Source organism: Bos taurus, chromosome 18 (assembly GCF_002263795.3).
Source record: "Bos taurus isolate L1 Dominette 01449 registration number 42190680 breed Hereford chromosome 18, ARS-UCD2.0, whole genome shotgun sequence".
Classification (NCBI taxonomy): domain Eukaryota; kingdom Metazoa; phylum Chordata; class Mammalia; order Artiodactyla; family Bovidae; genus Bos; species Bos taurus.
This window is the reverse complement of record NC_037345.1, coordinates 58,606,801-58,678,889: the sequence shown is the minus strand read 5'-3', so window position 1 is coordinate 58,678,889 and position 72,089 is coordinate 58,606,801. Positions and strand designations below refer to the sequence as shown.

The window sequence follows — 72,089 nt, the reverse complement described above, 5'->3', positions numbered from 1 at the left end:
ACAGAAGCTTGTATAAAATATGAATGATTATAATGAAAGGAATAGTTACTATGACCACAGCTGGTCTCCATGAAATATCCAGTCCAAGTTCCAAGTTCTTCGGTACTTGTGGCAACTTTCCAGATGTCCCATTGTTCAGGTCCAATCCGTTTATTGAGCATGATTCGAGGGTGAAGGGGTGCCATTTCACCATCAAGCCAGCCAAGAAGTCCTTTGTCATGGTAATGTTCCATCATAGTATTATTAACCTTCTATGCTACTTGAGTGGCATAATCACATACAGTGCTATTAATATCATCTGAACAGTTAGACAGCCACACACCATAGGGTCCCTAATCAACAATAGTGTAATTGGCCACAAACATTAATTTCCCTGATTTAGCTTGACATCTGTATATTCATATATATATATATATATATATATATATATATGAACAACAGTATATTTAAAGTTCTTATATGTAAACCCTTTGCATAATGATTTTTGTCCTTTTCTTAGAGTTTCAGTAGTGTTGACATGGTTCTCATAGAAGGAAAGGGCAGTAAACAGTCCAAGCAATGTCTGAAAGTTCTTCTTTTGGAGGCAGAATGAAAGCCCATGTTTGTCAGCTAATGTTAATGCATAATTCTGCTGGACCAATGCAGAGAGGAAGGACTTCATACCCTAGAGAAATATTAATTATTCTCCCTTCTTCCTCAGGATGAAAAGGCCCCTCCAAGCTCCAACGAGGAGGCATATGTACTGAGTCATTGGTGGATACGATTGGTCCTTTATCTGTCAATTCTATAACCTGCAGTAAAGGGGGGTTGGGTATATAGGCCCAGTAAGTATGGTTAATTAATTCAGCTTGAGCAGGGGAAGCAAAAGCAAGCAAAGCAAGCATAGCAACAAAAATATTTTCTGGATTCCAAGGCATTCCCTGTTAAGAAACCAGATTTTCAGCTTGATTAGTAAGGGTTTTTATTTGTCCCCAAGTAGGGAGATCATGAGGTCGATGACATCGAGGGCAGTGCTTCTTGAAGATTTTTAGAGCTGCCATGACCTGTATTGGAATATTTTCCTCCCGCGGTTTTGTTTTTTGGTCTTTATTTTGAACACTGGACACTCCCCTGGGGCGGATCTTCCGAGGAGGAAGCCAACTGAGTTCGTTGGATCCATCTGGAGAAATACAAGCATACCCCTTTACCTGTAAGATTAATTTCCCAGATTTCCATTGCTTAGTTAGCCTTTCTTGATACCAAATGGGCAGAGGAAGAGATCAGATCAGTCGCTCAGTCATGTCCGACTCTTTGTGACCCCATGAATCACAGCACGCCAGGCCTCCCTGTCCATCACCAACCCCCGGAGTTCACTCAGACTCATGTCTATCGAGTCAGTGATGCCATCCAGCCATCTCATCCTCTGTCGTCCCCTTCTCCTTTTGCCCCAATCTCTCCCAGCATCAGAGTCTTTTCCAATGAGTCAACACTTCACATGAGGTGGCCAAAGTACTGGAGTTTCAGCTTTAGCATCATTCCTTCCAAAGAAATCCCAGGGCTGATCTCCTTCAGAATGGACTGGTTGGATCTCCTTGCAGTCCAAGGGACTCTCAAGAGTCTTCTCCAAGACCATAGTTCAAAAGCATCAATTCTTCAGTGCTCAGCCTTCTTCACAGGCCAACTCTCACATCCATACATGACCACTGGAAAAACCATAGCCTTGACTAGACGGACCTTTGTTGGCAAAGTCATGTCTCTGCTTTTGAATATGCTGTCTAGGTTGTCATAACTTTCCTTCCAAGGAGTAAGCGTCTTTTAATTTCATGGCTGCAGTCACCATCTGTAGTGATTTTGGAGCCCAGAAAAATAAAGTCTGACACTGTTTCCACTGTTTCCCCATCTATTTCCCATGAAGTGATGGGACTAGATGCCATGATCTTAGTTTTCTGAATGTTGAGCTTTAAGCCAACTTTTTCACTTTCCACTTTCACTTTCATCAAGAGGCTTTTGAGTTCCTCTTCACTTTCTGCCATATGGGTGGTGTCACCTGCATATCTGAGGTTATTGATATTTTTCCCGGCAATCTTGATTCCAGCTTGGTATCTTCCAGTCCAGTGTTTCTCATGATGTTCTCTGCATATAAGTTAAATAAACAGGGTAACAACATACAGCCTTGAAATACTCCTTTTCCTATTTGGAACCAGTCTGTTGTTCCATGTCCAGTTCTAACTGTTGCTTCCTGACCTGCATACAAATTTCTCAAGAGGCAGATAAGGTGGTCTGGTATTCCCATCTCTTTCAGAATTTTCCACAGTTTATTGTGATCCACACAGTCAAAGGCTTTGGCATAGTTGATAAAGCAGAAATAGATATTTTTCTGGAACTCTCTTGCTTTTTCCATGATCCAGCAGATGTTGACAATTTGATCTCTGGTTTGTTTCTCTGCCTTTTCTAAAACCAGCTTGAACATCAGGAAGTTCACGGTTCACATATTGCTGAAGCCTGGCTTGGAGAATTTTGAGCATTACTTTACTAGCGTGTGAGATGAGTGCAATTGTGCGGTAGTTTGAGCATTCTTTGGCATTGCCTTTCTTTGGGATTGGAATGAAAGCTGACCTTTTCCAGTCCTGTGGCCACTGCTGAGTTTTCCAAGTTTTCTGGCATATTGAGTGCAGCACTTTCAAAGCATCATCTTTCAGGATTTGGAATAGCTCAACTGGAATTCTATCAGCTCCACTAGCTTTGTTCATAGTGATGCTTTCTAAGGCCCACTTGACTTCACATTCCAGGATGTCTGGCTCTAGATCAGTGATCACAGCATCATGATTATCTGAGTTGTGAACATCTTTTTTGTACAGTTCTTCTTTGTATTCTTTTCTTAATATCTTCTGCTGTTAGGTCCATACCACTTCTGTCCTTTATCAAGTCCATCTTTGCATGAAATATTCCTTTGGTATCTCTGATTTTCTTGAGGAGATCTCTAGTCTTTCCCATTCTGTTGTTTGCCTCTATTTCTTTGCATTGATCACTGAAGAAGGCTTTCTTATCTCTTCTTGCTATTCTTTGGAACTCTGCATTCAGATGTTTATATCTTCCCTTTTTTCCTTTGCTTTTTGCTTCTCTTCTTTTCACAGCTACTCATAAGGCCTCCCCAGACAGCCATTTTGCCTTTTTGCATTTCTTTTCCATGGGGATGGTCTTGATCCCTGTCTCCTGTACAATGTCACGAACCTCATTCCATAGTTCATCAGGCACTCTATCAGATCTAGGCCCTTAAATCTATTTCTCACTTCCACTGTATAATCATAAGGGATTTGATTTAGGTCATACCTGAATGGTCTAGTGGTTGTCCCTACTTTCTTCAATTTAAGTCTGAATTTGGCAATAAGGAGTTCATGGTCTGAGCCACAGTCAGCTCCTGGTCTTGTTTTTGCTGCCTGTATAGAGCTTCTCCATCTTTGGCTGCAAAGAACATAATCAATCTGATTAGGGTGTTGACCATCTGGTGATGTCCATGTATAGAGTCTTCACTTGTGTTGTTGGAAGAGGGTGTTTGTTATGACCAGTCCATTTTTTTTTGGCAAAACTCTACGAGTCTTTGCCCTGCTTCATTCTGTATTCCAAGGCCAAAATTTGGCCTTGGAAATTTTGGCCTTGGAATACGGAATGAAGGGGAAGAACAGTCAGAGGGAGCAAGAGAGAAAATATAAGTGCATCTGGAGAACAAATCAGTTCAGTCGCTCAGTCGTGTCCGACTCTTTGTGACCCCATGAATCGCAGCACGCCAGGCCTCCCTGTCCATCACCAACTCCTGCAGTTCACTCAGACTCAAGTCCATCGAGTCAGTGATGCCATCCAGCCGTCTCATCCTCTGTCGTCCCCTTCTCCTCCTGCCCCCAATCCCTCCCAGCATCGGAGTCTTTTCCAGTGAGTCAACTCTTCACATGAGGTGGTCAAAGTACTGGAGTTTCATCTTCAGCATCATTCCCTTCAAAGCAGTCCCAGGGCTGATCTCCTTCAGAATGGACTGGTTGGATCTCCTTGCAGTCCAAGGGACTCTCAAGAGTCTTCTCCAACACCACAGTTCAAAAGCATCAATTCTTCGGCATTCAGCTTTCTTCACAGGGTGAACAGTAATTCCTTTAGAAGTCAAACTAGATCAGTCAAGTAAAAGGCAGAAGGTTTATGGGGGTAGAAAGAGTATCCACCTCATTAGTTTAAGTGGGACCTTATATACCTCTCAACTTGTGCTGAGAACAGATAAAAATAATACCTCAACGTTGTAAGAAGTCTATTAGGCCCTTTCTCAAGACATACATGCTGAGATAACTTTGGTACAAGATTAGCCAGGGAGAACAGGTTCCAGACAATGTCTCTATGCAAGATATACTGTTGCTGTGTAAGCAGGGGTACAAGTCTTGAGATATAGCTTCCCAGGCAAGATTTGTTGCAATTATAATCATTATGATAGAGCCTAAGAAAAGCATTTCCATGACTAAGACATTCTGCTGTGTGATCATTAGTTCTGGACCTAAAGAAAGATCAGTTCTCTGGCAAGATACATTGTTGCACAAGGTTTAAGGAAAGCATGAATGAGAATGTTTGTCTCCTCCTTACAGGGCCTTGGACTGCCTGCCTAAGCTTTAACTCTTTCATTTCCTCCTGCTTTTAGGAGAATATTGTTGCCAGGGAAAGGGGTGGAGAAACCGTTCTGTAACTTCTTCCCGCTGGGAAGGGGCGTAGACCCTAAATTGTTGAGGCAACATATTCTCCTTATCCTCATATTGAGGGTCTCTGATCCAGGGGTCCTGAGTAATAGCTAGAGGAGGCAGTGGAAACTGCAGGAGCATGAACAATCACTTGTAACTTAAATGCCTAAGCCACTTAGATACAAAGTTCATTATATAGTTACAGATATAAAAGCAAACAGCAAGAACCAGATGACTACAGTTATTACAGTCAAGATAGTTTTCCACCAAAGTGAAGTGAAGTCGCTCAGTTGTGTCCGACTCTTTGCGACCCCATGGACTGTAGCCTACCAGGCTCCTCTGCCCATGGATTTCCCAGGCAATAGTACTGGAGTGGATTGCCATTTCCTTCTCCAGAGGATCTTCCGGACCCAGGGATCGAATCCGGGTCTCCCGCATTGTAGACAGACGATTTACCACCTGAGCCACCAGGGAACTCCAAAATGAGGAACACAAACATATAAAAAAGGTTTCTGACAAATGAAAGAGAATTTTATGGCAAATGGATGTAACTCATTGCTCTGAACCTTCTCCCTCTTTCTTTTTACATGTCTTGATCGATACAAATTCTTTTATATGGGCCACACCTCTTCGAGATGAAACTACATGACATGTTATAACCCACCTGTTAGCTTACTTTGCAATAATGAGAGCACCTAATTCTATAAAAACAGACAATGGCCCTGCCTATATTTCTAAGCAGTTCAAACAATTTTTACATTCATTCTCTATTAAACAGATTACAGATATTTCTTATAAACCACAAGCACAGGACATAGTTAACCAAACACATTACCGACTGAAACTACAAATAAATAATTAAATAAGGGGGAATACACAGGAACACTTTTACCTTCCTTATCCAGAGCAGACTTTACTAGATTCTAACGCAATACATTCTTTAAGCTTATAACTATTTTTAATATTGCTTTAATTTTTTTAAACTTACTGCAAGGAGATATCTTGACATGAGCAGAAAAACATTTTGAGGAATTAAAGGACTCTTCTCTTCCTCTGCCTACTTGGTACCAAGACAGGTTGAATAAACCATGGAAATCTCGGAAATTAATCTTATAGGGAAAGGGGTAGGCCTGTGTTTCCCCAGATGGATCCAACGAACTCACAGGGCTTCTCTTTGGAAAATCCGACCCAAGAGGGCCCCCCCGGCCTCAACATAGAGGCGAGACAACAAAAATCCCAGGAGGAAGAAATTCCAATACAGGCTATGGCGGCTCTAATGATCTCCAGAAAGCACCACCCTCGGCGGCATCAACCTTATGATCTCCCCTCTTGGGGACAAATTAAAACCCTTACTAATCAAGCTGAAAATCAGGTTTCTCAATAGAGAACGCCTCGGAGTCCTGAAAATATTTTTCTTGCCTTGCTTGCTTTGCTTGCTTGAGCCTCCCGCCACCTCCCCCCACCTCCCCCCCACCCCACCCCTCCCCGCTCAAGCTGAACTAATCAATCACATTTACCAGGCTTACATACCCAATCCCCCTTTACTTCAGGTTGTAGAATGGACGGAGAAAGGACCAATAGTATTAACCAATGACTTCATACATATGCCTTCTTAAGGCCCTTAAAGGGCCCTCACACCCTGAAGAAGAAGGGAAATTAATTAATAGCTCTCTAGGTTATGAAGTCCTTCCTTTGTGTATGGGCCCAGCAAAATTATGCATAAACATTAGCAGACAAACTTGGGCTTTTGCCCTGCCTCCAAAAGAGGACTTTCGGACGTTCCTTAGAGCATTTACTGCCCTTTCTTTGTCCGTGAACCATGTTTTATACTACTGAAACGTTAGGGAAAGAACAAAGAACACTATGCAAAGGGTTTACTAATAAGAACTTTAAATACACTCTGGCTCGTTGGGACAAACGTCAGGCCAAATCAGGAAAATTAATGTTTGTGGCTAATCATACAATTGCCGACTGGGGACCCCAAGGTATGTGGTTATCTAACTGCTCAGATGATATTAACAGCACTATGTGTGATTATGCTACTCAAGAAGCACAGGTTAGTAACACTACAATGGAACATTACCATGACAAAGGACTTCTAGGGTGGCTTGACAGTGGAATGGCACCCCCCTCATCCTCCAATCTTCCTCGATAAACAGATTGGGCCTGAACAGTGGGACACCTGGAAACTTGCTGCGAGCACGGAAGAACTTGGGACTTGGACTGGACATTTCACAGGGACCAATCGTAGTCATAGAAACTATTTCTTTCGTTATAATCAATCATATTTCATACAAGCTTGTGTTCCCCTTCCTTTTGTTCTAGCTATAGGAAGTTTACAATTCAATAAGACTTTACGTTCTGTAACTTGTATAAATTGCAAATTGTATACTTGTCTTAACTCTTCTGTTTCCTTAAGAAATGAATCCCTTTTGATTCTTCGATCTCGATGTAGTCTGTGGCTACCAATAAATCTCCAGCGGCCCTGGGAAGAAAGCCCCATGGCTGGACTTGCTTCCCAGTTACTTACTAAAGTGCTCCAGTGATCTAAACGATTCATTGGATGGCTGGTTCTTGGCATTTTGGGATTAATAGCTATTTGCACCACTGCTGCCATCACTGGCATTGCTTTACAAACCTCAATTCAAACACATAATTTTATCCAAAATTGGACTAAAGATGCTCATACTATGTGGGCCACTCAGGCTCAGATAGATGAGGATATTCAAGATGAAATACAGGAACTAAAAACAGTCATCAAATGGGTTGGAGATCAATTAATAGATGTACAAAAACAGGTGATGCTAAAATGGGATTGGAATTCTACTCAATTTTGTGTTACACCTGTTCCATTCAATAATAGTACCTACAACTGGGAACAAATCAAATTTCATTTACAAAACACACATGATAATGCCTCTCTGAATGTACAATTATTACAAAAAGAAATCTTTGAAACCTTTTCTAAAAATTGGCCCCTTTCACGAATTTGGAAACTTTAGATGAACAACTAGCTGATCAATTATCTGAGTTAGACCCACGTGGATGGTTTCAAAGCATTACTCAAAGCCCTGGGTCTGGAACTGTAATTTTGGTGATTGTCTTGACAATTATATTTGTCGTTCACCATTGCCTTCATGCAAAAAATTGTTAAAACTAAACAAACTCAAATGGTCAGAACCCTTTTTACAAATAATATAAATAAGGGGGAATTGTCAGGGAAGGTTTAACAGGAGGATTCCAACATGCTGTTCCTCATAAATCCTCTGTTCTTTATCAGTTTCTGTTGTCAGAAACCAGTGGAACAGCACACCACTCCCAGGACTGAGGTCATAGGATGAGACAGGCTTGAAAGCCTTCAGTAAACATTCTCCTTACAACAAAACTGCTTAGTCTCAATCCTCTTTCTTGAGATACGGATTGTCTCCTGACCTTGTGACCATTATTAATCCCTTGTTCCCTTGGTAACAGTTGCTGTACGTTTGGTTTTCTGATCTTTATCATTATCAAAAGAAATTTCTTGTACAACAGCCTATGTATACTCACAGAAAGATCATTAAAGCACATTTGCTCCATCAGAGCTTGAGTCCCCGTGTCTTTCTTTCTCTCTCTCTCTTTCACTTTCTTATCATCGACTCCAGACCGACAGGTTCCGGTCCATTAAAGGACCCCAACAGATTTCAGTGCAATATATTCTTATAATCCTATAACTATTGTTAATACAGCTTTATTTGTTTAAAAATTTTAAACTTGCCACAAGAGGATATATTGACAAAGCAGAAAAACATTTTGAGGCATTGAAGGATATTTCTCTTCCTCTGCCCATTTGGTATCAAGATGGGTTGACTAAACAATGGAAATCTGGAAAATTAATATTACAGGAAAAGGGGTATGCTTGTATTTCTCCAGATGGACCAAACGAAATCAGGTGGCTCCCTCTTCGGAAGATCCACCCCAGGGGAGCCACTGGCATTCAAGATAGATAAGAAATGGCAAAATCCCCAGGAGGAGGAGTTTCCAGTAGAAGCCATGGCGACTTTAAAACTTTCCAAGAAACGCCGCACTCGAGGTCATCAACCTTATGATCTCCCCACTTGGGGACAGATAAAAACCCTTACTAATCAAGCTGAAAATCTGGTTTCTCAACAGAGGATGCCTTGGAATCCTGAAAATATTTTTGTTGCTATGCTTGCTTTGCTTGCTTTTGCTTCCCCCGCTCAGGCTGACTTGATTAATCACACTTATTAGCCTTATATACCTAACCCCCCTTTATTGCAGGTTGTAGAATGGACACATATAGGACCGGTTGTATCCACTAATGGTTCAGTACATATGCCTGCTCCTTGGAGCTTGGAGGGGACTTTTCATCCTGAGGAAGAAGGAAGATTAGTTAACATTCCTCTAGGCTATAAAATCCTTCCTTTATGCATGGGCCCAGCAGAATTATGTATTAATGTTGGTCGACAAACGTGGGCTTTCATCCTGCCTCCAAAAAAGAACTTCCACACATTGTTTAGACTGTTTACTGCCCTGTCCTTTCATGAGAACGATGTCAATACTACCAAAACTCTAGGAAAAGGACAAAAAATGGAATGTAAGGGGTTTACTTATAAGGGTTTTAAATATACTCCTGTTTATTGAGATAGATGTCCAGCTAGATCATGGAAATTAATGTTTGTGGCCAATTACAACCTTGTTGATTGGGGACCCTATGGTATGTGGTTATCTAACTGCTCAGATGATATTAACAGTACTATGTGGGATTATGTTACTCAAGTAACATGGAAGATTACAAACAGTTCAATGGAACACTTCCATGACAAAGGACTCCTTGGCTGGCTTGATGGTTGAATGGCACCTCCTCACCCTCAAATTGTCCTCAATAAACAAATTGGGCCTGAACAGTAATACATCTGGAAACTTGCTCCAAATACTGAAAAACTTGGAACTTGGACTGGATATTTCACAGGGACCAGTCATAGTCATAGTAACTATTCCTTCCATTACACTCATTCATATTTTATACAAGCTTGCATTCCCCTTCCTTTGGTTATCACCATAGGAAACTTACAATTTAATAAGACTTTACATTCTGTGACTTGTATAGACTGCAAATTGTATACATGTCTTAATTCCTCTATTTCTCTAAAAAAATGAATCCTTTTGATTCTTCAATCTCAACATAGTCTGTGGTTGCCAGTAGATCTCCAACGACCCTGGAAAGAGGGTCCCATGGCAGGACTGACCTCCCAGTTACTCACTAAATTACTCTGACGATCTAAGTGATTAATTAGATGGTTGATTCTTGGTATTTTGGGGTTAACAGCCATTTGCACCACTGCTGCTATCGCAGACACTGCTTTACAAACTTGAATTCAAACACAAAACTATTCAAAATTGGACTAAAGATGCTCATACTCTATGGGTCACTCAGGTTCAGAAAGATGAAAAAGTTCAAGATAAAATTCAGGAATTAAAAACAGCCATCCAATGGGTTTGCGAACAATTAATAGATTTACAAAAACAAGTATTACTAAATTGTGATTGGAATTCTACTCAATTTTGTATCACTCCTCTTTGGTTCAACCATAGTGCTTACAATTGGGGAAAAAAATTTCATTTGCAAGATATGCATAATAATGTTTCCTTAAATGTACAATTAATTGTTGCAAAAGGAAACCTTTGAAACCTTCTAAAGGAGTCTACCCTCTTCCAACAATTTGGAAACCTTACCTGAACAGCAGGCTGATCAATTATCTGGGCTAGACCCTCGAAGATGGTTTCAAGGCATTACACATAGTATTGGATCTGGAACTATAACGCTGATAATTATCCTGGTGATTATACTTGCAAAATACCAATGCTTTACAACTAAAATTGTTCAAACTAAACAAACTCACTTTGTCAGGGCCTTTTTCACAAAAGTATCTACAGTTCAGTTCAGTTAGTCATGTCCGAGACTTTGGACTCCATGAATCGCAGCACTCCAGGCCTCCCTGTCCATCACCAACACCCAGAGTTCACTCAGACTCACGTCCATCGAGTCAGTGACGCCATTCAGCCATCTCATCCTCTGTCGTCCCCTTCTCCTCCTGCCCCCAATCCCTCCCAGCATCAGAGTCTTTTCCAATGAGTTAACTCTTCGCATGAGGTGGCCAAAGTACTGGCGTTTCAGCTTTCGCATTCAGTCCTTCCAAAGAACACCCAGGGCTGATCTCCTTCAGAATGGACTCGTTGGATCTCCTTACAGTCCAAGGGACTCTCAGAGTCTTCTCCAACACCACAGTTCAAAAGCATCAATTCTTCAGTGCTCAGCTTTATTCACAGTCTCTCACATCCATACATGACCACTGGAAAAACCGTAGCCTTGACTAGACGGACCTTAGTTGGCAAACTAATGTCTCTGCTTCTCAATATGCTATCTATGTTGGTCATAACTTCTCTTCCAAGGGGTAAGCGTCTTTTAATTTCATGGCTGCAGTCACCATCTGCAGTGATTTTGGAACCCCCCAAAATAAAGTCTGACACTGTTGCCACTGTTTCCCCATCTATTTCCCATGGAGTGATGGGATCACATGCCATGATCTTTGTTTTCTGAAAGTTGAGCTTTAAGCCAACTTTTTCATTCTCCATTTTCACTTTCATCAAGAGGCTTTTGAGTTCCTCTTCACTTTCTGCCATAAGGGTGGTGTCATCTGCATATCTGAGGTTATTGATATTTCTCCCAGCAGTCTTGATTAAAGCTTGTGCTTCTTCCAGCCCAGTGTTTCTCCTGATGTACTCTGCATAGAAGTTAAATAAGCAGGGTGACAATATACAGCCTTGACTTACTCTTTTTCCTATAAGGAATCAGTCTGTTGTTCTATGTCCAGTTCTAACTGCTGCCTCCTGACCTGCATACAGGTTCTCAAGAGGCAGGTCAGGTGGTCTGGTATTGCAATTTCCTTTAGAATTTTCCACAGTTTATTGTGATCCACAAAGTCAAAGGCTTTGGCATAGTCAATAAAGCAGAAATAGATGTTTTTCTGGAATCTTGCTTTTTCCATGATCCAGCAGATGTTGGCAATTTCATCTCTGGTTCCTCTGCCTTTTCTAAAACCAGCTTGAACATTTGGAAGTTCCCGGTTCATGTATTGCTGAAGCCTGGCTTGGAGAATTTTGAGCATTACTTTACTAGCATGTGAGATGAGTGCAATTGTGCGGTAGTTTGAGCATTCTTTGGCATTGCCTTTCTTTGGGATTGGAATGAAAACTGACCTTTTCCAGTCCTGTGGCCACTGCTGAGTTTTCCAAATTTGCTGGCATATTGAGTGCAGCACTTTCACAGCATCATCTTTCAGGATTTGAAACAGCTCAACTGGAATTCCATCACCTCCACTAGCTTTGTTTGTAGTGATGCTTTCTAAGGCCCACTTGACTTCACATTCCAGGATGTCTGGCTCTAAGTGAGTGATCACACCATCATGATTACCTGGGTCGTGTAGATCTTTTTTGTACAGTTCTTCTGTGTATTCTTGCCACCTCTTCTTAATATCTTCTGCTTCTGTTAGGTCCATACCATTTCTGTCCTTTATCGAGCCCATCTTTGCATGAAATGTTCCCTTGGTGTCTCTAATTTTCTTGAAGAGATCTCTAGTCTTTCCCATTCTGTTCTTTGCCTCTATTTCTTTGCATTGATCCCTGAGGAAGGCTTTCTTATTTCTTCTTGCTATTCTTTGGAATTCTGCATTCAGATGCTTGTATCTTTCCTTTTCTCCTCTCCTTTTCACAGCTATTTGTAAGGCCTCCTCAGACAGTCATTTTGCTTTTTTGCATTTCTTTTCCATGGGTATGGTCCTGATCCCTGTCTCCTGTACAATATCATGAACCTCTGTCCATAATTCATCAGGCACTCTATCTATCAGATCTAGTCCCTTCAATGTATTTCCCACTTCCACTGTATTATCATAAGGGATTTGATTTAGGTCATACCTGAATGGTCTAGTGGTTTTCCCTACTTTCTTCAATTTAAGTCTGAATTTGGCAATGAGGAGTTCATGATCTGGGCCAGAGACAGCTCCTGGTGTTGTTTTTGTTGACTGTAAGGAGCTTTTCCATCTTTAGCTGTAAAGAATATAATCAATCTGATTTCTGTGTTGACCATCTGGTGATGTCCATGTGTAGAGTCTTCTCTTCTTGTTGGAAGAGGGTGTTTGCTATGACCAGTGCGTTCTCTTGGCAAAACTCTATTAGCCTTTGCCCTGCTTCATTCCGTATTCCAAGGCCAAATTTGCCTGTTACCCCAGGTGTTTCTTAACTTCCTAGTTTTGCATTCCAGTCCCCTATAATGAAAAGGATATCTTTTTGGGTGTTAGTTCTAAAAAGTATTGTAGGTCTTCATAGAAACACTCAAATTCAGCTTCTTCAGCGTTACTGGTTGGGGCATAGACTTGATTTACTTTCATATTGAATGTTTTGCCTTGGAAACGAAGAGAGATCATTCTGCCGTTTTTGAGATTGCATCCAAGTACTGCATTTCAGACTCTTTTGTTGACCATGATGGCTACTCCATTTCTTCTAAGGGATTCCTGCCCGCAGTAGTAGATATAATGGTCATCTGAGTTAAATTCACCCATTCCAGTCCATTTTAGTTCGCTGATTCCTAGAATGTTGACGTTCACTCTTGCCATCTCCTGTTTGACCACTTCCAATTTGCCTTGATTCATGCACCTGACATTCCAGGTTCCTATGCAATATTGCTCTTTACAGCATCGGAACTTGCTTCTATCACCAGTCACATCCATAACTGGATAGTGTTTTTACTTTGGCTACATCCCTTCATTCTTTCTGGAGTTATTTCTCCACTGATCTCCAGTAGCATTTTGGCCACCTACTGACCTGGGGAGTTCCTCTTTCAGTATCCTATCATTTTGCCTTTTCATACTGTTCTTGGGGTTTTCAAGGCAAGAATACTGAAGTGGTTTGCCATTTCCTTCTCCAGTGGACCACATTCTGTCAGACCTCTCCACAATGACCCGCCTGTCTTGGGTGGCCCCACGGGTATGGCTTAGTTTCACTGAGTTAGACAAGGCTATGGTCCTAGCGTGATTAGACTAACTAGTTTTCTGTGATTATGGTTTCAGTGTGTCTGCCCTCCGATGCCCTCTTGCAACACCTATCGTCTCACTTGGGTTTGTCTTACCTTGGGCGTGGGGTATCTCTTTACGGCTGCTCCAGCAAAACGCAGCTGCTGCTCCTTACCTCAGACGAGGGGTATCTCCTCACCACCGCCCCTTCTGACCTTGAACGTGGAAAAGCTCCTTAGGCCCTCCTGCGACCACGCACCCACCGCTCCTTGGACATGGGGTTTGTCCTCCCGGCCGCTGCCTCTGACCTCGAACGCAGGGTAGGTCCTCTCGGCTTCCTACCCTGACCTCGGATGTGGGGTAGCTCCTCCTGGCCGCCGCCCCTGACCTTGGTTGTGGGGTAGGTCCTCTCGGCCATTCCTTTGCTGTCGCAGCCTGGCACTCTTGGCCACTGCCCCTGACCTCGGACATGGGGTAACTCCTCTTGGCTGCCGCCCCTTGGGCATGGGGTCCTCCCGGCCTCTGCCCTTGATCTCAGGACATGGGGTAGCTCATCTTGGCCGCACTCTGTGCGCTATTGCAGCCGCTGGCGCTCTGTGTGCCGTCATACAGTCATCCCCAATTATGAAAAAATAAAAAAGTGGGAACTGTCAGGGGACATTCAACTTTAAAGGATCCAACATGATATTTTCTTCTTTCGTGTGCCATTTCTCAAGGACTCTATTCCTTACCAGTTCCTAGAGAACAGGAACGAGCAGAGCTGCACACAGTTCTCAGGATTGAGGTCATGAGAAAGAGCATCTGCTTGGATTCCCTTCAGTGATCTTTTACTTAAAGGTAATCTATTCAGTTATGCCCCTCTTCTTCAGGATATGGAATGCTCTCTGGCCCTTTCAAGATTATTATTTGCTTGGCTTTTTTTTTTTTTTTTTTAACTTTACATAATTGTATTAGTTTTGCCAAATATCAAAATGAATCCGCCACAGATATACATGTGTTCCCCATCCTGAACCCTCCTCCCTCCTCCCTCCCCATACCATCCTTCTGGGTCGTCCCAGTGCACTAGCCCCAAGCATCCAGTATCGTGCATCGAACCTGGACTGGCATCTCATTTCATACATGATATTTTACATGTTTCAATGCCATTCTCCCAAATCTCCCCACCCTCTTCCTCTCCCATAGAGTCCATAAGACTGTTCCATACATCAGTGTCTCTTTTGCTGTCTTGTACACAGGGTTATTGTTACCATCTTTCTAAATTCCATATATAGGCATTATTATACTGTATTGGTGTTTTTCCTTCTGGCTTACTTCACTCGGCTTTGTTTTTGCTCAATTTTTTTACTGCCTGAAGCTGCCTTGTATAAAGATACATAAACATGCGTTTCTGCAAATAAAGCACCCTGGTTTCACTCGAGACTTGGGTCCCCTGCTTCCTTCTTCTCGTCGACTCCAGTGCCCAGGTCCCAGTCTACAAAGATCGTGACAGCTCTGTCTTCAATTTCCACAAATAAGAGTAACTCTTCTTTAATCATACATACAAGAGTTATTTCTACCCAATGGAGAACATGACCCTTTTCCTATGCATTGTTCCTAGCACACCATCAGTCCCTGGTAACTGTCCCTCTCCTACAAAAAGCCCAGTCCTTTTAACATCTTGCCTACTCTGTTCAACGTCAGTTGGTAGAACATTATGTTTTATAACAGGCTGGACTATGTACAGAAGGGCTTCCGGATCCTACTGACCATGATGAGTCATGTCCTAGTTTTACATTATTTTCTGCCCTCCCTATTGCGAAATCACACACACTATTAAATTTTGTAATTCAGGCTGTGTGTTTTTCCACGAAACATGGATGTGAATGAATTGTATCTAATGAAGTCAGCCCCTTCATCTCATTGATTCCTTCCCAGACACCATCATGAAACACATGTAGGAAATGCATTTGATCAATGTATTACCAGAGCCAAGCTCTTAGAGCTCACCACACAACAGGCCAATAAACTGAGAGACTACTTGTTGGGCAAGGAATATTGACTTTATTCAGAAAGCTAGGAGACCAAAAAATGGTGGACTACTGTCCCAAAGAATCATCTTTGCTGAGTTAGAATTCAGGTTTCTTTTACACGAAAAGATCTCTATAGCTTCTCTTCAAATACGGACTTACTGCAGCTGCTGAGAACCTGAACTAAAGTCATCAGAGAATACATAGACTGAAAAACGTAAAGGATTTGCCACAACCACTGAGTCTGGTAAGTATGGCTCCACTATGTTCTTATCTTGTGACTTTTGGGTAAGATCCTTGCCACACACATTACACTGCTTTGTGTTTTCTCCAGGATAAATACTTTGATATTACTGGTGAGATGTGAGATGTGAGGATAGGGTTTTCTTTTCTTTTTTTAACATTTGTGAAATTGGTGAGGAATCTTTATAGAATGAATTCATGTTCTAAACACCTGACTAATAAATACATATGTATCTGACTTCTACCCAGTATGAATTTTCTCATGAAACCTAAGATGTTGCCACACTCACGATATTTGTATGGTTTCTCAGTAGTATGAATTATCTGACCAACAGTAGGGTGTGAATTTTGAACTTTGAATTTTGAAGACTTCTACCATATACCACATTCACATAAGTTTCTCTTATGTATGGATTTTCTGATGTTTAGTGAGCGCTGAGACGTGAGTAAAGGATTTTCCACACTCGAAACATTTGAAAGGTTTCTCTATATGTATTCTCCGATGTCTTTTAAGGTGTGAATTTCGACTGAAGAACTTGCCACACTCATTACATCTGAAAGGTCTCTCTCCAGTACGAATTCTCCAGTGAAGTAGAAGATGTGGTTTTTTACGGAAGACTTTTCCACACGCATCACATTTGTAACGGTTCTCACCAGTATGAATTGTCTGATGCTTTAAAAGGATTGACTTTACACGAAAGGCCTTGCCACACTCATCACATTTGTAAGGTTTCTCACCACTATGAATTGTCTGATGACTTAAAAGGGTTGACTTGACACGAAAGGCCTTGCCACACTCATCACATTTGTAAGGTTTCTCTCCAGTATGAATTGTCTGATGCTTTAAAAGGATTGACTTTACACGAAAGGCCTTGCCACACTCATCACATTTGTAAGGTTTCTCTCCAGTATGAACTGTCTGATGATTTAAAAGGTATGACTTTAAACGAAAGGCCTTGCCACACTCATCACATTTGTAAGGTTTCTCTCCAGTATGAATTGTCTGATGCCTTAAAAGGGTTGACTTTACAGGAAAGGCCTTGCCACACTCATCACATTTGTAAGGTTTCTCTCCAGTATGAACTGTCTGATGATTTAAAAGGTTTGACTTTACAGAAAACGCCTTGCCACACTCATCACATTTGTAAGGTTTCTCACCAGTATGAACTGTTTGATGACTTAAAAGCTTTGATTTTACACGAAAGGCCTTGCCACACTCATCACATTCGTAAGGTTTCTCTCCAGTATGAACTGTCTGATGACTTAAAAGTGTTGACTTTACACGAAAGGACTTGCCACACTCATCACATTTGTAAGGTTTCTCTCCAGTATGAACTGTCTGATGACTTAAAAGGGTTGACTTTACACGAAAAGCCTCGCCACACTCATCACATTTGTAAGGTTTCTCTCCAGTATGAAGTGTCTGATGACTTAAAAGGGTTGATTTTACATGAAAGGCCTTGCCACACTCACATTTGTAAAATTTCTCTCCAGTATGAACTGTCTGATGCCTTACAAGTGTTGACTTTACACGAAAGGCCTCGTGACACTCATCACATTTGTAAAGTTTCTCTCCAGTATGAACTGTCTGATGACTTAAAAGGGTTGACTTTACACGAAAGGCCTCACCACACTCATGACATTTGTAAGGTTTCTCGCCAGTATGAAGTGTCTGATGACTTAAAAGCTTTGACTTTACACAAAAGGCCTTGCCACACTCATCACATTTGTAAGGCTTCTCTCCAGTATGAACTATCTGATGACCAGCAAAGTTTGAATTTCTGCCAAAGACTTTGTCACATATATCACATTTAAATAATTTCTTTCCTGTATGAATTTTCTTATGTCTCCTGAGGTCTGAGCTGTGAGTAAAGGCCTTGCCACACTTATCACATTTGTAAGGTTTCTCTCCAATATGAACTGTCTGATGATTTAAAAGGTATGACTTTACACGAAAGGCCTTGCCACACTCATCACATTTGTAAGGTTTCTCTCCAGTATGAACCCTCTGATGACCAGCAAACTTTGCATTTCGCTTGAAGACTTTCTCACATATATCACATTTAAATAATTTCTTTCCTGTATGAATTTTCTTATGTCTCCTGAGTTGTGAACTGTGAGTAAAGGCCTTGCCACACTCATCACATTTGTAAAGTTTCTCTCCAGTATGAACTGTCTGATGACTTAAAAGGATTGACTTTCCACGAAAGGCCTTGTCACACCCATCACATTTGTAAAGTTTTTTCTTGTGTATTTTGAGTTCTTGCATTATTACTGAAGGATTCATATAACCATTCCCATATATATTAGAAACACTGGTTTGGACACAAGGAGGAATTCTTTGAAGTGGTGAAAATGAGAAACTGTTGTTGACAGACCTTTCAACTTCATAATATTCAGAAATTATCCTGCCAGTTTGAAATATCTGCAGTTTATCCTGAAAGTTAAACCCAAACCTATTTCCAAAGGGCTTGATTCCTGCATCCTTTATCTCACGCGAACCTCTTCCATTAGGCACATTTCCATTAAGGCTTACAGGTGTTCCTTTGTAATTTTTTTTGTCATCTCTCCCCTGACACTCAGAGTCACACATATTTTCCTCACTTTCCCAAAGATGAAAATGTTTGATTTCACAGCTTTCAGGTCTTCCCAGCATCAATGTTTGGAATGTTTCTAGTTTATCACTGTTCACTTCCAGTTGTAAATGCTTGATCACATGTGTAGGAGAAATATCTACAAAATAAAAAGAATCATAGGTATCCTGCTCACAATAATTCAAAAATAAATGTTTCATGTTGAATATATGTTATACCAAAAGTAATACTTATGCCAAGCTATGAAACACCACAATGATGACCTTAAGTTTTTAGAAACACTAAAGGAATAGAATTCTTAACTTAAGAAAGCATAACATAAATTCACCGTTAAGGTAGCCTAGTTTTAAAAACCATATGCCAAACACACTCACATTGGACAATCTTAGGCCAACTCTCAAAAACAGAATATTTTTCTATCAGGACCCTTAGGAAGGTATCAATCAACAGTTGTCTCAAATTGAAAAGAAAAATATTACACTATCACTGTATTCTGCATACTTACTATACATCAATAAATTCTAAACAAAATATTGTATATTGTAACAGTAAATAATCCAAAACCAAGCTTACCCAGTTAATAACTATTCATAATTGGTTGTTTACAATTGAAAACAAATGAGAAAGTGAAGAATATGACTAAAACAATCTTTTGGAAACAACGTAGTTTTCTAAATCTGCTATAGAACTACGTACCCAAAAAGAAAAGGCATTTTACAACGTTAACAAGTAGTATGTGTCAGCTGTATTGCAGAATACATGCTAAAAGACCATCATCTGTAAATGATACATAAATTGAGACGTAAAATATTCACCAGTTTTCTTACAGCCAATAAACAAAGCAATCCCTACCTATGTTGTTGTTGTTCAGTCGCTCAGTCGTGTTTGACTCTTTGCGACCCATGGACTGTAGCTCACCGGACTCCTCTGTCCATGGGATTTCCCAAGCAAGAATAGTGGAGTATGTTGCCATTTCCTTCTCCATGGGATCTTCCTGACTCAGGGATCAAACCTGCATCTTCTGCATTAGCAGGTGAATTCTTTACCACCGAGCCATCAAGGAAGGCTAATCTCTACCCATGTACTATTCTTAATTACCTAGTTTAATGGCACCAAAATAAAATAAATAAAGAGCGCTCTTTGTGTATTTATTGACTAGGGTCAGACACAATATTGCTGAAAAATGTTGCAAGTGAAAAGCATACAAGATATAATGTAGTTGAGGTTTGACAGAAAACAAAATTCTGTAAAGCCATTATCCTTCAATTAAAATATAAATAAAAATTTAAAAAGATAAAATGTAGATAAAGTCGTATCATAAAAAACATGACAGAATATAGATATCACCTTTTTTAAACAAAAATACATTTTGAGTATTTACTATAAAACATGTACTACTCACAGCACTAATTTGCTTTAAAAGGCTTGAGGTAAATTAACATGCTTTTCTCTAATCAGAGCAGGAGACACATCCAATTGGTGCACAAAGTGGTAAGAGAACCAGGATATGAATCTGAACCTACAGACTGAGAAAACTTATTTGTAAACATGACCACCCACCAAATGAATAGACTAGAAAATATTAAAAAAAGAAAAAAAGAAAAAAAAAATACAAGGAACTTAGAAAGAAAATGTCAAGGAAGATACAAGTCAGAAGTACTCTGTTTAACTATTATTCAACCATCCCATCTTGAAATGGGTTGTGAGTCATCATGGATGCACAGAGTGATTTAGGTCATGTCCTGAGAAACTTGTTCAATAGATGACCAGACATTATCTTTACAGTGAGAGTATGTAGAACGTGGAGGGATGTGATAGGTACGAACAATGTTTCCATCCATATCAAGGTACTATGTGAGGAATGGTCAGGATGAAGAAAGGGCCTGCATGGAGCATAGGGTACACAGGTTTATATCAGATATCAGCTTGTGACTGCATGTCTTTGTGAAAATAACTGAGAGCACAAACTAATATACTGACATTAAAAGAAAAGAACTGGTTCAGTAAGCTTATGGGCATTATACTATGGGTATGGGACAGAAACAAGAGAGATTTTAAAAGTGACTGTGATATATGGAGAAAGCAGGATAATACCTGTTATACTATTTACAATGTAATGTATCGAACTGTGAATTTTGTAAGTTACAATGGAATGCTTATATTCAAGAAAAACATACACAATATTCCAGGATATTGTGTAAGAATCTTATCAGCAGAAATCAGAAGGAAAATCCAGGAAAAGGCTATCTAAACCTGGGTTCCTCTGTCAAGTATGATTAACCTCTCTATTGGACATTTATTTCATTTCTTCTTCCACACATGTTCATCTCAAGATCGAGGAGTATCAAAGAAAAGGAGGGATTGAAACTGACTCTGGAAGACCTTCCCAGTTACAAAAGCCTTTCTGAGGCATCCAACTCTTTTTTGTAGAATAAAGGCTTTATTCTCCTAGACCTTCCCTGAGTTCAAAAGAGCAGATTCAAACAGTTACTAATACATAAAAGGACATAAAAGGATCATACCATGATCAAGTGGGATTTATTGCAGGGATGCAAGATTTCTCAATATCCACAAGTTAATCACTATGATACAACCACATTAACAGTTGAAGACTAAAAACCATATGATCATCAATAGATGCAGAAAAGGTTCTGACAAAATTCAAGTGCCATTTATGATAAAAACCCTTCAGAAAGTCAGCACAGATGGACCCTACCTCAACATAATTAAGACTGTATATGTCAAATACACAGCTAACATCATACTCAACAGGGAAACACTGAAAGCATTCCCCTTAACAACATGAATAAGACAAGAATGTTCACTATTGCCACTTCTATTGAATATATTTTTGGAAGTCCTAGCCACAACAATCAGAAAGGAAAAAGAAACAAAAGGAATTCAAGTTAAAAAAAATTAAAAAGAAGTAAAACTGTCACTATGATGCTACAGACAGAAAATCCCGAAGATGCCACCAGATGACTACTAGACCTCATCAATGAACAGAGTCAACTTACTGGATACAAAATATATAAAAAACTGCTGCATTTCTATACACTAATAATGATATATCACAAAGTGAAATTAATGAAACAATCCCATTCACCATCTCATAGAAAAGAATAAAATTCTAAGGAATAAACCTACCTAAGAAGTCAAAAGAACTGTACTCATAAAACTATAAGATGCTGATGACTGATACCAAAGATGACACAAACAGATGGCACAAACATATACATAAGAAGTAACACTGTCAAAATGACCATACTATCCAAGGCAATCGACATATTCAATGCAACCCTTATCAAATTAACAATGACATATTTCATAAAACAAAGAAAAACTTAATTTGTACCAAAATACAAAAGACTTTGATATCTAAAATGATCTTGACAAAGAACAGAGCTGGAGGAATCATGTTCCCTGAGTTCAGACTACACTACAAACTGAGAGTCAACAAAGTGAAAGTGAAGTTGCTCAGTCGTGTCCAATTCTTTGTGACCCCATCGACTGTAGCCTACCAGGTACCTCTGTCCATGGGATTCTCCAGGTAAGAATACTGAAGTGGGTTGCCATTTCCTTCTCCAGCAGATCTTCCTGACCCAGGGAGTGAACCTGGACCTGGGTCTCCTGCATTGTAGGCAGATGGCTTTACCGTCTGAGCCACCAGGGAAGTCGTATGAAGATGGCACAAAACAGAAACACAGATTGGTAGAACAGGAGAGAAAACCCAGAAATAAACCAGTTTACTTAGAGTCAATTATTGTATAACAAAGGAGGAAAGAATACAGAATGAAGAAATCTCTTCAATAAGTGATGCTGGCATAAATGGATAGTTATATGAAAAAGAATGAAATTACAACATTCTCTAACACCACATACAAAAATAAACTCAAACTGTGTTAAACATCTAAATGCAAGGCCAGATACTATAAAATTCATAGTGGAAAACAAATCCAAAACACTGATATAAATGTCAGCAAATTTTTTTTGGATCTATCTCTTACAGTCATGGTAATAAAAGCAAAATCAAACAAATGAGACCTAATTAAATTTAAAACCTTTTTGCAAAGCAAAGGAAACCAAAAAAAGAACAAAAATTCAACTTTTGGATTAGGAGACTATATATGCAAATGATGATACCTATAGGGGATTTATTTCCAAAATATACAAACAGTTCACACAGCTTAATATCAAAACAAACAAACAACCCAATCAAAAACTGGGCAGAAGATCAAAACAGATATTTCTCCAAAGGAGACAAACAGATGGCCAACAGTCACCTGAAAAGATGTTTGACATCTCTACTTATGAGAGAAATGCAAATCAAAACCACAAAAATGTATCACCTCACACTGGTCAGAATGACCACCATCAAAAAGTCTACAAACAATAAATGCTTGAGAGGGTGTGAAGAAAAGAGAACCCTCCTACACTGTTGGAAGGAACATAAATTGGTACTGCCACTTTGGAGAATAGCACGGAGGTTCCATAAAGAACTAAAAATAGAGCTATCACATGAACTAGCAATTCCAATCCTGGGCATATATCCAGAAAGGATGAAAACTAATTCAAAATGATACACGCACCCCAATGTTTTAGCAGCACTATTTATACCAGGCAAAACATGGCAGCAACCTAAATGTTCACTGACAAAGGGATAAAGAATATGTGGTACATATATACAAGGGAATATTGTGAAGTGAAAGTAGCTCAGCCGTGTCCAACTCTTTAAGACCCCATGGCCTGCAGCCTGCCAGACTCCCCTGTCCATGAAATTCTCGAGGCAACAACACTGGAGTGGGTTGCCACCTCCACAGCATAAAACACAATGAAGTAATGCCTTTTGCAGCAATATAGACAGACTTAGGGATTATTCTAAGTGAAATCAGACAGAAAAAGACAAATATCATAGGATATTTTATGTTGAACTGAAATAAATGATACAAATGAATTTATTCACAAAATAAACTCACCAGCATAAAAAACAAACTTATAGTTACCAAAGGGGATAGTACAGGATGATGATGGGGGCAGAAAAGGGAGAGATAAATTAGGAGTCTAAATATATACAAACTAATATTTATACAAAACAGATAAACAACAAGAACCTACGATATAGCTCAGGGAACTATACTGAGTATCTTGTAAACTGCTGTATACCTGAAACACAACATTGTAAATTAACTATACCTAAAAAGTGGAGAAGGAAATGGCAGCCCACTCCAGTATTCTTGCCTGGAGAATCCCAGGGACAGAGGAGCCTGGTGGGCTGCTGTATATGGGGTCTCACAGAGTTGGATACAGCTGAAGCGACTTGGCATGCATGCATGCATTGGAGAAGGAAATGGAAACCCATGCCAGTGTTTTTGCCTGGAGAATCCCAGGGACAGAGGAGCCTGGTGGGCTGCCCTGTGTGCGGTCGCACAGAGTCACACACGACTGATGTGACTTAGCAGCAGCAGCATACCTAAAAAGAATGGTAAAAACAAAAACAAAAACATCTCTTGCGGAGATGTTCAAAAGATGTTTCATAAGGGTGTAAAAACTACTAAATGGGGGGAGCAGTCTATGAAACAAGACATATTGACAAAACTGAATATCCACCAGCAAAAGAATTTACTTGGAACATTATCTTACACTATAGACAAAAATGAACTCAAAATGGTTCAAAGACCTAAACCTAAGTCCCAAATGTATAAAACTAGAAGTAAACGTGCAGGAAATGTTTCTGGAAACTGGACCCACAAATGATTTACCAGATATAACACCAAAAGCACAGGCCACAAAATAAAACCAGATATTAATAAATTGAACTATATCAAAATTATAAACTACTGTGCATTAAAGTGCAGTGAGTTTGAAAAGACAATCAACAGTAAAAGAGAAAATATGTGGAAGTCATACACCTGATAGTAAATGAGTACAAAGAATATATAAAGAATTTTAAGAGGGACCAATCACCAGTTCCACCATAGGGACTATTCCCCAATCAACCATCCAACGCATTGCAAATACAAAACAGAAACACTAAGAGTAACACAGAAATTTGAACTCAAGGATAAAATAAAAAATGCCTACAATGCACAGAACAACAGTGCAGCCAATAGCCTCATAGATATGAGAATGTGAACTTGGACAAAGTTGTCCTGGGATAAATTCCCATAGCATTGACAGAGGCTAAAATATATGGTCCTTGTTACACATGAACAACACTGTCACGGTGCCCTTGACAGAGTTTCCAAAGCCAGAAAATAACCTGGAAAGATGTATCGGGCTCTCGTGATACTTTCTCTCTCATAATCCTAGAACATGCTGACCACTCTACTGGATAGCTTCAAGTGGTGACTTTGTGCAGAGCAAGAAAATAACATTAGGAATAGTGTCTCCATCACAGTTTTCTGTTACCTAGTAAATCCACTCCACAGAGACAGCCTCCACCAGAGGCTGCCAATTAAACATAGGTGGATTATCACAGCAAGGAAACCAGATAAAATTTCAGACCCTCAGGAATATATTTCAAAGAAATTTAAGAGGTAAAAGGATACAAAGTAAGGAGAATGTAACATCAGGAACAGTTGACATTCCCAGACTGGGTAGGGCAGCACAAGAGTAAAATTAATACAACATGAAGGTCAGACATCACAGCATCTTCAGATGGGACCATGCGCTCGACCTACAGATGGCCAGCTAAGAGCCTGCGAGATTCACATATGCTCCCCTTGTAGGATCTAGGATCAAAACTCTCCTTACATTTTCCTAAGTAACAACCACAGAGGATCCAATCCACCAACTTGTCCCACTCCTAAACAGAAAAAAACAGCCCTTTTGAGATACTCGTTTTTCTTTATACATTGTATTTTTGGCTATTTTTACATCACTCCCCACTGTCCAGAGCTTTTTCTCATGCTCCAATGTGGAGATACTATTTAGATCAGAAACAGAAATTCTGGGACTCCCCTGGTGATCCAGTGGTTTAGACTCTGCATTTCCAATGCAGGGGGTGCAGGTTTGATCCTTAGTCAGGGAACTAATGGAGAAGGCAATGGCAAGCCACTCCAGTACTCTTGCCTAGAAAATCCCATGGGTGGAGGAGCCTGGTAGGCTTCAGTCCATGGGGTTGCTACCAGTCGGATGCAACTGAGCCACTTCACTTTCACTTTTCACTTTCACATAATGGAGAAGGAAATGGCAACCCACTCCAGTGTTCTTGCCTGGAGAATCCCAGGGATGGCAGAGCCTGAAGGGCTGCTGTCTATGGGGTCGCACAGAGTCGGACACGACTGAAACCACTTAGCAGCAGGAGGGAACTGAGATTCCACATGCAGAATGGTGCAGCCAAAAAAAAGTAAACAAGCAAGCAAAAACAAACAAATAGGTATTCAGCGTTATCAGAAGAAACAGATCTAAAGTGCTGTGGATTTTTTGACTGAGCCAAAAGTCAAAAGGTAGAAAATAGGAAATCGGGTTTTGGATATTTTTTTAACATTTGCCAGTGAGCTTTGTACATAATTAAGCTCTGGGACAACCTCAGATATGACATGAAACAGACACAGCATCTGAAGAGGGTCAGTTTAACCTTGTGAAGCTGTGTCATACCCCAGTCACCAGAATTCTCAGATGAAAGACATCAGGGCCTCCCAAGGGGGCACGCAGGGAAAATGCAGATACCCAAGGGCAGCTCGGGAAGGAAGTCATCCTCACCCACAGATAGCAGGTTCCTGTAGGTCTCCAGCATCACTTCCCTGTACAAGGCCCTCTGAGCAGGGTCCAGGAATTCCCACTCCTCTTGAGTGAATTCGATGGCCACATCCTCACAGGTCAGCAGTTCCTGAAATGAAACCACATGTCACCAAAAGGGCCATGAAAAGTTCTCATTTTCATGCAAAAGAGAAAGGGTAGTAAGGGCTAAGGATTGACTTGGTTCAAGTATGTGTTCTAACAGATCCATGCAGGGGTATCTGGAGAAATTATGGATCTCTAATTTTAATTTCTTATGCTTTTCCCTAAGACCTTATGAGATCCTCCAATTAATATGGATTTTTCATCATTGTTCAAAATCCATGAAGTATATAAACATAAAGCTCAACACTGTTTTGGCTATATAGAAGTGTCAGATATTATGTTCTACCCAGTGAGTGCAATTCATTATCTAGATGAGGTACAGTATGAGTGGTGTCTTCAGAGATGACAAAATCCACAGCACTTTTAATGGAAAGGTCAAAATTTTCAGTTATGATGTTGATAACAGCAGCAAGGATCAAAAGTGTCTGAAGGCTTCCTGTTGCTCTAAATTACTGTAATACTACTCTAAACATTAAATAAGTACTTTACAGGCAAGAACCTGTCATCAATGTAATAGCTCATTAAAGAATGATCTGTTCCCACCTTACAGAAGAAAACCTGTGTCACAGACACTCTGAGAAACTCGACTCAGATCAAGAAGGTTAAGAAATGTTACATGAAGCACCTGAACTCAGAAGCTTGGGCTCAGCAACTGAAGCTTAAGCATCTAACAGTTAAGTAATACAGAGAACATTAAAAGTCCTTTGACAGAGGGCTTCTAAAGAAAACTTGAAAGAAGTCCAAGGTGAGCCTCCTCCCTGCCCCTCTGTCTTCTCTGCAAGGGGAGCAGCTCTCGGGCCTTGGGCCTTCATCCCTTGAAAATGGACACCTGTGCCAAATTAGTCTCTACCCCCTCCCTGATCAGGAGAAGCTCCTCCCTGTTGAGTGATCACTGTCCACAGTGGTGGTGAAGGACTGGAGACACTGACCCATGAGAGCCACAGCAGCTTGGCAGCCCCAGGTCCCCCCAGCCATCTCACTTATTCCTAGCCTCAGCTTCCAAACCAGTGCCATTTCAAAGGACTTTGACACAGCAGCCAAGTTCCCTGGAGCTGGAGCTGCCACAGCAAGGGTGGCTGGCTCCAGGCCTGGAAGTGGGACTGTGTTTGGGAGCTTCATCACTGTTATGCCAGGAACCCTTCTCTCAAACAATAGCTCTTCTATGCCATGGGCTTGGCCCTCAAAGGCCATGGGGCTCTTTTGCCTGATGGTGGTCTAGCTCATCTTCTTCACAATACGAAGGAGCTGTTTCCACCTCCCATAGTTCTTTCTCCTTTGTCTGCCCTGTATGTTCCCTTTCCTGTAACTCCTCAGGCAGCCTGGGGAAAGTGGTGGGCTCAGGGTTTGGCAGAAGGAAAACAAATAAATATTGTATTAATATGAAAAAAAAAAAAGTCCACAGTGAACAATTTGGAATGGCATGAAAGGTCATTATAGACGTGGATACAGAAACAACTGTTAGTAATTTACTACTTAAAAAACTAACAGGATCGTTTAGAAAATTCCAAGGCCACAGATTATACTGATAACATAATTTCAACTGAAAAAAAAAAAAAGGTGATATGTAGTTTTAAAATCATGATGTCAGGTTATTTATTTGACTTTTTTCTTGTTTCTTGAGTTATGCCTGTATTGCTATGAACTTTCCCCTTAGGACTGCTTTTATAGTGTCCCACAGGTTTTGGGTTGTTGTGTTTTCATTTTCATTCGTTTCTATGCAAATTTTGATTTCTTTTTTGATTTCTTCTGTGATTTGTTGGCTATTCAGTAGCGTGTTGTTCAGCCTCCATATGTTGGAATTCTTAATAGTTTTTCTCCTGTAATTGAGATCTAATCTTACTCCATTGTGGTCAGAAAAGATGCATGGAATGATTTCAATTTTTTTGAATTTACAAGGCTAGATTTATGGCCCAGGATGTGATCTATCCCAGAGAAGGTTCCGTGTGCGCTTGAGAAAAAGGTGAAATTCATTGTTTTGGGATGAAATGTCCTATAGATATCAATTAGGTCTAACTGGTCTATTGTATCGTTTAAAGTTTGTGTTTCCTTGTTAATTTTCTGTTTAGTTGATCTATCCATAGGTGTGAGTGGGGTATTAAAGTCTCCCACTATTATTGTGTTATTGTTAATTTCTCCTTTCATACTTGTTAGCATTTGTCTTGCATATTGCAGTGCTCCTATGTTGGATGCATATATATTTATAATTGTTATATCTTCTTCTTGGATTGATCCTTTGATCATTATGTAGTGACCATCTTTGTCTCTTTTCACAGCCTTTGTTTTAAAGTCTATTTTATCTGATATGAGTATTGCTACTCCTGCTTTCTTTTGGTCCCTATTTGCACAGAAAATCTTTTTCCAGCTCTTCACTTTCAGTCTGTATGTGTCCCCTGTTTTGAGGTGGGTCTCTTGTAGACAACATATGTAGGGGTCTTGTTTTTATATCCATTCAGCCAGTCTTTGTCTTTTGGTTGGGGCATTCAACCCATTTACGTTTAAGGTAATTATTGATAAGTATGATCCCGTTGCCATTTACTTTATTGTTTTGGGTTCGAATTTATACACCCTTTTTGTGTTTCCTGTCTAGAGAATATCCTTTAGTATTTGTTGGAGACCTGGTTTAGTGGTGCTGAATTCTCTCAGCTTTTGCTTGTCTGTAAAGCTTTTGATTTCTCCTTCATATTTGAATGAGATCCTTGCTGGTACAATAATCTGGGCTGTAGGTTATTTTCTTTCATCACTTTAAGTATGTCTTGCCATTCCCTTCTGGCTTGAAGAGTTTCTATGAAAGATCAGCTGTTATCCTTATGGGAATTCCCTTGTGTGTTATTTGTTGTTTTTCCCTTGCTGCTTTTAATATTTGTTCTTTGTGTTTGATCTTTGTTAATTTGATTAATATGTGTCTTGGGGTGTTTCACCTTGGGTTTATCCTGTCTGGGACTCTCTGGGTTTCTTGGACTTGAGTGATTATTTCCTTCCCCATTTTAGGGAAGTTTTCAACTATTATCTCCTCAAGTATTTTCTCATGGTCTTTCTTTTGTCTTCTTCTTCCGGGACTCCTATGATTCGAATGTTGTAGTGTTTAATATTGTCCTGGAGGTATCTGAGATTGTCCTCATTTCTTTTAATTCGTTTTAATTCTTTTAACTCTACACTTAAAGCAACTAGAAAAGGAAGAAATGAAGAACCCCAGGGTTAGTAGAAGGAAAGAAATGTTAAAAATTAGGGCAGAAATAAATGCAAAAGAAACAAAAGAGACCATAGCAAAAATCAACAAAGCCAAAAGCTGGCTCTTTGAGAGGATAAATAAAATTGACAAACCATTAGCCAGACTCATCAAGAAACAAAGGGAGAAAAATCAAATCAATAAACTTAGAAATGAAAATGGAGAGACCACAACAGACAATACAGAAATACAAACGATCACAAGAGACTACTACCAGCAATTATATGCCAATAAAATAGACAACGTGGAAGAAATGGACAAATTCTTAGAAAAGTACAACTTTCCAAAACTCGACCAGGAAGAAATAGAAAATCTTAACAGACCCATCACAAGCTCGGAAATTGAAACTGGAATCAGAAATCTTCCAGCAAACAAAAGCCCAGGTCCAGATGGCTTCACAGCTGAATTCTACCAAAAATTTAGAGAAGAGCTAACACCTATCCTACTCAAACTCTTCCAGAAAATTGCAGAGGAAGGTAAACTTCCAAACTCATTCTATGAGGCCACCATCACCCTAATACCAAAACCTGACAAAGATGCCACAAAAAAAGAAAACTACAGGCCAATGTCACTGATGAACATAGATGCAAAAATCCTTAACAAAATTCTAGCAATCAGAATCCAACAACACATTAAAAAGATCATACACCATGACCAAGTGGGCTTTATCCCAGGGATGCAAGGATTCTTCAATATCCGCAAATCAATCAATGTAATACAACACATTAACAAATTGAAAAATAAAAACCATATGATTATCTCAATAGATGCAGAGAAAGCCTTTGACAAAATTCAACATCCTTTTATGATAAAAACTCTCCAGAAAGCAGGAATAGAAGGAACATACCTCAACATAATAAAAGCTATACATGACAAACCCACAGCAAACATTACCCTCAATGGTGAAAAATTGAAAGCATTTCCTCTAAAGTTAGGAACAAGACAAGGGTGTCCACTTTCACCATTACTATTCAACATAGTTTTGGAAGTTTTGGCCACAGGAATCAGAGCAGAAAAAGAAATAAAAGGAATCCAAATTGGAAAAGAAGTAAAACTCTCACTGTTTGCAGATGACATGATCCTCTACATAGAAAACCCTAAAGATTCCATCAGAAAATTACTAGAACTAATCAATGAATATAGTAAAGTTGCAGGATATAAAATCAACACACAGAAATCCCTTGACTTCCTATACACTAATAATGAGAAAATAGAAAGAGAAATTAAGGAAACAATCCCATTCACCATTGCAACAAAAAGAATAAAATATTTAGGAATGTATCTACCTCAGGAAACTAAAGACCTATATATAGAAAACTATAAAACACTGGTGAAAGAAATCAAAGAGGACACTAATAGATGGAGAAATATACCATGTTCATGGATTGGAAGAATCAATATAGTGAAAATGAGTATACTACCCAAAGCAATTTATAGATTCAATGCAATCCCTATCAAGCTACCAACGGTATTCTTCACAGAGCTAGAACAAATAATTTCACAATTTGTATGGAAATACAAAAAACCTCGAATAGCCAAAGCAATCTTGAGAAAGAAGAATGGAACTGGAGGAATCAACCTGCCTGACTTCAGGCTCTACTACAAAGCCACAGTCATCAAGACAGTGTGGTACTGGCACAAAGACAGAAATATCGATCAATGGAACAAAATAGAAAGCCCAGAGATAAATCCACACACATATGGACACCTTATCTTTGACAAAGGAGGCAAGAATATACAATGGATTAAAGACAATCTCTTTAACAAGTGGTGCTGGGAAAACTGGTCAACCACTTGTAAAAGAATGAAACTAGAACACTTTCTAACACCATACACAAAAATAAACTCAAAATGGATTAAAGATCTAAACATAAGACCAGAAACTATAAAACTCCTAGAGGAGAACATAGGCAAAACACTCTCTGACATACATCACATCAGGATCCTCTATGACCCACCTCCCAGAATATTGGAAATAAAACCAAAAATAAACAAATGGGACCTAATTAAACTTAAAAGCTTCTGCACATCAAAGGAAACTATAAGCAAGGTGAAAAGACAGCCTTCAGAGTGGGAGAAAATAATAGCAAATGAAGCAACTGACAAACAACTAATCTCAAAAATATACAAGCAACTCCTACAGCTCAATTCCAGAAAAATAAATGACCCAATCAAAAAATGGGCCAAAGAACTAAACAGACATTTCTCCAAAGAAGACATACAGATGGCTAACAAACACATGAAAAGATGTTCAACATCACTCATTATCAGAGAAATGCAAATCAAAACCACTATGAGGTACCATTTCACACCAGTCAGAATGGCTGTGATCCAAAAGTCTACAAGTAATAAATGCTGAAAAGGGTGTGGAGAAAAGGGAACCCTCTTACACTGTTGGTGGGAATGCAAACTAGTACAGCCACTATGGAGAACAGTGTGGAGATTCCTTAAAAAACTGGAAATAGAACTGCCTTATGACCCAGCAATCCCACTGCTGGGCATATGTGGGGAGCGAGCTCCGCCCGTGGCAAAGGTCATGAGGAAGGAGGCTTGACATACGCAAAGGCGGGATCAAGCCTCAGGAGTCTCCCTGGAAATTCTCGAGCATTTACACCCAAAACCAGAGTCTGCCTACTTTCTGCTTTGTGCTTTCACCTACACCTCTGACTTTACGGGGGGCTGTCCCCCACTACCTCTCTGAAAAAAGTTAGCTTACAGCTCCAGTTAATAATTCCTGGGTGTGACAGTGTTTAACCTACAAACTCCTTTGGAAATCCTCTAGCCTGCCTGAATAGGTTTTTCCGGCCACATGTGATTGTTCAGAGCCTCCCAACTGTGAGAGGCAGGAGATGTTCTAAACTGTCTAAACACAGATTCTTTTGAGTAGTTAAAAGATTGATTAGAAATTGTATTGGTGAAGGGATTTTCACTTGTTGGGCCAATGTTTGCTGCTAAGTTTCCATATCCCTTACCTGCTGTGTCCCTGGCAGTGTATTGATTAATATAATTGGTGTAAGTAGTAGCTTTAATGTTTGTAACCTGGGACCCTTGAGTTAATTCTTTTTCTTGTTGTAGCCCACCACACCTTTGCTCTGTAGAAATGCAACTTTATCTAATGCTTTTGGAGGGTGGCTCCTGACCAATCACCTTTAGAGAAAAATAAGTTTTCTGAAGAAAGGGTCTTAAAATGTTAACAGGCCTCCGGGCCAGAAGATGATGCAAATCACCTAAGCTTTTGCATATGATAAGTTTGCAGGAAGAAAGCCTGGCTTGCTGCCTGACTCTACCCCTTCCCCCCTTATCCTCTATGCATAACTTAAGGTATAAAAACTACTTTGAAAAATAAAGTGCGGGCCTTGTTCACCGAAACTTGGTCTCACCATGTCGTTCTTTCTCTTACCTTCTGGCTGAATTATTCAGCCTCTTTTCTCCACTGAATTTCCTCACTGAGCTATCCTTATTTCAGCCTCTTTTCTTCACTGAATTTTACTGAGCTATCCTCATTCTATTACTCTTTATATCTTTAATTAACATTTAATTAAGCAGTTGTTTCCTGATCTTCACCTACGCCGTCTCTCCTTCGAATACCCTGGATCAGCCGGGGCTGGTCCCCGGCAGGCATACACACTGAGGAATCCAGAATTGAAAGAGACACGTGTAACCCAATGTTCACTGCAGCACTGTTTATAATAGCCAGGACATGGAAGCAACCTAGATGTCCATCAGCAGATGAATGGATAAGAAAGCTTTGGTACATATACACAATGGAGTATTACTCAGCCATTGAAAAGAATACATTTGAATCCGTTCTAATGAGATGGATGAAACTGGAGCCTATTATACAGAGTGAAGTAAGCCATAAAGAAAAACACCAATACAGTACACTAATGCATATATATGGAATTTAGAAAAATGGTAACAATAACCCTGTATATGAGACAGCAAAAGAGACACCGATGTATAGAACAGTCTTTTGGACTTTGTGGGAGAGGGAGAGGGTGGGATGATTTGGGAGAATGGCATGGAAACACGTATAATATTATGCCAGTCCAGGTCTGATGCATGATACTGGATGCTTGGGGCTGGTGCACTGGGACGACCCAGAGGGATGGTATGGGGAGGGAGGAGGGAGGAGGGTTCAGGATGGGGAACACATGTATACCTGTGGCAGATTTATTTTGATATATGGCAAAACCAATAAAATATTGTAAAGTTAAATTTAAAAAAAAGTATCATTTGAAAAAAAAATCATGATGTCTTCTATCTAAACCACAGACTTGCACATGCATGCATGCTTATCTATAAAAAATTAACTGACATGAAAGAATCGGTCTTTTGACAGATTTTTTGGAAAATTTTATATCATCCTTTTATTTACATGTATTTCAACATCTTTCAGATGATAAAAATGTATCCTTTGTACTCAGCTGAGTTTGTCAACAGGATTCTACACTACGCTACCAAAAGAAAACTTGTGAAAACATTAAAAAAAAAAAAGAATACTTGAATTCAATTCATAATAAAATTACCATATACAAAGATACAAATACAATTTTATCCTTTTAAATTTACATAACAAGGCATTAACAGAAGCCAAAGATTTTCTTTGCTTTTTTTTCCATTAATAAAACAGTGATTTGAAATTCGAAGAGTCATTAGATTATGACAAAAAAAAGTATCACAATAGCAAAGTAAAAAAACTTCTTGGAGAATTAAAAATCATGGCAAAAAAGAATATGGAAAAAAATATAGTTATTAAGCAAGACTATCTCAAGACTATCTCATGATGATAGGAAGGAAACATTCAATACATTCCTTCTGAAATTACAGTGGCATGAAAGGAGCTGTCCTGGGGGCCTGTCTTTCACCACCATACGATGCACATGAGCAGGGGCCACAGGAAGTAACAAGAGGAAAATCCCAGGGCAAGAGCCACAGAGTTTGTCAGAGAGGTGAAACAGGTAGTACTCACGTTTGTGAGGACATGGAAAGGTGAAAAGTGAAAGGATGGAAAAAGACAGAACATCCTAAAGAGAGCAGGGGAGACTGTTATATCAGACAAAATAAACTGAAGAAAAAAAAAAAACTGCAACGAGATAAATATTGTATAATGATAAATGGTCAATTTACCAAAAAGCTGTAACAAGTAAAAATATATATACATCTAACATTAGATATCTCAGAAAAATGAAGCAAACATTGAACACGCATGTACAGACCACATGGCCCAACAAAAGCATAAAACACATGTATCTCAAGGACACATAAAACATTCTCTATGAGAGACTACATATTAGGCCAAAATTAACTATCTTAAGAGACTGATACCAGAAAAGTATCTTCCCTAACAACAACGAAATCAGATCAGATCAGTTGCTCAATCGTGTCCAACTCTTTGCAACCCCATGAATCACAGCACACCAGGCCACCCTGTCCATCATCAACTCCTGGAATTCACTCAGACTCACGTCCATCAAGTCAGTGATGCCATCCAGCCATCTCATTCTCTGTCGTTCCCTTCTCCTCCTGCCCCCAATCCCTCCCAGCATCAGAGTCTTTTCCAATGAGTCAACTCTTCGCATGAGGTGGCCAAAGTAAACACACACAAAAAAAGACAATTTCTCAAATGTGGACATTAAACAGCTCACTCTTACACCACAAATGGCTCTAAGAAAAAAACCACATGGAAATTTTTAAATACATGGATGAAAATGAAAAGACAATATTACAAAATTTATAACACACAGAGAACACTGTACTAAAAGGAAAGTCTGAACTGTTAAATGCTTACAGTAAAAAAGAGACAAGATCTTAAATCTGAAATCTATTTTTAGACCTCTAGGAAGCAGAAAACAGAAAACAAACTAAACTCGTTTAGCAGAAGGAAAAAGGTAAATAAGAAACCAGAGATACAATAGAAAGTAGAAAAATATAAAAATCAACGAACCAAGAGTTGATGTTTTGAAAAAACTGTATAGGAAAACCCCCACCTAGACTAAGGGAATGAGAAAAAAAGATTCAAATAACTAAAAACAGATATGAAACAGGAGTGATTATAACTGAGGTCAAAGAAAGTTTCTAAAGTACTATGACCAATAATGCCTATAATAACAGAATATAGGAGATACTGACAAATTCTCAGAAACATACAAACTATTTTACTTATTAAGAAATAAAAAAAGTGAGAAGCATTGAAAGTGAAAGTGTTAGCCACTCAGTCATGTCTGACTCTTTGTGACCTCATGGACTGTAGCCCACAAGGCTCCTCTGTCCATGGAATTTCTCCAGACAAGAATACTGGACTAGAGAGCCTCTCCTTTCTCCAGGCAATCTTCCGACCCAGGGATAAAACCTGGGTCTCCCACACTGCAGGCAGATTCTTTATGATTTGAGTCACTAGGGAAGCCCATTATAACTAGAGAGATTTGAAAAGTAGTCAGAAACCTCTAAGAAAAATACAGGACCAAATTCTACCAAACATTTACAAAAGAATTACCACTAATCCTGCTAATTCTATGCAGCAAGCACGATTCTAATAGTTTGATGATTTTCCAAAGACACAAGAAAGGAAAACTAGAAACCAATACCCCTGACAAATACTGATGCAAAATTAAAATACTTACAAACCAACTTCAACACATATTTAAAAGATCTGGAGAAACAGACACAGAGAACAGACGGAGCGAGAGGGGAGGAAGGAGAGGTTGAGATGTATGGAGAGAGTAACACGGAAACTTACATTACCATATATAAAGTAGAGAGCCAATGTGATTTGCTGACTGACTCAGGGAACTCAAATAGTGGCTCTTTAACAACCTACAGGGGTGGGATAGGGAGGAAGATGGGAGAGAGGGGACATATGTATACCTATGGCTGATTCATGTTGGTATTTGGCAGAAAACAACAACTTCTGTAAAGCAATTATCCATCAATTAAAATAATTTAAATAAATAAATAAAAAGATTTGACACCATAACCAAACCGATTTTATTCATGTAAGGCAAGGAGAAGTCCATATACAAAAATCAATTAGTATGACACACTACATTAACAGATTAAAGGGGAAAAAAAACAGGATCATCTCGATGCAGGAAAAACCATTCAACAAAAATTTGACAACCTTTCAAGATGGAACACTCAACAAACTACAAACAATACATTATACCAACATCAACATAATAAATGCCATTATGAAAAGAGAACAACAATGGGGAAAGAACGAAAGCTTTTCCTCTGAGGTCAAGAAGAAGGCAAGGATGCACACTCTGCACTACAGTTCAACAAAGCACTAAAACCCTTAGAGCAATTAGATGAGAAAAAGAAATCAAAGGTACCCAAATTGAAAAAGAAGTAAACTTATCTTCTTTCCAACATGACAAAGTTTCATCAGTAAAAATCATAAAGAATACAAAAGAAACATGCTATATCAAAAAAGGTTCTTTAATAACCACCAAAGGATCAATCAACCAATTAACTCATTAAAACTGCCATGACAATCTTTGTAGAAGCAGAATAAAACATGGTGAATGTCAGAGAACTATTCAAAGAGCAAACAGCAAAACTCTTGAAGAAGGAAGATGGAGGTCTTTCTATTTCAACAACTATTACAAGGTAATCAAGGTGATGTGGTACTGGTATAAAAACAGATAAATAAACCCACTGAACAGAACATAGTACTCAGACATACTTCTTTGTGTATATGTAAAGTATATTCACAAGGATGTCAAGATACACAAAAGGGAAAGGACAGGCTCAACTGATCTGATTCCCAGATTTGACCAGCTATTGTGCATACTAACACGTGACTTCCACATGCAGTTTCCTTACCCTGGTTGACAGCAGACAGAGCATCCAGATAGGCCCTAAGCAATCCCTGCTGCCCAAGAGTACTGAGACCCTGTTTCCAACCTGTGGGAGAGAAGTCCTGCCCAGGATGGTGCCCAGGGGACCCTCCTCACAAGGGCCAGGTCACCAGGTCATGGGGAGATGGGATCTAAGTGGAGACGACAGGGCCTGAGGGAAGGCCCCAGGTGAGTGTGCGTGTACAGGAGTCACACAGGACACTCCAAAGTCAGACACGATTAGTGAGTCCAGAGAAGGGCATTTCAGGAAAGACAGACTAAATATGACCTTACCTGAGAAACAGCCATGCCTCACTCCTTTTCTTTCCTCTTTCTTAACTTCAGGGCTTCCTCAGGCAACACAAGTCTTCAGAGGTCTATCATTAAAGTTGAAAACATACTGTTTAATGCTTAGAGTCAACACATCCCCTTCCTGAGCCCCAACCACACACACAGCAAAGCCCTCACCACGAGGAACAGACAGCCCCCTGTGGCCACTGTCTCAGGAGGGACTCAGGACAGTCAACTCCCGCAGAGAGACCAACATGGGACTTTCCCACACTTTCCCTCAGATCACACTCCCCTCCTGGTGAGGCCTCACGTACACAGCAGCAGGAGGCACCTCCGCTGACCAGGCAATCTCCTTCAGGTCACACAGCAGGCCCTGATCCATCCCCACTCAGAACAGAGCATCCCCTCCTCAGCCCAGATCTGAGCCCTCAGGACTGGGAGGACTCAGAGTCCTGATGCTCAGTGAGGGATCCAGACTGGAATCAACTGGGGCATCTTAAACACTCTCGAGCTGTGGATCAACACAAACTACCTGAAGGGAAATCTCTGGTCAGAGGGTACAAAACATGTGTGTCGGGAGCCGCGTTAGGCATTACTGACAAAATGGGAGGCACGGCCCCAACCCCCTCTCCTTGTCCCACAGGCACAGACCCGGGATGAAGGAGTTAGGTCTTGTGATTCTGACTTGTTTTTTCCTTTCCTCAGTTGAGTTGACTGAAAAGAATGTTAAGGTGCTTATTGTCCTTGAGAGGAGGATGAGAAGGCACAAAGCCTTGTGCAGTTGTGCCCAGAGAAGAATCCATAAAGTTGACATTTGTTCAAGGATCTTTACAAAGAGTGTTCCAGGATGAGCACGTAGGCTGCAGCTTGAGGCCATGGGAAGGATTGTCATCTGAGACCTATTCGTGAGGGAAATGTTTATGGCAAAGGAAGTTTGCTGAATTTAGGGTTTAGGAATAATTAAGAATAGTTAGAAGCTAAAAATTTAAGGAATGTTGTAGTGCTAGCATATTTTACTATAGCTTATAGAGATTAGGAATTTCAGAGATATTAATAGCTAGAAGCCATTTCAGGAGATAGTGAACTTAGGGTGCTAGGGGCAAACAGGATTTAGAAAGGTAAGAAATAAACTGAGGAATGTGGTATGCAGCCCAGACATAAGCATGAGTTACAATGTAATCACAAGTTAAACAGGATTCTGAGAGAATTGCTGAAGTAGAAACTCTGTTTGAAGGGCAACAATGTTTTATGGAGACAATAAATCTGGGTGAGGGGAAACTGAAAATGCCAAACTTCTGGCCTAATGCTTTTGTCAAAGTATAAAAGAGAACCTGAAGCTTGAAATAAACATGCAGTCCCCTACCTTGAGTCAGAGGCTGCATCATTCTCCGCCGACACCACTCATCTCTTCAGGCTGATTCCCTGGCTGCTGGAGCTGGACTCCGGGACATGTGTACGCAAAATGGATCATCAATGACAAGTGAAGCCTGGACTGAGCACCATTCAGAGCAGAAAAGCACCCCCAATTCTCTTTTCCTTTACCAGCCTTACTAAGGTGTAACTAACAAAAATGGTATAAATGTACTGTGTACAAAGTGATCATGTGATAGACTCATACACTGAATAATTAATATACTCGAGTAAGTTATACATCCACCTATGAGTACACTGTATTATATCCCTGTGGGCGAATCTTAAGGATACAGAAACACTACAGGGCAGCATGAAGTACCTCAGATCCCCAGAACTTACTTATTTTACAACTGAAAACCTCTACTCTTTGACTACCAGTGCCCAATTTCCTCTTCCACTCAGCTCCTGGAAACAGCCTTATTACTCGATGGCTTTATGAGTTTGACAATTCTAGTTTCCACATACTGTCTGTCCTCCTTTGTCAGGCTTATTTAACTTGGCATAATGTTCTCTAGGTTCATTCATTCTGGCATAAATGCAGGATCCTTGATTTTTATATTTATATATAGAGAAAAAATAGTTCATGAATATACAGTATATAATAAATATTTCTATACCACACTTCTGTTACCTATACTTTTGTCAAGAGACATCTGGGCTGTGTCTACGCCTTGGCTACTGCAAATCCAGTCACACTCATGGGACTGTGGACATATCCCTGAAAAACTGATTGCTTTTCCTTTGGATATCTGTCAGAAATGGGTTTGATAGACTGTAGGCCTGTTCTATATTAACTTGTTAAGGAACTTCCATTTTCCAACATAGCAGTACCATTTACATTACCACCAACAGTGCAGTTAAGATTCCGTGTTTTCTGTACTGTGCCTGTATGTGTGCTTATTTGGGGAGGGACAGGAGTGGATAACAGAGAACGCAGCCTGGCAGCAAGACAGTTGCAGCTACATCTTCTAGAGGATAAGCCTCCAGGCTGCAGATCACTGTGGCATCGCTGCCCTCTGATTTTTTGGAGCCATCCTCCCCTACGTCATAGGACTTTATGACTCTTTTCAGGTTGGGCCCAGAGATCCCTATCGAGCAGGACCACCTTATAACAAGCATTCTGTGATCTTAACCTTAGTACTCCTATTTTCCCGGCAGGACTCAAACAAACTTACCAACTTTCATGGTGTCCAACAGAGTGTCCACAGAGCCCACAATGAGCCTCGGACCCTCTTATACAAACACAAAGCATTCCAAGCCCTGATAACTCATGCATGAGGCAAAATACAAAAGAGGACACCCAAGGATCCACAGACACAAGACACCATATTTTCATTTACAGTGAGTGATCCAGGTCAAACATCAAAATCTCCAAAGACTATGAAAACGACGGATCATTCCAATGATGCACATGGCCCACTGAGACCTCAGCATCTTCCAAGGAAACAATCCAGATTCTCTTGGCATCTTCGCAAATGCACATGAAGCTTTCTTCACTGGCAACCCCAAGTACACAATGATACCAAAGTTGATGCAAAAAATGACCGGAGATGTTCCCTGTTTTTCTATGGTGCCTGCCTGTTAAAAGAGCCAACAAAAGCCAGGGAGTGGAGTGGATGCTGGGGGCACCTGCTAGAACCAGCCCCTCAAGCCCAAGGCTCCCATCCTCCTGCACCCACAGGTATCTGCGGTATTCAGCTCAACCCATGTCCAGTCATCTAAAGACATTTCCAGTATCAGGTACTGCAGCCACGCTGGGAAGAAGAGGAACACTATGAGCCCTAAAAAGAGGGGAACCAGGAAGGACTCAAAATAACCCGTGAAGAAGGGCATTAATTTCTGCTGATGGCAACTGATACAGAGGCAATAAACCTGGGTAACATGAGAGAGACTGTTAGGAGGGGATGGGGAGACCTCTATGAGCCTAGACTTGAAGAGTGACAAAGGGCCTGAGCCAGGGTGACCTGAAGATGAGAAAAGGAACTACAACACCAGACAGAAATGGTTTTGGTATTTGGAAATAGAAAAAAGGTAAATGAGACCAGGACAGGTTGAACCATGAGCAAAGGGTCAGCTCCGGGGATGAGGCTGGAGACACTGACAGGGCCCTGAGCTTGACAGAGGGCTGTGGAGCCACAGCGATGAGTCAAGCTTTTGTCCAAGAACAAATGAAAGCCCAGTGGAGGTCTGAACATCAGGACGTAAAACAACAAAAAAAAATCTCCCTTCAGATTTAGCCTTATTCATAGAAGTCATCTAATTCTGAGCCTGTGATCCTGCCCCATCCTACAGTCTTCCTTTTCATTTTTCATTCAGGGAGGACTGGGATCTATTTAAAATTCGAATTACCACCAGAAACTCCCTCCAACCCAGAACTGCCACACACAGACACACAGCCAATTTGGCTAATCATTTCAGGGGTCAGTGTTGCTCACACTCAGAATTTCAGTCTAGTCTCTCATTTCCATGTTACAAGTGGGCTCCCTCAGGCCCAGAGAGAAGCCGTTTATGAGAAGGTCTGAGCTGAGTGAAGAGAACCGGGTATAACTGAATAATGAAATGGGAGGCTGAAGGGCAAGAGGGCCAAGTTTGTCCTTATTGCCCATCCCATTTAACACCAGAAACATCTGTCATGTATCTGAGCAAAAGAAACTTTTCTTTCAAGATTGGGTCAAAGTGATACCAAGCAGGTAATTCTTTATTATAAGACTGCAGTAAAATATTTTAAAAACACAGAATTTCACATATATATCCACTGGTACAAAAAACAGTGTAAGCAGTCAGCTTAGAAACATGATCTGAGCAATCTGTTTCATTATGAATAGAGAGGCTCTGTTGGAGGTTCCAGGTCAATCCAGCCCATCCTTCCTCAGTTGCACAGAAAAGTTAAAAAGGTACCTGAGGGAAACATCTTCATATCAACACACAGCTCACTTTTTTTCACTGATCATAGAAAATGGAGAAAACAGACCATTGGACTAACCAGTTAAAGTAGGTTTTTTTTTCTTTTTTTGAAAGGAAAGAATGAAGCATTTTATTTTGTTGGTTTTATCATGTTAAATGTTCTTTTATTTTCCCTTTTCTCAAAGAAATGCTTTTAATTTCACAAGATCTAATGTCATACCTCTGTTATTCTCTGGTAAAGAGCTGAGACCAGAAATATCCATTTGTGTGTGCACACATAAACACATACACACAATTCATGTCCTTGGTAAAACCACAGTTGAAAATATGTCTATTTTATTACACGATGTTGAGAGGGTAACAGGCAGGAAGGCCAGGGGGTCTCCAAATGGAGGAAATAGGCTGCAAGTGTCAGGCATTTTTATCTCCTTTAAGCAGCAGGAGGAAACAAACTGGGTCTCCAAAGGGAGGAAATAGGTTGCAAGTGTCAGACATTTTTAACTCTCTTAAGCAGCAGGAGGAAACAAACTACCGATATTTTTTTCCTTCTCTGTACAAATTTAAAAGGAGGTTTCACTTAAAATACTGTGTTGTCATAATGACACCTGGGGTCAGACACTCAAGACTATCAGGACTGAAGGTGCCCAGGGGTCCCCACACAAGCTCCTGTTTACAGCTGAGGAACCCCGGGTATTAATAACTGTTGGGGGCCAATTCGTCGATTTCCTTTTAGATACTGGGCAACTTACTCCGTGCTTACTGAAGCCCCTGGCCCACTTCCTTCCCAATCCGCTTCCATAATGGGACTGTCTGGACAAGCCAAAGGGTATTATTTCAGTTATTCTTTACGTTGTAACTGAGATTCTGTGCTATTTTCACACGAGTTTCTGATTGTGCCAGAGTCTCCCTCACCCCTTTTGGGGAGGAATATACTGAACAAGGTTGACACCTCTGTTTTCATAAATATGGAGCCCTCCCTTTCTCTCCCTTTAGTTGAACAAAATATAAATCCTAGAGTACGGGCTGATGGAAAATCTGTGGGTCAAGCACAAAATGCTATTCCTATAGTTGTCAAGCTCAAAGACCCACTTATTTCCACATAAGAAGCAGTATCCACTGAAAACTGAGGTTAAGGAAGGGTTAAAACCCATCATCGAAAATTTAAAGGAGCAGGGACTATTAGTTCCATGTAACAGTCCATGCAACACTCCTATTTTTGATATAAAGAAATCAAATGGTAAATGGAGACTAGTTCAAGATTTACAAATAATAAACGAGGCTGTAGTTCCTTTACACCCTGTGGTGCCTAATCCTTATACTCTATTGTCTGAAATTCCTGAACGAGCCAAATATTTCTCAGTAATTGATTTAAAAGATGCTTTCTATGCTGTGCCTTTGGCGGAAGAAAGCAAATTTCTATTTGCCTTTGAAGACCCTATGCACCCAGCTTCTCAGTTAACCTGGACAGTTTTGCCCCAGGGATTTCGTGACAGTCCTCACTTATTTGGACAAAGTTTGTCATGGGATCTACAAAACTTTAATAGCTCTGAAGCGGTGGTGTTACAATATGTAGATGATATTTTGCTCTGTGCTGAGACAGAGGAAGCTTGTTCAGGAGCCTCAGAAGATTTCTTAAACTTTCTGGCAGGCTGCAGTTATAAGGCATCAAGAGAAAAGGCTCAGATTTGTCAACAATCTGTTAGATATCTGGGCCTAATTATATCAGAAGGGACTAGGACCATAGGCCCTAAGAAAATTAAATCCATACTAAATCATCCCCTACCTATGACTTTAAGACAATTGAGAAGATTTCTGGGAATCACAGGCTACTGTCATATTTGGATTCTGGGTTATGGGGAACTTGCCCAGCCTTTACATAAACTTATAGCTGAAACTCAGCAGGCCCCAACAGACAAACTGGTTTGGTCTCCAGATACTCAAAAGGCTTTTAAGTTTCTTCAGACTGCCCTCCTGCAAGCTCCTGCTTTGGGCTTGCTACAGGGTCAGGATTTAATTTGTCACTGAAAGAAAAGGTATGGCCTTGGAATTTTGACACAAGCCTGAGGGCTTCACGAGCAATCTACCGCTTATCTAAGCAGAAAATTAGATGTAATTTCATGTGGGTGGGCCCACTGCCTAAGCGTAATTGGGGCAGCGGCTTTATTAGCACCTGAAGCTTTAAAAATAATTAATGGACAAAACCTTACTGTACTGACTTCTCATAAAGTGAGTGGAATCTTAAATTCTAAGGTTAATATTTGGATGGCAGACAGTAGACTTCTTAAATATCAGTCATTATTGTTAGAAGGACCAGTAACTAAGCTGAAAGTTTGTGGAAATTTAAATCCTGCCACTTTCCTTCCTGAGAAGGAAAATGAAACACCTGATCACGATTGTTCCCAATTCCCAACTTTAAACTACGCAGCTTGGGAGGATCTAATGGATAACCCATTAGACAATCCTGACATGGAAATATTTACAGATGGCAGTTCTTTTGTTCGGGATGGAAAGCATAAAGCAGGTTACGCCATGGTGACTGCTGAACAGGTTTCAGAAAGAAAATCTCTCACCCAGGCAACCAGTACTCAGTTAGCGGAGCTTGTGGCTCTGACCCGAGTTCTAGAGTTAAGCAAAGGGCAGCGAATAAATATCTACACTGATTCTAAGTATGCTTATTTGACTTTACATGCTCATGATGCAATATGGAAAGAAAGACAGTTTAAAACAGCAACAGGAGAACCTATTAAGCATTTCAGAGACATCGAGAGACTTTTAACTGCTATATATTGTCCTAAAGAAGAAGCTGTTATGCATTGCAAAGGGCACAGCAGGGATAAAGCAGCTGAAGGTAATCAGCTGGCTGACTGTCAAGCCAGAAAAGCAGCACTTTATGAAACCCCTTCACTGCAGACGCCTTTGATCTGGACAGGTCCTGTGGAACAGGAAATACCACAATATACTGAGGAAGAATTAGAAAGACATGAGAAAAGAGGAACTAACATTACAGATAATGGATGGTTACAGTCGGAAGATGGACGATTAATAATTCCTGAAAATGCTCTATGGAAAATTCTTAAGGATTTACACCAGAGTTTTCATTTGGGTGCAGAGAGTACTTACCAAATGGCTTCTTGTTTGTTTGAAGGTAAAAACGTAATGAAAACTTTAAAGAACATTATCAAAAGGTGTGAGGTTTGTCAGAAAAATAACCCAAAGACTGAGAACCTAGCAATAGGTGGATTACAACGAAGTGGAAAGTATCCTGGAGAGGGCTGGGAAATTGATTTTACTGATATGCCAAAAGCTAATTGATATTCTTGCTTACAAGTTTGGGTAGATACTTTTACTGGATGGATTGAAGCTTTTCCCTGTTGTAGTATGCAGGCTAAGAAGGTTATAAAGATTTTAATCCATGAAATTATCCCCAGGTTTGGGCTGCCACGGAGCCTTCAGAGTGACAATGCCTCCACATTTAAAGCTGTTGTAACTCAGGGAGTATCTAAAGCTCTAGAAATAGAATATCACTTACACTTATAAAGATTGGGAGACCCCAATCTTCAGGAAAGGTTGAAAAAGCTAATGACATTATCAAAACATATCTGTGCAAATTAACTCAAAAGATGCAGGACAATTGGATTAAAGTCCTACCCATAGCTTTAATGAGGGCTCAAACTGCCCCCAAAAAGGAGGGACTGTCCCCCTTTGAATGTAATTATAGAAGGCCTTTCTTACACACAGACGTCGTTACAGACCCTGAAGCCTTGGAATTAACTAGTTATGTAACTCAGCTCTCAGCTCTCAGCTCTTCAACAGGCATTAACAGAACTCTGGGAGACAACTCCTGACCCAGCCTCTGAGTCAAGCAAGCCTCTATTTGAGCCAGGAACCGAGGTCCTCATAACAACATTGGGATCTGGGGGCCCATCCCTCAAGCCCCTCTGGGAAGGCCCTTACCAGGTTATTCTTTCTTCTCCCACAGCTGTCAAAGTGCCAGGAATTGATTCGTGGGTACATCACACTTGAGTTAAGAGGTGGCACCCTGACCAGAACTAAGTGACTTCATTTTATGTCTTTACTTTCTATGCTCTGACTTCGTACTTTTCAGATGGGCCTGATAATCTATATGAGCCTACTTCAGCTGACTCCAAAAATCCTGAGTGTGCCGTTTGATCCTCAAGACAATGCCTTCCTGTCCTGGGCTCACCCCTACGCTGCATTCCACAACTGGTCTAACTGCTGGGTCTGTGGAGCACTCCCCTCTTCATCGGTGAAAGGCTTCCTGTGGTGAACATCTCCACTTCAAGAAAAAGACTTTCTCCAAGTCTGCAAATACCTTTGACAACAATCATACGTGATGCCTCTTCTTCATCAGATGACATCTACCAGCCCTAAAATGGACTGGTGCAACACTTTGTACTTTAACTATGGACATAACATGACTTTTAATTTTGATTATACATTGTCTCGGTTTAATGACTATTGTGCTACACATAACACAAATGGGTCTGGATCTAATGGTTTTTTTTTACCTGATGTTTATCAAATATGGGATGAGGTTATATGGCTAACTCCTGAAAAAGGACATCTAGTATCTACTGCCCCTATATGCTGGGAACAAAAAGAGCCATCCCCAAAAGTTAGCCAACAACTTAATTACAATGATTGGAAACAATTGGGATTTTTGCCTCAGGAAATATGCAACGTAATCATTCCCATGTTTTCCAACCCTGATTCAGGTCCTCCCTTTGTCTGGCCAGGCACTAATTGCGACTGGATATCTCAGTCAGCTGGCTTGCTCCAAACGGGACCTATTGGATATGTGGCTCTTACCTATGGGCATGGCTTCCCCTTGGTTGGATAGGGTGATGCATCCTGGGTCTAGCCTTTACTCACAGCTTTATATTTTCAGAGCTTCCAGAAAAGCCTGCTAATTTACACCACCTTAAAACTCGGTGGGCAAGGTCTGTATTTCACTGGTATGATTATTTGGCTGAAGTCTTTGTTCCCTCTTTGGGAACTACAGATGTTATGCTACGAGTGGATGCTTTGACTAACTTTACTCAACAGGCATTACAAGATTCTCAAAAAGCTATTTCAGCTCTTAATGCTGAATAAGCACTAATTAGAAAGGTGGTTTTACAAAACAGATTGGCTTTAGATATTCTGACAGCTGCACAAGGAGGAACTTGTGCCATTATTCATACCCAATGCTGTACATATATACCTGATAGGAGCACTAATGTTACTCATTTTACTGAACACATGAACAAGATGACTGGGGCTATGGATATTCCTGAAGCCTCAATTGCCTCATTTTGGGAGATGGTAACTAGTGCCCCATGGTGGAAAACTATCTGACTTACAATAATTCTGATTGTTTTGTTTTTGCTGTTTGCTCCCTGCATCTGTAACTGTGTAACTGGATTTGTTTCTAGTTGCATGAAAGCTTTTAAGTGACAAATGGTTGTGTTAGGGGAAGCACACTGATTGAAACCGCCCACCCTGGCCAGGCACCATAGTAACCATTTGCATGAGTTGTTTTATGACAAGAGATCCTGATACGGAATACGGAACTAATGAGCCACCACCAACCTGAAGAGTTCGGGAAAGGTCGAAAGGAGACACAGAGTGTCTGTCCACTTCCCAGAATCCCTCTTGCTAGCATCCATCTTGGCTGAGCGATGCATGTGCCACCAGGAAAGACTCTGAATTAGAATGATTGGCTAAAGACCACCCGGAAACTAATCTCATCACCATAAAACCCGAGACTTGGAGCCACGTGGCAGAGCAGTTCTCCTGGGTTCCCTTACCCTACTGGTCTCCACGTGGGCACCCTTTCCTAATAAAATCTCTTGCTTTGTCAGCACACGTGTCTCCTCGGACAATTCATTTCCGAGTGTTAGACAAGAGCCCAGTTTCGGGCCCTGGCAGGGGTCCCCCTTCCTGCAATAGTTGCTCAAACTCCTGCTACTGCTGCAGCTTCTTCCAACTACTACTTGGGGCCCCTGGATCAGACATCTTCAGTATGAGGGTTAGGAGAATATGTTGCCTCAGCAATTTAGGGACAACACCCCTTGTCAGCTCGAAAGCAGTTATGGAACGAGAACGATGCCCCTTTTCCCTAGGCAACATAATTCTTCTAAAAGAAAAGGGGGCAATGAGACGATAACAGGCAGGAAGGCCAGGGGTCTCCAAATGCAGGAAATAGGCTGCAAGTGTCAGACATTTTTATCTCTCTTAAGTGGAAGGAGGAAACAAACTAGCGGTATTTTTTTCCTTCTCTATACAAATTTAAAAGGAGGTTTCTCTTAAAATACTGTGTTGCCATAATGACACCTGGTTTCACCTGAAGTTAACTATTCTCAAACCTTGAGTTAACCAATGCATTTTTCTTATGGAAACGTTTGTCTTAAGCTATGTTAATAGACTATGCATTTACCCCAGACTCTGTCTTCAAGTTGGTTCTGCCTAATGGCTCAAAACCTACTTCACAAACCAGTATGTTGTACTCAGATACTGTTCCCCTAATCTATGTAAACAAAACTATTTGTATGGTAATCTGGCCTTCTACAAGATTCAAGTTAATCATTTTATGGCCTGGGATGAATCATCTGGTGCCAAGATTATTCCAAAATGCATCTTATGGATGAGGGGCCTGGTGCCATTCTGAGTTTTAAAACATTCCTTTCCTTCCTTAACAGACTGCTACTGACTATAATGGCACCCCACTCCAGTACTCTTGCCTGGAAAACCCCATGGATGGTGGATCCTGGTAGGCTGCAGTCCACGGGTTTGCTAAGAGTCTAAGAGTCAGACACGACTGAGCGACTTCACTTTCCCTTTTCACGTTCATGCATTGGAGAACGAAACGGCAACGCACTCCAGTGTTCTTGCCTGGAGAATCCCAGGGTCAGAGGAGCCTGTTGGGCTGCCGTCTATGGGGTCCCACAAAGTTGGACACGACTGACACGACATAGCAGCAGCAGCAGCCCCCCCATTCTGAACCCTCTTCCACCTCCCTCCTTACCAGATCTCTCTGGGTTGTTCCAGAGCACTGGCTTTGGGTGCCCTGCTTCGTGCATCAAGCTTGCACTGATCATTCTATTTTACATATGGTAATTTACATGTTTCAATGCTATTCTCTCAAATCATCCCACCCTCACCTTCTCCCACTGAGTCCAAAAGTCTGTTCTTTACATCTGTGTCTCCCTTTATTGCCCTGCATGTAGGGTCACTGGTACCATCTTTCTAAATTCCATATATATGCATTAATATACAGTATTTCTCTCTTTCTGACTTATTTCACTCTGTATAATAGGCTCCAGGTTCATCTACCTCATTAGAACTGATAAACGAGGTGACATTTTTGCTAAGTATGCCACAAAATAGTCTAAGATGATTTACTACTTACCAAAGAAAATTTCAAATGTATGAGATGAAGGGAAGAAAGCACTCAGGCAAGGAATGAATCTGAAAAATAGTTGAAACAAAAAACTGTGAATTATTTTTAATCTAAAAATCTGGTGTCAAAGTTTAAAAAAATGTGGAGAATAATCATATTTAGAAAAGGATGATACGAGTAGAATACTGGAAACTAAAAAATCTTATTTCTGAAGTTAAAAATGATTACAGAAACTCAATGAATTAAGACCTATTCCAAGCTACAAAAAGCACCATACATAAAGGAGAAAATGTGAATCCGTTTAAAAAAAAAAGTGTCCCCTTAAAAACGCTACCCAATAATGATACAGTGGATAAGAATCTGCCTAACAATGCAGGGGACATGGGTTCTACTCCTGGTTCAGGAAGATCCCACAAGTACAAGCAACTAAGCCTGTGCACAACTACTGAGCCTGTGCTTTGGAACCTGGGAGCCACAACTCCTGAGCCCAGGGCACAAAACCGAAGACAACACAGACAAAAAATTAATTAAAGAAAAAAAAGCTACCACAGAGTGACACTCTAGAGTCAGTCATTTCTTGCCCCAGGTCTCTTCTTCCTTGACCTCTATCTCATGAGAGGACAAGGGAAGGGGGTCACTCACAACTCAGTGAATCAAGCCACTGCCCCAGGCTCAACAGGGTTTGCAAATGAAAGTCATCTTCTGCCACAAGTAATAAGAAAAGACACAAGCCTTATAGACAGGAGTTTTGAAATTCTCAGCCTCCTCTGTATAACTAAAAAAATCATCTGTATCCAAACACCTGGATCGAGCTTATCCCTGTGTTCACCAATCTCCCTATTTCATCTGGGTCTTGGTGTCTCTTTTTCTCCCCCTCTGCTCTCCTGTTGTTCCTGTCCTATTTCCTCCCTCACACGTGTCCTGTTCCAGGCTGCTGCAATTCCTTCGCCCTCGAAATGCTCTCTCTCTCCAACCTTCCTGAGTCTTTCAAAAATCCATACCTATGTCTGCCTCTTTCTTCCCCCATTTCGGCTCCCTCTCTGCGCTCCAGATTACTCCTCTTCTCTCGCTGTGACTCTCCCTTCCTCCCCACTCTCTGGCAGGCCATGTGGCTATGCTTCCTTCCAGCCCCTTTCTTCCTCTGCTCCTTACCTCTTTCTCTGCCAGCACCATGAAACCGGCCACTTCAGATTGAGACTCGAACCCTTGAGGCGGGACTCCAACCGGGTGAAAACACAACTCGGGACTAACCCAAGAGGCCTGGACTCAAACCCGGCCAAAACCCAGTTAGGGACTCTCCACGTCTGATGTCCCTCATCGCCCTTCGCCTCCCTGCTCCCATCACTGATACAGGGCAGTTCTCCCTACGCTGTTTTCCAATCCCTGGAGATCTGGCTTTCTAATTTATTAATACTTCTCTATTTTACTCACTTGGCTATTTTCAAGGCTTAACCTCTTTGACTTGACTATCCCTTTGCAAATCCCTCAGCCATTCTCACGGAGAACGCAATGGCAACCCACTTCAGTACTCTTGCCTGGAAAATCCCATGGACAGAGGAGCCTGGTAGCCCACAGTCCATGGGGTCGCTAAGAGTCGGACACGACTGAGCGACTTCACTTTCCCTTTTCACTTTCATGCATTGGAGAAGGAAATGGCAACCCACTCCCAGTGTTCTTGCCTGGAGAATCCCAGGGATGGGGGAGCCTGGTGGGCTGCCGTCTACCGGGTCGCACAGGGTCCGACAGGACTAAAGCGACTTAGCAGGAGCAGGAGCAGGAGCAGGAGCAGCAGCAGCAGCAGCAGCAGCAGCAGCAGCAGCCATTCTCAGTTTTCCTATTGGTTCTCCCTGATGCTTTTCTCCTCAGTTGCAGTCATTTCTCTCAGTCCTTCTGACTCTGCTTCTCCGGATCCTCCTGCCTCCTGAATTTACTGAGTGGGCCACAGAACGAGACGCCCCCGGACCGGAAGATCACCTTTTCCGACCGAGCTGAATTGGGCATGAAACAGCACTGGCTGTCACATGGCTGGCCCAGGTCACCTACCCTATACGGGGTGAGGGGACGGGCTGACAGGAAAGGGGGCTGCTGCGGGGCAGAAGGACCGGCCTCAGGAGACGCGAGGACAGACGGGCTGGGAGGGACGGGGCTCAGGAGCGAGACGGACTCTCCGGAATCCCGGGACCGGGGAGACGGCGCGCGGCCTATCTGGGCTCTGCCTCTAGCGGTCGAGAAGACGACGCGGCGGGCGCGACTCCAACTCGCGAGAGAGGGCTTTACTTGGCGAGGCCAGAGGTAAAAAGGGGTTTTAAGCAAGAAAATGTCGCCTGAGGCGGTGTCTACGCGGACCGAGGGCCGAAACCGCCTCAGCAACACTTAAAACCCTAAACGAAAATATAACTGGGCCGCAACGGCAGCGGCAGCGTTTATTCGGGGCCGAGTACTGGGTGCCAGGGTTTTCAGGTCGTTGGCAATTCCCACACCATGAGGACGAGTGAGGGGGGCGGAGGTGGGGATTGGAGGGTTGGCGAGCTCTGGAAACTTACTCTAGAAGGAAGCTAAGGCGCCACTCGGGGATCTCGGCTCCGCGCTCTCCAACTTCCGGCTCTGGGTGAAAGGGCTTTTGGTATTAGAGCTGCGGCTCCCGACCAGGGGCGGGGCGAGCACCCGCTGTGCGCAGAGTTCGTGGGAGGGGCGGGCCGCGGAGGGGGGCGGGGCCTGTTACCTTGAGAGCACTAAGTTACCTTCTGTAACACTGCTCAGGTAAAAGCTTCAAGTTATGTCGGAAGCCAAGATACTTCCTCTTAAGACTAAAAGCGTTTATTCTCAATAAAAAGCTGTTTTTCACAGCATGTTGTGCTCAGATCCTGCTAGTGAGGCTGAAGCAATTCAGGGATCTGGGAACTTGGGCAGTTTTAACAAACAAGAATGGGACTAGTCTCTATATTACAAATACAAAACTCTGCCTGGGGAGAAATGGGCTATTCCCTACTCACACCCTACAAAACAGCAAACAGCATAGTGCTGAGTTCAATAAACTCAGGATCAGTACCTGGGTGTCTGAGATGGAGGACTTAAGGGATGTGATCATTTGGGTCATTAACCACAGCCTTTTAAGAGCAAGACACTTTAAATGATTATAAACTGCGTTATTGTTTCTTTTATCCAACGTGTTTTAATTATTTCCCTTTCTAAACCCAAATCTTTAAACAGTGACATACAGGGGGTTGTATAAGCAACTCTTACAATGACAAATATCATTGTGTAAGTTTAAGCTACAGAGAAAAATTAACGGATAGTATACTGTGAAACGATTATCACAATAAGTTTGCCTAGCATCCATAATTTCGTATAGATAACCTAAAAATGATTCTTGACAGTGGATTCACCAATGATTTATCAGATACAACACCAAAAGCTCACGCCAACAAAATAAAAAGAGGTAAATTGTACACATCCTAATCATCAAATATTGTGCAGTAAACCATCCTCAGCAGTGAAAAAAACATGTACACTATAATACAAAAATATTGCCAATCATATATTCAATAATAGTTTAACATCAAGAATACATAAAATACTCTAAAAAGTACTGATCACCAATTCCACCAAAGGGGTGGGGGAGCTTTCTTAACCAACCATCCCACATGTTGCAAATAAAATACAAAGAGTAACATAAAATAGAAACTTAATGACAAAAATAAAAGACAATCTTTTATAATGCATAAAAATATTAAAAAAGGAAAGTAGCTATGCCTTGAAAAAAAACAAATGATGGTTCATCACTGAAGTTATCACTCCACGACATAAGCTCTGTCATTCAGTTGCTACAAACTTAAGTGTGGAGGCAGAATGATCAATAGCACCCAGGTGACAAGCATGCAGCATCAGCAACAGTTTAGTCAACAGCCTCACAAATATGAGGGTGTGAACCTGGACAATACCCTTGTCAGGAGAAGTTCCTACACCTCTTGTTGAGGCTCAGAGGGCATGGTGATAGTACACGTGAACAACACTATCACAGTGCCCTTCATGCAGGCTTTTCTGACATCACTCAAAGCCAGAAAAAGATGTACAGGTCAAGGTCTTCAGATACTTTCTCATATCACAGAACACGCTGACCACTATACTAAGTAGCTTCAAGTGGTAATTCTGTATGCAGCACGAAAATATTACAACCAATAAGGGAAAGTATTCTTCCTTAAAATTTTCTCTTACCCAGTAAACCCACACCACAGAGAGTCCATGAGGAGCTGCCCCTTAAACACAGGCAGATTACCACAGCAAAGAAACTGGACATGACTTCAGACCCTAGAGCCACATACTTCAAAATCCAACTTAAAAGGAAACATTATACAAACTAAGGAGAAAGCAAAGTCAGGAAGAGTCTACAGTCCCAGACTAGACAGACCAGTACAAGAGCGGAAAACTATGTGATGTGGGGGTTTCATATCCTAAGACCTTGAGATGGGACTATTTGGTCCACCCAGAGACACCAAGCTAAGGGCCTGAAAGATTACCACATTTTCCCTTTGTTGGACTGCTCTCCTTACAGTTTTCCTAAGTAACAGGCACAGAAGATTCAATCCACCAGCCTATTCCACACACCCTGACATGTATGGTAGCAAAAGGAGAACAGCAGAAATGGCTGAGGGATCTCAAGAGGCAGACAGGGACTGAGACAGTTCCATACAGGTTCTGAGGTGCCAGATAAAATTAAAGAGCAGCCAGTACTTTCCCATTTTCTGATTATATCTTCCAAATATGGTGACTGTGATGAAAGCAGCACCGGATCAGGGGTTAGATGCTTGGGCCATCAGCTCTGATCTATGTGGACTAAGAATTGAGTAGCCAATAGATCCAAGCCCACAATGAGAAGAGGGTGCAAGGCAGCCCAGTAAGGCAGCCCACCTCATGCTCCTCACACTCAAGACCAACCAGCTCACAGCAGGGAGATGACGAGTATTGTGGATACAAACCTTGCCTTTGTGTCTGATAGAGCTGCAGCACCACTGGCGGGTGAAAGAATACATGATACATGTTGAAGGACAGGCTGAGAACTCGGGGAAAGGTTAAGCTTCCTCTGGGAATTTAATAAACAAACTTCTCTTCGGCCAAAGATCTGAGAGAGTCAATTCCTAGGTAGGTTGATAAGTCCGGGGTACCCGAGGAGGAGAAAGGGGTCTGGGGCTCTCGAGGAGGATAGAGAGCAGTCGGGAATTCTCAAGGAGGAGAAAAGGACAACCTTTGTTCTTTAAGCCCAGAGCTGATGATTACGCAACAAAACAACTCAGCTTAAACTCTGTACTGATCAGAGACATTACTTTGCCAACAAAGGTCCGTCTAGTCAAGGCTATGGTTTTTCCAGTGGTCATGTATGGATGTGAGAGTTGGACTGTGAAGAAAGCTGAGTGCCGAAGAATTGATGTTTTTGAACTGTGGTGTTGCAGAAGACTCTTGAGAGTCCCTTGGACTGCAAGGAGATCCAACCAGTCCATTCTAAAGGAGATCAGTCCTGGGTGTTCTTTGGAAGGAATGATGCTAAAGCTGAAACTCCAATACTCTGACCACCTCATGTGAAAAGTTGACTCATTGGAAAAGACTCTGATGCTGTGAGGGATTGGGGGCAGGAGGAGAAGGGGATGACAGAGGATGAGATGGCTGGATGGCATCACTGACTCGATGGACATGAGTTTGAGTTAACTCTGGGAATTGGTGACAGACAGGGAGGCTTGGCGTGCCGCAATTCATGGGGTCGCAAAGAGTCAGACACGACTGAACTGAACTGAAAGTAATATAACAACAATGTATCCTGCTTGAGGACATGTTTCTCCTTCTTGAGAACCTTGTGATTAATCCTGTCATCTTGAAATGTAAATTCTGGGCATGGGTCTGGTAAGACCTTTACAACCTTGAGACATTCTTTTGACTTACTGTAATAACCAACTGAGAAAGTATATAGCTCTCTTGCTAAGACTAGCAAGGGAGGGCATTCTCCATCCCCCTTCTGATGTCTATGTCAGAAGCTTTCTCTGTCCCATTTCATACTTTAATAAAACTGCTACACAAAAGCTCTTGAGTGATCAAGCCTGGTCTCTGATCCCAAAGCTATATCTTCTTCTTCAGAGATCATGAATCTGACATTGTTCACCATAAGTTATCACCTCTATGTACCATAAGAAGAGGTTTCCAACCACTATTAATGTTGTGCTTTCCTCTCTGCCCTGAAATCTCATCTCTGTTCACACTTTTGATACATTCCCGTCCATTTCGGGGGTTTGTTTCGTTTTCAAAACAAGTATCTCAAACTAAAATATATGATGTATGAAAAGAGCACACCTAACATTGTTCTCAATGGTGAAAGACTGAAAACTTTTCCTCTGAGATCGGGAAGAAGGCAAGGACGCGCACTCTGCATCAGTGTTCAACAAAGGACTGAAACCCCTAACCAGAGCAATTAGACAAGAAAAAGAAATCAAAGCTTCCTAAAGTGAAAAATTAGAAAGTTACCTTCTTCCCTAGAGGACAAGATCTTTTATGTATAAACTGTAGATTCCACACAGACACAAAAACCCCCTGCCACATCAAAGAGCAATTTTAGCAAACTTGCAGGATACAAAAATGAACGTGCAAATCAGCTGCATTTCTGTACACAGTGAACAATGTTAAAAGAAAATCACATAACAATTTTATTTACTATTGTATTAAAAATGGATGAAATATTTAGGAATAATTCACCAAGGAGGTGAAACATATACACTGAAAACTACTTAACCATTTCTAAAAGAAACCCAAAATAAACAAATAAATCTAGTAGTCATGGGCTGGAAATCTCAGTACTCTATATTTCCAAGTTACTCAAAGTGCTCCACAGATTTAATGAACTCATTATGAAACTTACAATAGAAATGTTTGCAGAAATAGAAAAAACTTGCCAGAAGTCATAAAGAATCTCAAGGGGACCACAAACAGCAAAAATACTCTTCAATAAGTACAAAGATGCAAGATGAAGGCTACCCTTTTTAAAACTTCAAGCCATATCACAATATAATCCAGATGGTGTAGTACTGGCATAAACACGGATTTATACACCAAGGGAACAGAAGAGAATGTTCACAAACAACCATTTGCATATATTTAAAATCTAATGACAAGGATGCTAAGAAAACCCAGTGGAAAAAAGACAGTTGCCATAACAAATGGTGAATCTATGGGTTAAACAATGAAGAGGAAACCTCACCTGCATCAAAAGTAAAAACATCTCTGTGCCAAACCACGAAATGAACACCGTGAAAAGACAAAATCTGAAGAATGAAGGCAATGAAAGTGAATTTCAAGCTTTCAGAGATTTAGATTCATGTCACAATTTGAAACAGATGATGGAATAGCACACCCTCTATCACTGATACCTGATTCTGAACTTTCCATCCCATTTCCAATCAAGATTTTGAAGTCACTGACTCACTCATTAGCTTCAATTACCTTAGAACAAATTTCCCTTTTTAGGTCTTCTTCCAGATTTTACCCGGTACTGCGCAGTGATGGCACCCCACTCCAGTACTCTTGCTTGGAAAATCCCATGCATGGAGGAGCCTGGTAGGCTGCAGTCCATGGGGTCGCTAAGAGTCGGACACAACTGAGTGACTTCACTTTCCCTTTTCACTTACATGCATTGGAGAAGGAAATCGCAACCACTCCAGTATTCTTGCCTGGAGAATCCCAGGGACGGGGGAGCCTGGTGGGCTACCGTCTATGGGGTCGCACAGAGTCCTACACGACTAAAGCGACTTAGCAGCAGCAGCAGTGCATGTTAATACCTGACTTCCACCCACAGCTTCTTAATCCTGATTGACAGAGAGCAGACTGCACATCCAGAAGGACCCGAGACAATCCCTGCTGCCCAACAGCACTGAGACCCCTTCTCAAACCTGTAGGTGAGAAGCCCTGTCCAGGATGGTGCCCTCCACACAAGGTCCAGGCCACTGGGTCATGGGGAGATGGGATCTAAGTGGAGACGACAGGCCCTGTGGGAAGTTTCCTGGTGAGTGTGCATGTACAGCTGTCAGGAAGGATACTTCAGAGTCAGAGATGATTAGTAAGTCCAAAGAAGGGATTTCAGGAGGACAGACTGAGAATCAACGGAGAATATGATTTTACCTGAGAAAGAGGCCATTCCTGTTTTCTTTCCTTTTTTCCTCCTCTTCCCAGCTTCTTCCTCAGACAATGTAAGTTTTTAGAAGTTGATCTTGCAAGTGGAAAACAGGCTGCTTAAGGCTTAGAATCAACATCCCCCCTTCGTTTGCCACAACCACAAAAACAGGAAGACCTCACTATGTGGAACAGTCCTTTGGTGTCCACTGCCTCAGGTGGGATGCTGTTTCTGCCCTCCTGTTTCTTCACTCACACCTGTCCTGCTCCCCTCTGCAAATTTTTTCTCCTCTTGCTGCTCTTCTCCCCACCCCCACCCTTCTAATTGTCCTAAATATCTACACATCTGTCTCTTTCTCCAACTCTGCTCCCTCTCTGCCTTCTTGTCACACCTCTTCTCTCCCTGTTACACTCCCACTCTGGGGCACTCCAGGTGTCTAGGCTTACTTCCTTCTCTTCTCTTCTAGTCAACATCTATCCTTGTTTCTCTCCTAGGATCACCCCTGTCAGCCCTCCTACCGCAGACGCAGGGCCCCTGTCTCCTTGTCTCCAACTCCTGGAGATCCCATGCCTTTGTCCGTTACTCTTTCACCCACCCGCTACTTTAAGGGCTAACTCTATTTCATTTTACCATCCCTTTGCAACTGCCTCAGCCATCCTGGGCGACCCCGTCGGTTCTCGCATTGTTTTCCACTTCTGACTTTGCCTTTCACTCTCAGTCACTGCTTCTTCTGATCCCCCTCGCCCACGTATCTACAAAAATGATGAGTAAATGAAATGCGCACCTATCAAAAGAGCACATTTTCCAACCAGCCGGACTCGAGACGGAAAAACACTGGGTGTCACACGTCCAGCCCAGGGGTGAGGAAAAGGGACTGACCAGGAAGGGAGGCCTGCGGGGCAGAACGATCGGCCTGAGGAGACACGAGGGCAGAGAGGCTGGGAGCAAGGGGGGTCTCGGGCAGGGCGGGCTCTCCAGAATCGCAGGACCGGGGAAAGGACGCAGCTTCTCCGGGAGCGGGGCTGTCGACGCGACCTCCAGGGGCCGACAGGGTGAGGCGGTGGAGGTGGGCGGGCCCGAATCCCCCTCGCGCCCGGGGACTTTACAAGGCACAGGCGTAGGTACTAACGGTTAAGTTTTAAGCAGGAAAATATCCCGAAAGGCTGTGTCTCTGGGGCCGAAGGCCGAAAAGCAAACGGCAAGGACAAGCTTCTGAGCGATTTCTAATACTCGACCTGCAACCGCGGCCTCTGGGTTAATTTGGGAAGGAGGAAGGGTATTGGGATATTACTTCCGCAAAACCAGCGGGACCCTAAAGATGGGCGTGGCTAGGGCTGGTTGGACGGCTAAGCGCGCAGCACACGTTTACACTCAGTTCAGTTCAGTTCAGTCGCTCAGTCGTGTCCGACTCTTTGCGACCCCGTGAATCACAGCACGCCAGACCTCCCTGTCCATCACCAACTCCCAGAGTTCACTGAGACTCACGTCCATCGAGTCAGTGATGCCATCCAGTCATCTCATCTGTCGTCCCCTTCTCCTCCTGCCCCCAATCCCTCTCAGCATGAGAGTCTTTTCCAATGAGTCAACTCTTCGCATGAGGTGGCCAAAGTACTGGAGTTTCAGCTTTAGCATCATTCCTTCCAAAGAAATCCCAGGGCTGATCTCCTTCAGAATGGACTCGTTGGATCTCCTTGCAGTCCAAGGGCCTCTCAAGAGTTTTCTCCAACACCACTCTGCAAAAGCATCAATTCTTCCGCCCTCAGCTTTCTTCACAGTCCAACTCTCACATCCATACATGACCACTGGAAAAACCATAGCCTTGACTAGACGGACCTTAGTTGGCAAAGTAATGTCTCGGCTTTTCAATATGCTATCCAGGTTGGTCATAACTTTTCTTCCAAGGAGTAAGCGTCTTTTAATTTCATGGCTGCAGTCACCATCTACAGTGATTATGGAGCCCCCCAAAATAAAGTCTGACACTGTTTCCACTCTTTCCCCATCTATTTCCCATGAAGTCATGGGACCAGATGCCATGATCTTCGTTTTCTGAATGTTGAGTTTTAAGCCAACTTTTTCACTCTCCACCTTCACCAAGAGACTTTTTAGTTCCTCTTCACTTTCTGCCATAAGGGTGGTGTCATCTGCATATCTGAGGTTATTGATACTTCTCCCAGCAATCTTGAGTCCAGCTTGTGCTTCCTCCAGCCCAGCGTTTCTCATGATGTACTCTGCATAGAAGTTAAATAAGCAAGGTGACAATATACAGCCTTGACGTACTCCTTTTCCTATGGAACCAGTCTGTTGTTCCATGTCCAGATCTAACTGTTGCTTCCTGACCTGCATACAGGATTTCTCAAGAGGCAGGTCAGGTGGTCTGGTATTCCCATCTCTTTCAGAATTTTCCACAGTTTATTGTGATCCACACAGTCAAAGGCTTTGGGATAGTCAATAAAGCAGAAATAGATGTTTTTCTGGAACTTTTGCTTCTTCCATGATCCAGCGGATGTTGGCAATTTGATCTCTGGTTCCTCTGCCTTTTCTAAAACCAGCTTGAACATCTGGAAGTTCCCGGTTCGTGTATTGCTGAAGCCTGGCTTGGAGAATTTTGAGCATTACTTTTACTAGCATGTGAGATGAGTGCAATTGTGCAGTAGTTTGAGCATTCTTTGGTATTGCCTTTCTTTGGGGTTGGAATGAAAACTGACCTTTTCCTGTCCTGTGGCCACTGCTGAGTTTTACAAATTTGCTGGCACGTTGAGTTCAGCACTTTCACAGCATCATCTCTCAGGATTTGGAATAGCTCAACTGGAATTCCATCACCTCCACTAGTTTTGTTCGTAATGATGCTTTCTAAGGCCCACTTGACTTCACATTCCAGGATGTCTGGCTCTAAGTGAGTGATCACACCATCATGATTATCTGGGTCATGTAGATCTTTTTTGTACAGTTCTTCTATGTATTCTTGCCACCTTTTCTTAATATCTTCTGCTTCTGTAAGGTCCATGCCATTTCTGTCCTTTATCAAGCCCATCTTTGCATGAAATGTTCCCTTGGTATCTCTAATTTTCTTGAAGAGATCTCTAGTCTTTCCCATTCTGTTGTTTGCCTCTATTTCTTGCATTGATCACTGAGGAAGGCTTTCTTATCTCTTCTTGCTATTCTTTGGAACTCTGCGTTCAGATGCTCATATCTTTCCTTTTCTCCTTTGCTTTTTGCTTCTCTTCTTTTCACAGCTATTTGTAAGACCTCCCCAGACAGCCATTTTGCTTTTTTGCATTTCTTTTCCATGGGGATGGTCTTGATCCCTGTCTCCTGTACAATGTCATGAACCTCAGTCCATAGTTCACCAGGCACTCTATCAGATCTAGTCCCTTAAATCTATTTCTCACTTCCACTGTATAATCATAAGGGATTTGATTTAGGTCATAGCTGAATGGTCTAGTGGTTTTCCCTACTTTCTTCAATTTAAGTCTGAATTTGGTAATAAGGAGTTCATGATCTGAGCCACAGTCAGCTCCCAGTCTTGTTTTTGTTGACGTTTACACTAGAAGTAAAAAACTCAATGGGTGCCCGGTGACCTTCACTTGTGGCCTTCCAATTCCTTCCGCAGGAAACTGCACAGGCGCGGATTCTGAGGCGGAGCTTCCAGGTAGGGACACTGGGAGGATCCCTTCAGGCGAGGGGAGGGGCGACGAGTGTCTAGGTCTGCAGAACCAGAGCAAGGCGGGGCAAGGGGCAGGGAGGTGTTTAACAGTCCTGTGATTCCCCATAAATTACACCCTGTTTTTTAAAATTTGTTGCCTTTAATATCTAAATAGATAGCATATACTTCTATAATTACAGTATGGAAATGTCTATGAACAAAATAAACTTTTTGTCATATGTTGAGGAAAGAACGGTGGTAGTAGTGAAAGTCGCTCAGTCATGTCCAACTCTGCGACCCCATCGTCTATACAGTCCATGGAATTCTCCAGGCCAGAATACTGGAGTGGGTAGTCTTTCCCTTCTGCGTGGGATCTTCCCAAGCCAGGGATCTAACCCAGGTCTCCCGCATTGCAGGCAGATTCTTTACCAGCTGAGCACAAGGGAAGCCCCTGTTAGTAAGATTCATCCAGTGTTTTAGCAACAATATCTAAGCAGCCATGGTATGGTCAGTGTTTGGGGACCGACTTAAAAATCTGCAATCCGTGCCTACCTTTGATTTCTTCTTTGAGTGCCTGTTGGCTGCTAGGCAGTTCTCTTCTCCTTAAATTCTTCCCATTTAATTTGAATTTTATACATTCCCCCACAGCCTCCTGGAAATTGTGAGGATTTGGGCCGCTTTGAGCTCCCCCTCGGGATGAGAGGACAACATGCACTGGGCACAGTGGAGAGGAAGAAGCTGGTGGGTTCCGTGGACCAGAGGCACTGCTGCGGTGCGGCTCCCCGCCACCATCCTGGCAGAGGGAGCTGGCCTTCCCAGGTCACTGTGTCTCCCCATTACACTTTTAAGACAAAAGCTTTTAACTTTGTAGACCAATATGTTGGAAACTAGGATATGTCCTCCTAACAAGTAGAAAAGTTTCAATAAAGATTTTATTTTCCTTTTTAAAATTGTTTGAAATTACGAAAGTATGACAACACATTTACATGAGGCTTTGAAAATAGTTACAGACAGTTCCACTATATATTACAATTTGTTAATAGTAGACAAATTAAAAATTTTAGTTGGAATTTCAATATTAAACTCTCAAAAATTAATAGAATGGACAGGAAAGTAGGATATACTAGACCTGAAAAGAATTGTGAACCAATTCAACATAATTAAGACTTATACAATTTTCACACAAGAGCAGGATACAAATTTTATTCAAGTTCCCATAGACATTAACTGGAACATGACGTAAAACAAGGTGCAAAAGTTTCATGGCCTAAATAAAGAGTATTGAAATCATACAGGGCCTATTCTGTTATTACTGTGAAACTATGTGAGAAATCAAACCCAAAAGGTACCTGAAAATAACCCACATAATTTCAAGTGCAATAAATAAATAAATGTTTTTGTCAGCAGGTTCTTGCCTGTCCTGCTCCTGGCAATTCAGGGGTTGGGAACCTGGGTCTCCAAAGAGTTCCTGTAGGGCGATAATTGGATGCAGAACATTTCCTGCCATTAGAATAATTGAACCATCTTAAGAAAACAAGAAATTTTTTTCTGGATTTCTCTCTGTACTGCAAACTAAAATAAGAAGTACAAAACTATCCCTGGGGAAAATGTGCCATTTTACAGTGACATCCCGTATAACAACTTTTCCTCTTTGTTCTTCATTCAGCTGGATGGCCAAACTCCACATGGCTCGGTTCCAGAGACACAAGGTCAAAACCTACAGTCTGAGACTGGAGGACTAAGGTATGTGATGGGAACTTCCGTCAGTACCTTTTTTTTTTTTTTTTTTTTAATTTTGAAATTGACAAAGTTTACTAACCATTGCTTTAAAAAGAGTAATTTTCGTTGATCAGTTGCTAAGTCAAATCTGACTCTTGGCAACTCCATGAACTGTAGCACACCAGGCTTCACTGTCCTTCACTATCTCCCAGGGTTTTCTCAAACTTGTACTCATTCAGTAGGTAATGCCATCCAACCATCTCATCCTCTGTCGCCCTGTTCTCCTGCCCACAATCTTCCCCAGCATCAAGGTCTTGTCCATTGGGTCTCCTTTTTGCATCATGTGTCCAAAAAGAGCAATACACCTTTAAAAATTGATGAAAACCGCATTGTTCCTTTAGTTCACATTCTAAGCTTCTACTGCTCTCCACACAACAGGCCAATAATTGAGAGACAAGTTGCTGGGGCAGGAATAACGACTTTATTCAGAAAGTCAGCAAACCGAAAATATGGTGGACTGTACCCCCAAAACCATCTTATCCGAGTTAGAACTCAGTCCCCTTTTACATAAAAGAGGAGGGAGTAAGTCAAGTTGAATTCCTTTGAACCTAAGGAATCAAACAGTTAAGTAACAGAGCATAAAAGTCCATCAATAAGAGTTCCCTGAGAAACCTCAAACAACATCAAGGAATTTGAAGAGCAATGGAAGGCCATAAAAGGTCATTGTATAGGGTCACTCCTCAACTCCTCCGATCCACACAATATCAGTAATCTTATTACTATTTAAATCATTCCTGTGCTGGGGTAGAAAAAAATTTAAGGCTACATAATATATTTAAGATATAATTTCAACTGTTAAAGGAGAAGGCAATGGCACCCCACTCCAGTACTCTTGCCTGGAAAATCCCATGGACGGAGGAGCCTGGTAGGCTGCGGTCCATGGGGTCGCTAGGAGTCGGACACGACTGAGCGACTTCACTTTCACTTTTCACTTTCATGCATTGGAGAAGGAAATGGCAACCTACTCCAGTGTTCTTGCCTGGAGAATCCCAGGGACAGGGGAGCCTGGTGGGCTGCCGTCTATGGGGTCACACAGAGTCGGACATGACTGAAGCGACTTAGCAGCAGCAGCAGCAAAAGTACAAAGCTTATTTCTGAGATGATGTTTTGTAATAAAACCATGGAGTTGCATATCCATGCACACATGCATGCACATGTAAATACACAATTGACTGAAATGAAGAGTTGCCTCTTGACACATTTTTAAATCATTTTCTCATTATCACTTTTAGTCATATGTATTTCAGCATCTCTGGGGCCATGAAAATGAATCAACTGTACTTAAGTTTGTCAATAGTACTTTTTTTAAAAGCTTGTTTATTTATTTAGGTTGTGCTGGTCTTTGTTACTTTGTGTGGCTTTCTCTAGTGGCACTGAGCGGGAGATACTCTGTAGTTGTGGTGAGTGGGCTTCTCACTGCAATGGCATCTTTTGTTACAGAGAACAGGTTGTAGGTGAACGGCAGGCACAAGGCTTCTGTAGTTGCAATACATGGGGTCTGCAGTTTTGGCTCACAGGCTCTCGAGCATGGGCTCAGTAGTTGTGGTGGATGGGCTTGGTTCCTTCCAGGCATGTGGAATCTTCTCGGACCAGGGAGATCAAACCCATATCCCCTGCATTCGCAGACACATTCTTATCCACTGTACCAATAGGGACGTCTCAACTTTAGTACTATATTAGTTTAAAAAAAAAAAAAAAGAAAAAGTAGTAGGCATATAAAAAACATATATAGAATACTTTGAGTCCTATCTCTATAAAATACCTATATTCAAAAATAATATGAGGGCATCTCTCCTGGTGCAATGCTAAAGAATCCACCCGTAAATGCGAAAGACACGGGTTCTGCTCCAGGATAATGCCACATGCCTCGGGGCAACTAAGACCAAGTGACACAACTACTGAGCCTGTGCTGTAACGCCCAAGAGCCCAAACTACTAGGCCAACGTGCTGAAACTACTGAAGCCCAAGCATCATACAGCCCATGCCCTGCAACAAGACAGCACAACGAGAATCCCATGCACCACGACTAGAGAACAGCTCCCACTGCTGGCAACTAGAGAAAAGACCAAGCAGCAACAAAGACCCAGAACACCTAAATAAATAATTTTTCTTAAAAAAATGATTTTATCTGCAGTTAACTTTAGTTCTGTAGTTATTAACAAAAACCAAAGTCTATTTGTTAATTCCATAATAAAACAATGAACCAAGGTTAGTAAAGTTGGGGACTTCCCTGGCAGTCCCATGATTAAGACCTCGCACTTCCATTTCAGGAGTTTCAGGTTCAATCCATACTCAGGGAACTAAGATTCTGCAAGCTGCACCATGTGGCAAAGAAGACAAAAAAATATCAGTAAACTTGGATTTCATAGTGAAAAATAGATGATGGAATGAAAAGTCCCCTAGCCCTGAGGTCTCTTTCTGAACTTTCCATTCCATTCTCAAACACCAAGATGTTCAAGGAGGTCCTTAAATGTACTACATAGTCAGGGCTGATTTCCCCTTATTGGCCTCTTTTCCAGATTTTACCACGTACTGTGAGTGTTAATACCTGATGTCCACGTGCAGCTTCTTTACTCTGGTTGACAGAGAGCAGACAGTGCATCCAGATGGGCCCCAAGCAAACTTGCTGCCCAACAGCACTGAGACCACGTCTCCAACCCGTGGGTGAGAAGCCCTGCCCAGGACGGTGCCCACGGGAGCCTCCTCACAAGGTCCAGGTCACTAGGTCATGGGGAGACGGGATCTAAGTGGAGATGACAGGCCCTCAGAGAGGGCCCCTGGTGAATATGTGTTGGGGGCCAGAGTGAGGTACTCCGCCCATGGCAAAGGTCATGAGGAAGGAGGCTCGACATACGCAAAGGCGGGATCGAGCCTCAGGAGTCCCCCTGGAAATCCTCGAGCGTCTACCCCCATAACCAGAGCCTGCCTACTTTACTACTTTGTGCTCTTTCCTACATCTCTGACTTTACAGGGGGCTGTCCCCCACCACCTCTTTCGGAGAAGGAGTTAACCTAGAGCTCCAGTCAATAAAAACTCTTGGGTGTGATAAGAGTGTTTTAACCTACAAACTCCTCTGAAGGTTCTCTGGCCTGCCTGACAGGCTTGTCCGGCCACATGTGATCGCTCACAGCACAAGATGCTTTAAACCTTCTAAAAACAGGTTCCTTAGAAAAGTTAGAAAACTATTAGTATAAGTATAATGGGCTAATTAGAAATTGTGTTGGTGAAGGGTTTTTCATTTGTTGAGCCAATGTTTGTTGCTAAGTCTCCATATCCCCTGCCCTTACACACATTAATGAATATATAGAATTAACCTTTGATATTAATCACGTTAGACCTTAGGCTAAGTAAATTCTTTCCTTAACTAAAACCCACTACACCCTCACCCTGTAGGAATGTAACTTTATTTGGGTGGCGTCTGTTTTGAGAATAATCAGCCCTGGAGAAATAAGTGTCCTGATTGACTGACCGCTGTCACAAGGAGAGGGTCATAAATTGTCAGCAGGCCCCCCTGGCCAGAAGATGATGTAACACCCCTAAGACCTCTGTATACATTTGTATGAAGCACCTGACTTTGATAAAAGTCAGGACTGCTGACCCCGTGTGACTTTTGCATAACATCTCTGTGTATAAAAGTAGACCATGGAAAATAAAGAATTGGGATCAGTTTCTCGAAATACTGGTCTCCCCATGTCGCTCTCTCTCTCACTCTGGCTGAGTCTCCATCTGGAGCGCGGAACCCACCATGCTTACTAATTATGCCTGGGCTTCTAAGATCCGACCGGGGAGGCCTCAGTGTCTCCTCTCCTTCGGGAGAACGGAAGGACGCCTGCGGCCTACATAAGTGGTGCAAACTTCTTGTCTTGAAGTTTTATTGGTCTCCCGCATAAACCAAGCTACTCAGCCTCTTTTCTCCACTGAATTTTCCTACTGAGCTATCCTCATCCTATTACTCTTTATATCTTTGATAAAATATTTAAATAAATAGGTCGCCGACGCCGTCCCCGCTTCGAATACCCTGGATCAGCCGGGGCAGGACCCCGGCAAATATGCATGTACAGGAGACAGACAGGGTACTCCAGAGTCAGACACTATTAGTGAGTCCAGAGATGGGCATTTCAGGAAGGACAGACTGAGAATCAACTCAGAATATGACATCTGAGAAAGAGCCATTTCTGACACTTTTTCTCCCCTCTTCCAGGTTTTTTCTCAGGAATCCTGCAGAGATGGATACTGAAAGTTGAAAACATGCTGTTTAATACCTACAATCAACATTCCCCCTTCCTGAGTCCCAATTACACATGAAGGGAAGCCCTCCATGGGGAACAGACAGTCCTCTGTGCCCACTATCTCAGGAGGGACTCAGGACAGTCAATTCCAGCACAGAGAACAACAGAGGAGCTTTCCCACACTTTCCCTCGGATCACACTCCCCTCCTGGTGAGGCCTCACGTACTCAGCAACAGGGGGCACCTCCGCTGACCCCACGATCCCCTTCAGGTCACACAGCAGGCCCTGGTCCATCCCCACTCAGAGCAGAGTGGCCTCCTCATCCCTGGGGCTGTTCTCAGTCTCAGAAGTGGAGCCTAAGAGCCTTGGTTCTCAATGTAGGATCCAGATCAGATTTGCTGCACTGTGAACATACCTGGGACTAGGACCCACACAGGTATCTGAGGACGTCTGATAGGGCAGGGGGCACCATACATGGTTTTGCAAAATGCTTCACGGATCTCATGGGAAACATGGGTTGAACACCATTAAAGGTGGCAAACCCAGCCCACCTCCTACTTTCTTCTTTTCCAGCCTTACTGAGATAGAACTAATGAAATAGATATGTGTATACTTATCAGGCATGATGTGACCATTTGACAGATGTATACACTGTGAAATATTATGACAATCCAGTCATCAACACATTCATGAACTCCCAGTTTCCATGTTTGTATGGTGAGAATACTTCAGATTTACTCTGCTGGCAAATTTAAAGTATGTAGTAACACAGAAGAATTTACTGCAGTTTGAATGCTGCACATAGGTCCCCAGAACTTACTCATTTTACAACTCAAAATTCATACATGAACATCTTCCCATCTATAGATTGCTTTGGGTAGAATACTCATTTTTGCTATATCGATTCTTCCAATCCACGAACATGGTATATTGCTCCATCTATTTGTGTCATCTTTCTTTCACTAGTGTTTTATAGTTTTGTACACATAAGTCTTTTTGTTTCTTTAGGTGAATTTATTCATAAGTACTTTATTCTTTTCATTGCAATGGTGAATGTGGGTCTTTTCTTAGTTTCTCTTTTTTCATTGTTAGTATATAGGAATGCAAGAGATTTCTGAGTATTAATTTTATATCCTGCAACTTTACTATATTCATTGATTAGCTCTAGTAATTTTCTGGTGGTATCTTTAGAGTTTTCTATGTAGAGGATCGTGTCATCTGCAAACAGTAAGAATTTTACTTCTTTTCCAATCTGGATTCCTTTTATTTCTTTTTCTTCTCTGACTGCTAGGACTTCCAAAACTGCGTTGAATAGTTGTGGTGAGAGTGGGCACCCTTGTCTTCTTCCTGAAGAAGTTAGATAGAGGAAATAGCGTGCACAACTTTTGTGTGGTTTCTTTGAAAGACATATATTTTTAAGTCTAATACACTCTGATGTCTTGAGAAAGCCCTTGCCTACACAGTTCATGACTTCTCTTCAATATGGACTCTTATTGCATAACACTTCAACTCAAGGTGGAACTTATTCCACTCCGATTGCATCTGTAAAGCATTGCTGTAGTATCGTCCCCAAACTTTGCTGTTTCAGAAAATTCCTTCCTACAAACACATTTGTGTGGCTTGTCTCCAGGATATATATTCCTACATACCTAAAGAGTGAGTAGTAATTGTAAATACTGTCATAGTCATTGCATTTCTAAGTATAAGTATTTGATAAATCCTGAGTTTAAGGCAGCACCTAAAAGCCTTGCCACATTACATACACTTGTAAGGATCTCCCTAGTATGAATCATCTGATGATTGGTGAAATATGAGCCCCGAGTGAAGGTTTTACACATTCAATATCACTTGTAAGCTTGTCCTTCAGAATGACTTCTTTGGCTAAGTGCCTAAGTCACGTCAGTCGTGTCCAACTCTGTGTGACCCCATACGTCAGCCCACTAGGCTCCCCTGTCCTTGGTTTCTCCACGCAAGAACACTGGAGTGGGTTGCCATTTCCTTCTCCAATGCATGAAATTGAAAAGTGAAAGGGAAGTCGCTCAATTGAGTCTGACTCTTCGCAATCCCATAGACTGCAGCCTACCAGGCTCTTCCATCCATGGGATTTTCCAGGCAAGAGTACTGGAGTGGGGTGCCATAGCCTTCTTGAATGACTTCTTTCAGTTTGGTTCAGTTCAGTTCAGTCGCTCAGTCGTGTCTGACTCTTTGCGACACCATGAACCGCAGCATGCCAGGCCTCCCTGTCCGTCACCAACTCCCGGAGTTCACTGAGACTCACGTCCATCGAGTCAGTGATGTCATCCAGCCATCTCATCCTCTGTCGTCCCCTTCTCCTCCTGCCCCCACTCCCTCCCAGCATCAGAGTCTTTTCCAATGAGTCAACTCTTCGCATGAGGTGGCCAAAGTACTGGAGTTTCAGCTTTAGCATCATTCCTTCCAAAGGAATCCCAGGGCTGATCTCCTTCAGAATGGACTGGTTGGCTCTCCTTGCAGTCCAAGGGACTCTCAAGAGTCTTCTCCAACACCACAGTTCAATTGAGACTCTTGTCTATAAGCTCTCTATAAGACTATTGTCAAGACACACTCATCACATCAACATAGCTTCTAGTATCAGGGTATGAGTTTTCTCATGAAGGCTAAATGGAAACATCTGACAAAAGCCTCACCACAATGAATACATTTGTAAAGTCTCTTGCGTATGGATCCCTTGATGTCTTTTTAGGCCTGAATGCTACCTGATACATTTGCCCCACTTATTACATTTCCTTTCTCTGGATTATGAATTCCCTGATGATGTGACTAATGAGACTTGTATTGAAAGCACTGATCACATATATTACATTTACATCCTTTCTCTCATGTACAGGTTACCCTTAAGATTTACTGCACTCTAAATGTATGGCTTCTTTCCAATATGATTTTTTTCATGATTTGTAAGGTTTGAATGTCTTCTAAAACATTTGCCACAATCACTACATGGGTAAGATCTCAGAATTCATTACATGACGGTTAGTTAGTTCTGAACTCAGAATCCAAAGCTTTGCTACACCCACTGGATTTGTGCAGTTTTCCTACAGTTTGACTTTTCTGAAGGTCAAAAGGATGGTATACTTTACTGCATTTATTACATTTGTAAGGTTTCACTCCAGTATGGATTCACTGATTATCTGCAAAACGATTCCTGTGACTGAAGGCTTTGACATATAAATTACATTTATATCGTTTTCCCTAATGGTCAGTTACAGATGAATGTGCAATGAAAGCTCTGCCACACTAATTATATTTGTATGATTTCTCTCTAGTATGAGTTCTCTGATGAACTACAAGCCAGAAATCCGACTAAAGGCTTTGTCACACACATTACATTTGTAAGGTTTCTCTCCAGTATGAATTCTCTGAATACTTCCAAGGTTTCCATTTTGAGTAAAGCACTGGCCACAAATATCACATTTATATGGTTTCTCTCCAGTATTAATTCTCCAATGAACTACATTTGCACTTTGACTAAAGGTTTGCCACATATATCACATTTATATGGTTTCTCTCCAGTAGATAGACAGAGTGCCTGATGAACTATGGATGGAGGTTCGTGACATGTACAGGAGATAGGAATCAAGACTATCCCCAGGAAAAAGAAATGCAAAAAAGCAAAATGGCTATCTGAGGAGGCCTTACAAATAGCTGTGAAAAGAAGGGAAGCAAAAAGCAAAGGAGAAAAGGAAACATATACGCATTTGAATGCAGAGTTCCAAAGAAGAGCAAGGAGAGATAAGAAAGCCTTCGTTAGCGATCAATGCAAAGAAATAGAGGAAAAGAATAGAATGGGAAGGACTAGTGATCTCTTCAACAAAACTAGAGATACCAAGGGAACATTTCATGCAAAGATGGGCTCAATAAAGGACAGAAATGGTAGGGACCGAACAGAAGCAGAAGATATTAAAGAATAGGTGGCAAGAATACACAGAAGTGTACAAAAAAGATCTTCATGGCCCAGATAATCACGATGGTGTGATCACTCACCTAGAGCCAGACATCCTGGAATGTGAAGTCAAGTGGGCTTAGGAAGCATCACTATGAACAAAGCTAGTGGAAGTGATGGAGTTCCAGTTGAGCTATTTCAAATCCTGAAAGATGACACTGTGAAAGTGCTGCACTCAATATGCCAGCAAATTTGGAATACTCAGCAATGGCCACAAGACTGGAAAAGATCAGTTTTCATTCCAATCCCAAATAATGCTCAAACTACCACAGAACTGCACTCATCTCACACACTAGTAAAGTAATGCTTAAAATTCTGCAAGCCACCCTTCAGAAATACGTGAACCATGAACTTCCAGATGTTCAAGCTGGATTTAGAAAAAGGCAGAGGAAAGAGAGATCAGATTGCCAACCTCCACTGGATCATCGAAAAAGCAAGAGAGTTCCAGAAAAACATCTATTTCTGCTTTATTGACTATGCCAAAGCTTTGACTGTGTGGATCACAATAAACTGTGGAAAATTCTGAAAGAGATGGGAATACCAGACCACCTGACCTGCCTCTTGAGAAACCTGTACGCAGGTCAGGAAGCAACAGTTAGAACTAGACATGGAACAACAGACTGGTTCCAAATAGGAAAAGGAGTACATCAAGGCTGTATATTGTCACCCTGCTTATTTAATTTCTATGCAGAGTACATCATGAGAAACGCTGGGCTGGGAGAAGCACAAGCTGAAATCAAGATTGATGGGAGAAATATCAATAACCTCAGATATGCAGATGACACCACCCATAAG

The 72,089-nt window shown here is 41.6% G+C and overlaps 1 protein-coding gene across 3 annotated transcripts; it reads right to left on the bottom strand.

The window, feature by feature from the left end:
- Positions 1–15,770: 15,770 nt before the first annotated feature.
- Positions 15,771–52,125, bottom strand: LOC101904435 (zinc finger protein 665-like). Of its 3 annotated transcripts, XM_024979267.2 has the most exons (7): positions 52,062–52,125; positions 51,198–51,506; positions 49,528–49,586; positions 39,163–39,234; positions 37,803–37,885; positions 26,301–26,427; positions 15,771–18,735 (listed from the first exon to the last, which is right to left on the bottom strand). In XM_024979267.2, exons 5-7 carry the CDS (start codon positions 37,815–37,817, stop codon positions 16,406–16,408), a joined length of 2,472 nt encoding a protein of 823 aa, XP_024835035.1. In that variant the 5' UTR covers positions 37,818–37,885; positions 39,163–39,234; positions 49,528–49,586; positions 51,198–51,506; positions 52,062–52,125; the 3' UTR covers positions 15,771–16,405. The 3 variants fall into 3 exon arrangements, with proteins under 3 accessions (XP_024835035.1, XP_010813657.1, XP_024835036.2); XM_010815355.4 differs by lacking the exon at positions 51,198–51,506; XM_024979268.2 differs by lacking the exons at positions 37,803–37,885; positions 39,163–39,234; positions 49,528–49,586; positions 51,198–51,506; positions 52,062–52,125 and adding an exon at positions 19,449–19,617 and having other exon boundaries at positions 26,301–26,369.
- Positions 52,126–72,089: the final 19,964 nt, after the last annotated feature.

Coding starts and splice junctions, on each gene's coding strand:
- LOC101904435 (XM_024979267.2), bottom strand. Junction 18,736..26,300: donor CAGGAACCTGCTATCTGTGG/GTGAGGATGACT, acceptor TTTATTTTGTAG/ATATTTCTCCTACACATGTG.